General features: G+C 37.1%; 3 protein-coding genes and 1 long non-coding RNA gene across 4 annotated transcripts; 2 read left to right on the forward strand and 2 right to left on the reverse strand.

Moving 5' to 3' along the window:
• Nucleotides 1-13,501: 13,501 nt before the first annotated feature.
• On the reverse strand, nt 13,502-16,467 carry LOC110896986 (upstream activation factor subunit spp27). Its single transcript, XM_035981027.1, has 6 exons — nt 16,120-16,467; nt 15,211-15,325; nt 14,929-15,103; nt 14,769-14,825; nt 14,051-14,262; nt 13,502-13,627 (listed from the first exon to the last, which is right to left on the reverse strand). Exons 1-6 carry the CDS (start codon nt 16,401-16,403, stop codon nt 13,502-13,504), a joined length of 969 nt encoding a protein of 322 aa, XP_035836920.1. The 5' UTR covers nt 16,404-16,467.
• Nucleotides 16,468-23,037: 6,570 nt separating this feature from the next.
• On the forward strand, nt 23,038-24,824 carry LOC110896985. Its single transcript, XR_002568343.2, has 3 exons — nt 23,038-23,140; nt 24,142-24,212; nt 24,648-24,824. It is a non-coding gene; the product is annotated as an uncharacterized LOC110896985 (long non-coding RNA).
• An 11,137-nt stretch (nt 24,825-35,961) lies between these two features.
• LOC110895591 (serine/threonine-protein kinase SRK2I) lies at nt 35,962-38,322 on the forward strand. Its single transcript, XM_022142912.2, has 9 exons — nt 35,962-36,423; nt 36,699-36,773; nt 36,868-36,969; nt 37,075-37,128; nt 37,213-37,305; nt 37,369-37,461; nt 37,544-37,648; nt 37,740-37,838; nt 37,933-38,322. The coding sequence occupies exons 1-9, from the start codon at nt 36,247-36,249 to the stop codon at nt 38,215-38,217; spliced, it is 1,083 nt and encodes a 360-aa protein (XP_021998604.1). The 5' UTR covers nt 35,962-36,246; the 3' UTR covers nt 38,218-38,322.
• Nucleotides 38,323-38,354: 32 nt separating this feature from the next.
• LOC110895590 (fasciclin-like arabinogalactan protein 21) lies at nt 38,355-39,842 on the reverse strand. The gene has a single exon (XM_022142911.2). The coding sequence runs from the start codon at nt 39,820-39,822 to the stop codon at nt 38,557-38,559; it is 1,266 nt and encodes a 421-aa protein (XP_021998603.1). The 5' UTR covers nt 39,823-39,842; the 3' UTR covers nt 38,355-38,556.
• Nucleotides 39,843-72,089: the final 32,247 nt, after the last annotated feature.

Below are 72,089 nucleotides of genomic sequence, written 5' to 3' on the forward strand. Positions count from 1 at the left end.
AATTTGCTGGAATAAAACACACTCGGGATGGTGAAGGATACTATGGGAAGCTTGAACCAACACCCCATGCACAAAAACAGAGCCTCTCGACAATCTTTCTTCATTACAGCAAGTTCAGCACGGGGTCGTGCTCAACCCAACACGCCCCCGTGCCCAAAAATTTGCAGAAATGCCCAGTTCAGGTACCTGGACACGGGGCCGTGCTCATTGAACACGCCCCCGTGCCCAGCCTTCTGTTTACTTTTGGTACTGGCAGTCTGGACACAGGGCCGTGCTCAGCCAACACCACCCCGTGTTCAGCTACCCAGTACCATAAAATCTTGTTTTTAACCCACTTTTACACATTTTAATCAACCGAAAAAACTTATTTTTGGGACACATTGAGGACAATGTGTAATTTAAGTGTGGGGGGTGCTAAAACCTTGAATTTTGCAAGTCCTAATAACAAGCCTTACACAAAACTCTATTGAAACCGCTAATCACCCCAAATTTTTTTCAAAAACTTTTTTTTTACTTGTCTTGTTTTAATTTGGGAATTACAAGTTCTAAAAAGGTTATATTTTTACAAATTTACAACCGATAGCGTCGTGATAAAAAGAACCAACATAAGAAAATTATGAAAAGGCATGACAAATCTAGTTAAAATTTAATTATATATACTTGATCACATAGAAAAAACCCATTCCCACAAAAAGTGAGTTTTGAGCCTTTATTGAGCATACAAATTTACATCTTTAGACTAAATGCTCATTTTTCGTTTCTTGTGTGAATAGCCGCTTGGTTCTTACGACTCTAGAACTTGCCACGACGATTCATTCCCGGTCCTTACCAACTTAAACCCAAGTAAGTAAATGATGGAGGCATTAGGACTAACCATTTTTCTTTCTACACCATTATTTTTCAATTTTTTTTTACCACCTACCCAAAATCCCCCTAGTTAACCCCTTTGAGCCTAAACCTTTCATTTCTTTACCCTAAAACCCTTTAACCCACCAAAAACCCTTTTTATTTTTACCCTTTATTTTAGTAACAAGCTCGGTTTTTCGTGTGACTAAAAAAAATGAATGATGAAGTTAGAAATAAACAAACAAAGCTCTTAAAACAAAAGGCTTGTTTGGAGAAATACTTCAAAATAAAAAGTCACTAAAACAAAGTGTTTTACAAAAACCGACGCTTTTTACGTTTTTCGCCCTTTTCTACTAACCCATTCACCCACGTTTAGCCCAAGCCTTTACCCAAAAAAGTCCTCTTGATATTTACAAAGGTAACAAGTTAAAAAGGAGGAGGATTGATTGCTTGGCAAGCTTATGGTAAGAATAAGTTCCATGCCGCTCTCGAGTGATTCACTAAAATACACCTTCGGCCGAGTGTGAGTGATTTCTCCCGTGAGGTATGTGAACTTGTATATAAATGGAATTTTAAAAAAACATGTTATGCCCAAATAAGTAATTTCTTCTATGAAACATTCTAAACAAATCATAACGAATAGGATTGTAAATAAATAAAAATAAAACCCAAAAAGATCTTGGATTCTCAACACTCTATGACAAGCCAAAACCTTCTCTTCTACCTATTCCATTTGGGAGTGTAAGCCACATATTAAAGAGTTTTGCTTAAGGACAAGCAAAAGTTCAAGTGTGAGGGTATTTGATGTATGTAAAATGCAACATATAAACTACATCAAATGAGGCATAAAACTAACCCTTTTTAAGTACTAATGTTGGAAAAAGAGTGTTTTTGTCTTCCTTTTGTATTTTCAGGATTAAATGAGCTCAAATTCACAAAAGAAGCAAAAAGACAGCTAAATCTAACATAAATACAAGAAAAGGAACATAAGTGGACTGCCCGACCCCTCAACGGCATCCTCCCAAGCAAAATAGAGAAGGCAGAAGACTGAACACGCCCCGTGCTCAGCCAGCACGGGGCCGTGCCCAAGAAGCAGCAGAAAAGACAAACCTATAGAAGCTTCTATTGCCCACCACGGGGCCGTGTCCAGTGAACACGGGGGCGTGGCGAAAGTACAACAGGCGCATTAATTGTAATTGCGAATTACAATTAATGAAGAGAGAGTGTGTCAGACAGGCACGGGGGCGTGTCCAGCGGACACGGGGCCGTGCCCAGCCTTCTGTTCAGCCTATAAATAGGAGTGCTTGGTTTCATTTCAACTCATCCCTTGGCACACCACCTCTCTCACACTTCATCCACCACCCACCACCACCATAACACCATCATCCACCACCATCATCCATTGTTCATCATAGAGTGTGTGAGTCGTCTCGGGATCCAAGATTGATCGTAAGAGTTCTTGACAATCAAGGCCATGTTTGCCTAAGTCTCTTACATCACTTGGTGAAGACAAGTGTTTAGTATAATACTTTTTATTTTCAATCTTTTGCACTTTTTATTTGGTATTGTATTAATGACTTTAATAACTAGTTGCTTATGTTGAAGGTGATCTTTCCTTATCGTTTGTCCGTGGTGTCTTGGCATTATTTTACTGTCTATATCTCCACGGTCTATATGGAGGTATGTTGGCTACCTGGTCGGGGGTTAAGGGAACGGTTTGGTAAGGGTCTTGCCCTTGTTCAGCGTTTAGAGGTCCTGCAAGGGACCTGGGTCAAATTTAGTAGGATCTCCTTCAATACCCATAGGTATTGGATGGCGGGGATCCAAACTCTTTGACCCCCTCATAAGTTAACTACTATTAATACTATAATCCGGCTATTTAGGACTGTATCCCTGCTGACTCGGACTACTTAGTCGAGGGTAACGTCACCGCCAAAAGCGGGGCCTACCATAATTTGCATTAATAACTTAATTCATTATCTTCCAATAATCCAACCCTTTAGGATTGTATCCTTGCTGACTCAAACTACTGGGTTGAGGGTAACGTCGCCTTCAAAAGAGGGGCCTACTACAATAACTAAGATAATTTCTTAAACAAGTGCAAAAGTGCGAAAATAATCAAAGGTTATACTAATACACGAGTCGGATCCAAGTGATTCATCTTGTCTATCTGTTTTTATTTTTATTTTATTTTTTAGCATTTAGTTAGTTTTTATTTTCTTAGTTTAAAAACCTTTTCTAATTTTTTTTGATTTGATTAGACGTTGAGGATAAACCGGTATTAAAAGCTCTTGTGTCCTTGGACGACCTCGGTATCTTACCAACACTATACTACGTCCACGATGGGTGCACTTGCCCATATGTGTGTTTAGTGTTAGTAAATATCGTGTTTTATAAATTTAAAACTTGGCTAAAAGTGTAAAAAGGGCTTAAATATACATCCAAATTATACTACACTTCGCACGCATCACATGCACTATGCATGTCCGCCACTTGGCAAACATGCATAGATCTTCATCCATTATTTATATGAAGGTTGGTCTTGGACTTGAGAGGTTGCAAGAATTAACAAACAAAACTCTCATAACTACCATAACCACAACCGGTCCCAACCACCTCGGGTAGTCCGCCGCCGCCACTGACGCCTCGCCGGCCCACCCTGCCGCCGCCGCTCTCCGCCGGTCGCCGCCGCCTGCACCGCCGGCCACCACCGCCGAGACCCGGGTCACATTCGCGTATCTCGTTCGTGTAACTAGCACTCGTTCGTTGAACCTCGGTGTCTCAACCGGTTATTCACTAACCGAAGGTATATCTAAACCCCCTATGGTTGATATTCTATTTCGTGTTTGCATGTTGGTGATTTTGTTCCATTATGGGTGCTCCTTGGTATAAAAATGTTCGTGTTATTTTGCTACATTCGCTTCCGTTGCCTAAAATGTGTATATAGTTTTAACTAGTTAAAGTTTATTTTGAATAACCTATTTCTACATGCATTCTTATTTGTCAAAAAATGTTTTGACTAAATCCTTGTAACAAAATAACACATATTTAATATGAACCGGGTTCATAAAATAAAAACTAAAATTATACCACGGATATCCTTCAAATGGTTAGTCAAAATTAATGGTTGATAGGTTGTATATAATAATGCAAAGGTCGTCGACCACTGTTCAAGATCAATTAACATTCTTGACTAGTTTTGGTCTATACACAAGTTGCTCTGATTAAGAAGTTACAAGAAGATGAAAGTATCTATAGGAAACTTTTCAAATATCAAGAGAAAAATATGAAGACTTTGGTTGGTGAAGTGAAGGATTTAACAGCACAAGTCCAACAACTTACAAAGCAACTTGAATTTCAGGGGGAGAGTTCGGATGCTTGTGAGTGTGAGAATCGATATTCTCCATTACAACAAACAAAACAGTCATGGTTTTGATAACAAAAATATTTTAGAGAATAATTTATTTGAGAATACGATTACAAGATAATGATAACAACAATCCTATTTATACTGCAGGTTTTCTTGGCACCAGAGGAATACGGTTAGGATAGTTGTGGGTGCCAAGTAACTGCTACAACTTATCAGACATACACGATTGTTAATATTATCGCATACTAACCCTAGACATAAGTATTAAAAAATTATATATATTTATACATAAATAAAGTTTGAGGCTGAATTATAACTCCAACATTCACTGCCCTAATTCGGACTCAACTTGTGCTTCTTTCTTGATCTTCACGGTGTATCATTGTTGCTGCAATTGCTGGCAAAATCTGCCTGCGATGGCCAACCCTTTGGTGCAAACTTGATCCTTTTATTCACAGGTATTCGCCTTCTCCTAATCTTTCGTCAGTGTCATTGAAGATCCTCTTCACTTGTGCATTAGTTGATGATGATTCACCAATGTGGAAATTCAGTTTTTTTTTTATTTTTATCTTGAAATAATACTAGTACTCCAGCATTTCAAGATATTGATAATGCGTCTTCTTTATAACTTCATCCATATCTGAATCATAGCCCATTAATCTTGTGATATCTGCCCACTTCTTGTTTTCACAAACTTTCACATAGCCTCCACATGCAATTACTTTCATATATAAGACAAGCAGGCACAAATCATCTCCATTATTATCCAGCGGAGGAACTTGCGTGAAAATTTTATTTGCACAAACTCCTTTATAAACCAATCAATCACAACATCGAATTCCTTTAAAAACCCCTTGATCTAACCAATCTTTCTCATGTACCTTGTGGTCTTCCCAACCGTTGTTCAATCTTTCATGGTCTACACGACCATAACCTATCATTGGTTCCAATGGTGAAACATCCACACCATCCCTGCTACCCGACATATAGACGGCTTCAAGTTCTTCTCCACAGGCCCCTTGGATTTGGTTCTAATTCCAATTGTTAGAAATTAGAATCGATATTCTCCATTACAATAAACAAAACAGTAGCGGTTTTGCTATCAGAAATATTTGAGAGAATAACAAACTTTATTTGACGAGACAATTACAAGATAATGATAACAACAATCCTATTTATACTGCAGGTTTTCTTAGTGCCAAAGGAAGACGGTTATGGACAGTTATGGGCGTGAAGTAATTGATACAACTTATCACAACCATACAGCTTACTACTTGCAAAACCAAAAAATGATACCTTTCAAGCATCCCTTTCCAACATGTAAAGTATGTCTTCACGTATCGCCCAAGTTTGATTGGGGACTTCTCATATTGTTTCATCTGCCTAATGTAGGAATATATCATCTTCATCCTCTAACCCTTATTGTAAAATGTCACAGTTAGTTGCATTATCTTGCATAAACTCATTTTGTACTATCTGACAGGTCTTGATCGAGTATTAGATTGTACGTTTCATAACTTATCAAGAGCACATAGGTTTAAGTCCAAACACAGCTCTACTAATATTTGAATCCCTCAAACCTAGGCTCTGATACCAACTTGTAATGCCCTAGTTTGACATAAAAATTTAGGTATTTAATTAGCAGCTAAAAAATGGTCCCCTCAAATTTGCATTTAATACACATAATACCAATTTGCAAACTAAAATTCTTTGTGGTATTATCTAGGTGTTATACTTCTTCCCTTGTAGATGGTATTTATAACCTACTTAATGAATCATCCATCCCTGTCTGACACATGGAACAAATCTTTAGACCCGATCTTCAATCTTCGAATTTACTTCAAGACTAGTGAACTTGTGCACATCGATCATCGTAACCAAAATTAACAAAACTAAGTGAGGGTCTTTAATGCTCTATACATACATTTGTTAATTCATCACAACAACCATTATTTGTCAAACATCCATACTTGTACTAACATTTAATGTTAAGAGTACATGCTATACCATGGTTAAATTGAATCAAATGCATGACTAGTTTGTTTACTGCATTCAAATCTTCTTGAATAAATTCCCATCAGGCATACCTGAACTTGCTAATCCATCTTCAAATATCCAAGTGTTAGAAATCACAACCATAATCATTTAAAATGCAAACCATGAACTACTAATGCCTGTACCCTAACAAGTTGATTAAACACACATCAACCACACACAAATAGCAGTATATGCTAAAATACCACTCTAGCATACAGGTTCTACTCCATGCACCTTACAAGATCATTTCTATCTTGAGTAACCGTTCTAAACTACCCGAATTGAGTCTGGATGCAACATCTTAACATTTTAACTTTCCTTGAATATTTGATCCATGTGGCCAATGAATTACTACACAAAACACCATACTTCCTCTATCAAATAAATTCCCTACATGGTCTTAATTTCATCGTTCATCATGGACTTTCAACAATTACAAATAAATAAACATAAATTATGTGTTCATAACCTTAGTGAAGTTGATACTAACAATTCATACCAAAACAAATATAAACCATTCACCTTTTCCTGTAGGAAATCTTGATACTATTATCATCAACCATGTCTCGTCAACTCCTAAGCTTTAACATACCTTCTCTCATATGGATTCACGTACAGGAATTTCCTCGTAACCAACATGCAACGAGATCAAATTATATCATTGTGTTCATTTGTGCATCATGAACATTTCTCCAGTCACGGGTTGCACATGAAATACTATTAGACCATCCATACAACACAATCAACTTTCTAATTTTCATACAAACAATTTTGTTCAGCGTCAGAAATTTAGAGTCCGAACTATGGTCAGAATTTCCCGTGGTGGTACTAAAGATCCATATGTCAGGAAATTAGAGACTGAATTCCAGCTCATTCCAATGATCGGATCCTTAGGAAAATCAACTATACTAAGTTGTATTTTAATTAAAACTGAAATACGAACATCTATGAAAACAGGTTCAAAACTCTAGCTCAAATAGCTCTATTTCTTATTCCATCGTTCACAATGATCATCTAAGTGTTATGAACCTTATATATAAAAATCAAGATGTTTCAATGATTAGATTTCGCGGTTCGTCTAGTTTCTGTGTAACTGGGTAATCGAATAACATTCTGGGCAGATTTGTTCTCTACTATTTTAAAAACTTTAATCAAGGATTTAGGGAAATCAAAGCTTAACATTGCGTTCGTAGCATCGATAACTAGTTCTAGGTTCAAAAACGCAACTCCGACCATGACCGGCCACAGTGAATCGCCACCACCGCCCACCCTCTCTCCCTAGCTCTCTCTCCCTCTCTATCTATCTATCTATCTCACTCTCTCAAACTTAAGAGACAAATCTGACACAAATGAGCCAAAAGGGATTTTATACTTTGAAATTTGGCTAATTACAAAATCCCCCCCCCCCCCGTTTGATTTTTATGACAATGGCCCTTCAAGTTCGGGTGAGTCACAAAATGAGGTAACGGTATTTCCTTGGACCAAACCCGTCAATATTTTTCGACTTATATTACTAAAATACAATTCATTAAAATATATTGCTACCAAGCAAGCTGTTTTCCCTCGAGAATAATTCCCAAAGAATAATAAAATAATATTTTATAACTACACCTGAAACAATATGCTACATAACTTCGCCAGTCAATAACTGGTGCAGTTGGCTAACCAAGCGCACTTAGTTGTGTGGTTATCAGTATGTGTGTATTTGTATTTCACGGTAGATTTTGAGATATTCAATTTATAAGTGTGTGAACTGAGTGTACTACCTTGCAATACATGTTTTGTGATTGAATATACGAGAAAAGTTATTTACGTGCTTTATCTTCAGTGTGTTTAAAACGTAGATTGGTTTCGGTAGTCTATGTGTATGTGATCTTGTAAGTATCAATCCTAGTGAGATACCGAGGGACTTACAAGTGTATTGTGTATAATTGTTCAAAAAGTGTCATGATGTTTCTGTAGTGTGTATGTGTGTGTGTGTGTGTTTTTCTATATATATATATAGGGGAGGGTTTAAATGAGAACGCTAAATATCGCGAGAACCGTGAGAACGAATCAAAAAACCGCGAGAACTTTGTCAAAAACAATTCAAATTCAAAATTTCCTTTTACACTTATCATTATTATTCGAATACAATGTTATAAATTTCATTTATACGTTTACATTTACATTTACGTGAATTCGTAAATAAAGAAAATTTACACATGTGTAAGTTTGTCATTTACACATGTGTAAATTTGTTATATTAAAAATGATTTTGAGAGAAGAAATGAATTATTTGATGTTGTAAATTCTTTTTTTGATGTTGTATTTTAATTACAATGAGATTTGTATTAAAAAAATTGGTTTTGATTGGTTTTCTTATTCGTTCTCACGGTTCTCGCAATATTTAGAGTTCTCAAGATCCCTGAGTTGAAAGAACCTTGAGAACTTCTATCAAACGATCTTTTTTTTATATTTTTTTTCTCAGATCTCGTTTATATTACTAACTTCTGATCCTTCTTTCTTTTCCCAACTTGTAGGATCGGTGAATCGATCAAAACGAGTCGATCAGAAGAGTTCTAGACCAAATCAGAGGCGGAATTCATTGATTTGATCTTCATTCAGCTTGATATGCATTTAGAAGTAGATTAACTGTCGATTGTATTGATATAACAACGTTATACGAGCTAGCGACACTTCGGCAGAGCTTCACTACCGGAATCAGAATCATACAAATGAAGAACCAAGACCTCCTATATATAGGAAGAGCCAGGTCGCACGAACTTATACAGTCCAGGTCGCACGACCTGGTGCCAGGTCGCACGAACTGATCAGTTCGCACGAACTGATCAGTTCGCACGAACTGGTCAGTTCAGACCTGTTTCTCGTTTTTCTCGAAATTCGTGTCTTGGTTTAACTATTCTATTACATGACTCGATACAAGATGAAGTCAACAGACATATGCACCAACAAACTCCCCCTTGGATGATGACGAGTCTTCAGTGTGTCGAGTCTTCAGTCTTGATCAGTCTTCTCGCTCTCTACAAAGTATCTTTCTCTGTAAGCATCCTCAATCTCTCTCTTCTTCATAAGCATCTCAACCTGACTCTTCAAATTCTCTTGATCAGATCTCTTGATTCTTTAAACTTATCAGCATCAGCAGCTTCTATCTCGAGCTTTGTTCTAATAACTGAAGCTGGCTCTTATGTCTTCAGACTCCCCCTTTCGACAAGCTGGAATCGCAGTCTGGAATTTTCTCTCTGCAACTGTCACAGGTTCAGGAACGATTCCTGGCTCTCCGTAGCAACAGAATCAGAAACTTGGCTCTAATCTGCATATGCTTACGTGGAAATCCTCAGGAGTCGAAACCTTGCTCTTTCAAAGCTTTTTACCTGCACATACTCTACCCAAAAGTAAATTTTACAAGTTTAAAATTTAACAATTTTAGAAACCACTTGTAGATATCTTGAAACATTCTCAAATAAACCACTTGTATTCGAAATACTTAAATTTGGTTTCAAATTAATGAACCATTTAATCATTTCAAAATCATTTCTCTTTTCAAACAAACTCTCCCAAACCTGTTGTCGTTCATCATGTTTAGCACTTGAAATTTTGAAAATCAGCTTTCCGACATCAGTTGCCGAAAATAAGATGAAATAAAATCTTTTTGAATTTTCAAAATTTTATGCTAAAACACATTCTTTTTAGATTTTTTAAGATTTTCAGAGTGTTAAAATGCAATAAAGAAATATTTATAGAAAATATTTTTGTGAGTTTGTGTAAGAGGGTCACATCATTTTTTGAGACAAATCACTAACATCGTTGTCCTTTTTAGACTTTAAGTCTTAAAACAAATTCACTTCTGATTGCCAGTATTGTTGTCTACTTAAACTTCTACACAAGTTTCAATTGATTCGAGATACGAATTAGTGTTTTAAGGACTTAAACTTATTCGCGTGTCCCACCTCAGAATATACTTCCGTATCAAAATTCCCTAGATTCAGTCTTACAAGTGAGTATACCAATTTGATATCTGTATCTGGGTTAGTGCGAGAGCTTGAGAGCTCAGGTATGAACTTCCGTTCAGTCAAAGAGATGAAGACTCGACTTTAGGTGTGTTCCCTTTAGAGAATCTTTTCTTCAACTGCAATTGATTCATATCTTCCGATATTTTTCAATTTTTATGCAGAGGGTAAGCTTTTAAAGCGCTTAAAGTATTATACGAAGTCTAGGCCATTGCTTCCGCAATATCAGAAGACTAGGTATAATACCCCATATATCAAACAGCATAAAGACCTAGTATCTCAGAATCAGGCAATCTCTCAAACAAGATTTCGGGGGTTACCCATATATCCGAGAGATGTTCACCACGAGATAAGTAAGTATTGATATTTAGGTTTATATCACTTGTAGGATCGGTGAATCGATCAAAACGAGTCGATCAGAAGAGTTCTAGACCAAATCAGAGGCGGAATTCATTGATTTGATCTTCATTCAGCTTGATGTGGACTTAGAAGTAGATTAACTGTCGATTGTATTGATATAACAACGTTACACGAGCTAGCGACACTTTGGCAGAGCTTCGCTACCGGAATCAGAATCATACAAATGAAGAACCAAGACCTCCTATATATAGGAAGAGCCAGGTCGCACGAACTTGTACAGTCCAGGTCGCACGACCTGGTGCCAGGTCGCACGAACTGATCAGTTCGCACGAACTGGTCAGTTCAGACCTGTTTCCTGTTTTTCTCGAACTTCGTGTCTTGGTTTAACTATTCTATTACATGACTCGATACAAAATGAAGTCAACAGACATATGCACCAACACACCTCTTAATGACTTCTATCAAATGTTTGATTCTCGAGATCCTGTTATTGTCTCTAGAGATGTCATCTTTCATGAACATAATTCATGTTGTCTTGTCACCTCAGCATCTCTATGTGCACCACTGAAACATTTCTACCATGAGTGCGACTATTGGGCTTTAATTGTGATTGTTTTCCTGCCATACCTCATGGATGTTAGAAGTAATTTGGATCGGTTCGAGTTGAGAAAATGTGTTGCTTCACATGTGCAGAAAAAAGAGAAAGAATGAGGAGTTTGAAATTTAAATAGTTTAATTATGTTTGAATTGTTTTAAGTTTATTTGTTTTGTTTAATTAAATTAAGTTGGAGTTAGTACTTTAGGAGTCAATTAAGTTAGTTTGTTTAGTATAAATAAGGATCATTATATTGGTTTTAAGTAGGTCGATTTTTGTGAATTTTAATAAAATCTCGAACCTTGTGTTTGGTTCTAAACATGTTATTTTTGTTTCGCGGTGTGCTGCTCCTATGCTTTCAATTGGTATCAGAACTAGCCAAAGGAGGAGTTAGACGATTCTAAGGGAGAGGATCAAAGAAACACAAGGGGTGTTTGTTTTGGTCTATAACGACGACAGCAAGATACTCCCAAAAAGAAAAAAGAGGGGTTTTATCGGCTATAAACTTTGCGCTTGGTCCAGTAAGGGATTCGACAACAATGGCATTTCAATGCCCAATGCTTACTTCCACATATTACACAATATGGGTTGTAAGGATCAAGACTATCATGGAAGCAAATGGCATCGGAAGATATCGTTCTCCAGATGGCCAAGTATACGAAGGCCAAAGCTATACGGGACGCCTTCAAAATCCGACATATTGGTTTTTGATCGTTTTAAGAAAGCACGTCTCCAAACTCTAAGGACCAAGTTTGAAGCAATGCAAATGAAGGAGACTCTATTGACGTTTTGCTAAAAGATTGCGTGCCTCAGTCTCAAAAGCAAGAAGTCTTGGATCATCAATCGAAGAAGAAATTTTGGTACGTAAATTACTTAATTCTGCACCAGATCAGTTTCTTGATATTGTGGCGTCAAGTGAACAGACCTTGGACAGAGATACGACGTCCTTTGATGAGGCTGTTGGAAGGCTAAAGGCATACGAAGAAAGGCATCGTGCAAGGGAGCCGATAACCGAGTTGGTGAACAATCAACTCTTATTGACTCAAGACGAATGGGAGGCTCGAAAAAGAAAGTGAGGACAAGGGCCACAATAGCCGTGGGCATAAATCAACTAACTAGAGACATGGCAAGTGTCAAGGGTACTGCAATGGTCGATAAAAGGAGAGCCCGGATGGTTCACTTATGACCGGTAAAGCTGAACATAAAAACAAGACATGTCGAAAATCATGCATTTTAGATCTGAAGAATATAAGCGTTATGTAAACGAGTTCCCAAATTGGAACCAGGAACGTACAAATCAGAGGGATGGAGAAGTTAATCTAGTTCGAGAAGAGCATGGCGATCAACTAGCCCTGATGCTAACCATGTTCAATCAAGAGGAAGTTCTGGGTAGTAAAGATGAGTCACTGTGGTCTTTCACTTACGGGTCGGAAATTGAAGAATGCATAGACGAGCATGAAGATAAGCTAGATGATACAATCAAAGCACTTAAGGTTATACTAGGAATTGGTGATACGGGTCGAGTGGATCCGAATCCAAATTAGGGAGGGTGATTGTTGGAAGTAATTGGATTGGTTTGGGAAGCGAAAAGGTAGTTTGATTATGTTTGAATTGTTTAAGTTTATCTGATTTGTTTAGTTAAATTGAGTTGGAGTTAAGAGTCGATTAAATTAGCTTGTTCAGTATAAATAGGGATCACTGTGTTGGTTTTTAGTAGGTCGAATTTTGCAAGTTTTAATAAAGTCTCGAAACTGGTGTTTGGTTCAACGCATTCCCTATAATTTGGGTATGGATAAGGGCATAGGGACCCCTTTCTGATTTGTGAGTGCTATGTATAGAGAATGTTCAACGCATTACCAATGTTAAGTAAATAGCAGAATAGATATTGGTACCTTTCTTCGATTGTCTGTCATGCAGCACATACAATATATGGCTTTCGAATTCTCTACATAAAATTGGTTATGCAACGAATGCATCCCTGTACATAGGTATGCTAGATTGCTATCTAAAGCTTTTTGACTTGACATTCGAAGAAAGTAAAATAAACTATCTTCATGATGGAAGATCATAAGCGCAAGTATATGCCATAATGCAAGAGATCTGCTCATAAAGCAAGGCAAGTTCATGAAAAACTTGACCAAAACCAACAGTTTCAATCATCGTATTTGGTGTTCTCGCATTTTCATTTGATTGTTGAGAAAGATACATCTTCATTGACTGACATATATTAATAAATAATTCAAGCAAAATTAACCAAAAATACATGCTCTCAACTAGCTAGATTCACCTTTCAGCCTTTATGAAATGAGTTGATAAAAGTTTTGAAACCGTAAATCCATTGAATGTGTCAACATCAAAGAGCTCTTTCAGCTTGTCATCGCATATAATCTGCCTTTTGTCCGCAGGATCCTATAGACATGTTCCAAAAGAATGATTATGTAATTAACACGTTAGTTATGATAACATTAATAACATTCTAAGGGGCTATTTGTTTACCTCTTAATGAGGCTCTTAATGGTTCAGACCTCTTACTGGTTCAGCACTTAATGGTTCAGACTGTTTGTTTCACGAGATGTCTGAATGGTTCAGTCATTTGCCTCTGAATGGTTAAGATTTATACAGAGTCTGAATGGTTAAGACCTCTAATCTGAATTGGTCAGACATTTGCCTCTGAACGGTTAAGAATTATACAGGCTCTTAATGGTTCAGACCTCTTACTCTTACTGGTTCAGCACTTAATAGTTCAGACCTCTTACTAGTTCAGCACTTAACCATTCAGATGTTGTCAAACAGCCCCTAAGTCTCTGAATAAAAACAATTAATTGGTAAGACAAACATATGTAACTGAAGGTTATTTTGTTTAATGTAGTCCCAGATTCTCTTAACAACATCCGAGCGTGCCAACGCGTCTTCACATGTTCCGAGAAATTTCACCAAAGCTTCTGAAAGTGGAATTGGAGCCATAATACCCGAACCACTGCCACCGCCACCACCGCTGCCGCCGCCACCCTCCTTTTTCTTCTTTCTTTTTGGCTCAGCTGAGTCTGTAAGACAAAGACTACAACTTTAAACAGTTGATCGTTTATTTAACGTTAATTTAGAGTAAAATGTCATTTCCGTCCTTGAGGTTTGGCCAGTTTTGTGACTTTCGTCCAAAGGTTTGTTTTTCCGCATTTGGATCCAAAAGGTTGGAAATCTTGCCATTTTCATCCGGCTTGTTAATTCCATCCATTTTTCTCCGTTAAGTCAGAGGTATTTCCGTCTTTTTGGTTAGCTTAAAGGGCAATTCGGTCTTTTTCACTTTATGTAAAAAGACCGATGAAAAAGACCAAATGGCCCTTTAAGTTAACAAAAAGGACAGAAACACCCCTAACTTAACAGAAAAAAATGGATGGAGTTAACGAGCCGGATGAAAATAACAAGATTTTAAACCTTTTGGATCCAGATGCGGAAAAACAAACCTTTGGACGAAAGTCGCAAAACTGCCCAAACCTCTGGGACGAAAATGGCATTTTAATCAAAAAAAAAAAAAAACTAAACTAGAGCCCACCTTCTGTTTTTTCTTTCTTAGGCTTCTTTTCCTTTGGTGCTGCACTGACTGGAGCTGCTGCAGATAATATTTCAATTATGAAAATAAAACGGTAAGCAAAAAGGGCCGTAATATAAACTGTACTGCTATAACTATAAAGAACAATGGTACGAAGATATACCACCATCAGAATTCAATGGCCATATATGCTTAGCAAGAGCCTTATTCATTTGAAACATGTCAATCGTATCCACATCAAAAAGTTCACGTAATGGTTCGTCACAACGTATGTTCCTTTTATTGGCTGGATCTTGCAGATCATGTTCACGAATGTAACTCCAAAGTTGTTTAACAACCTATGATTATCATGCTACCACGCTATAATATATATCGAGTTGAATAAACTTTCTGGATACAATAATCACAAAACTTTATAAATAAGTATGCAGAATGCTATTAATACCTCTGTCCTTGCTAATTCGGGTACTCCTGTGAATTTCTGAAGTTGTGGAGAAAGAGTACATAACTTGGTAAACCCGCCCCCTTTCTTCTTCACCTCTTTGTTCTCATTTCTTGACCTGGTTTCATAAACAATACATTAACAGAAGTAACAAATATACAAATTCATGATCGTCACTTCAAATCACATTCATATTATTAGAGCAAAAACAGTCAATCACATTATAACACCTCGCGGAATTTCGAATTTCAAATCTTGTTTCCTTAAAATAACCATCGAACCGTCTAAATGCAAATTATCAGCTTTTAAACAGTTGAACATCCAATTTATATGTTAACCTATGTTGTCAAAAGCCCTTTGGACCGCCTAGGCCCTCAAGCGAGGCGGGGTAACGGGAAAACGTCTAGCTGCCATCCAGATTCTGGCGAGATTTTGGCCAAATCCTGTAAATTCCGGCAAACTGGTCTAAGACATCCAAGAATGGCCCCGGAACCAACCTAAACAAAACTAAAACAAGTCTAAAACCCCCCAAAAAGGTAGGTTTATTCAATGTGCCTTGCTTATCTAAGCCCTCATGTTTTAAGCGCCTTGCACCTAGATCCAAGGCTCAGCCTATGCGCCTTGAGTGCATCTCGCACCTTTGACAACTATGATATTAATTGAATTAAGATATAGTGAATTCATGATCATCACTTCAATTCACATTCATATAATTAGTGCAAATACAACAAATCACATTATAACACATAATAGAATTCCATATTTCAAATCTTATTTCATCAAAATCACCATCAGACCTTCTAAACACTGAATTAACATCTTCTAGATCACAACAATAGCATCAAATTCTCCAAAAATCAACAAACTAACAAAAAACTGTAACCTAATTGAAAAAAAAAATCAACAACTAACCCTCGTTTTCTGCTTCCACCAGTTTTTCCATTACTTTCTTCTTCTTCAGCCTCTTCTTCAACTTCATCTTGTTCTTCTTCCTCTTCGTTGTCACCTTCTTCGTTCTGCTGTTGAGTTTCTAAATAGAGATCGATTTGTTGGCGAATAAATGCTTTTTTATCAGTTAAATCGACTCCAAATTCTTGCTCCAGCATGCGGCGTATGGAGGCGGTTGTGGAGGTGTTGAGATCGGAGATGGTTAGGAGCTGCCGGAGCCGGCCGGTGAGGTCGGCGTCCGATAGCATGGTGATTCGCCGGCGGCGCAAGTTAAAATTCGGTTGGAGTGTCTGAAAGGATTTTGGTACAAGTGGTTGTGGACTACCAAGTTGTAACTTCTGTTCAAGTGATTCAGGTGAAATTACTATGCATATATAGGTAGCGTTTGTTATGCAGGAATGAGAGGTTGAATAGAATGGATGATTACGGGAGAATGAAGAAAAGAGTGTTTGCTTGGTCAATGGAATGGAATTACCCATTCCAAAAGGCATTTCATTCCCTCAAAATCATTCCTTCCACCCCATGTTTTTTTTTCATTCCATCCCCTCTTGCATCATTCATCAACACCACAAGTCCACAACCCACCACCTTCGTCACAACCCACCACCTTCGTCACAACCCACCACCACCACCACCCACCACCGACGCCCCGTCACCCGACAGCCACCGTCGCCGCCGCCACCCACTCGCCACAGTTATCACCCACAGCCGCGACCAACTGCCAACGCCACTCGTCGCAGCCGCCCACCACCATCGTTGACGCCACCACCGCCACCACCAACCGCCGCCACCCACCGCCACCTCTGCTGCCACCCACCACCAACGGCCACCTTGTCGCCACCACCACTTGTCGTCACCGCCACTCGCCGCCACAACCACCACCCATCGCCGCCGCCGACACCCACCACCGCCACCTATAACCACCAACAATCTCTACCATCGGCCACCACCACCACCACCACTCACCGCTGATTTTATTACTCCATTTTTCTTGTCTGCCGAACAATACACAATAATAGTTCATTCCATTCACACATGGTAACCAAACAAGATATGGAATGGTAATGATCCATTGCATTCCCTCGTCCATTCCATTACCTCGTCCATTCCATTCCTTCGTCAATTCCATTACCCCATACCAAACAGACCCATAGTCTTCTAGAAAATAGACCAATCTTATCCACTTTATTGGTTTATGCTGGTCAAGTGGTTAATCATTTGGTTTTTTTCTTTTAGGTCCCAAGTTCAACTACCACTAACATCACTCCGAAGCATATTGATGGTGGCAATGAAGTTTATAACTAGGCCTCTCTAGAGGTCACCAGTTCGAAACCAAGCCGAACTGGATTTTATCGCAATAGGCCTTTGGGTAGGCAAGTTTTCCCCAGAACTGGTGGCTTGGTGGCTCGGGTATGCGTCCAACTCTGATCGTTATGGAGAAGAGGATGCATTTGCTCGATTGAGGGCATTCCAAGATGCTTATCCAGTGATTTAGTTGGTCGTTAAAAAAAAATAGACCAAGCTCAAAAGAGACAATCGGTAGACAGGATGTGCCGGCTAACAGTGGCGAAGCTTGAAAAAAAAAGTTCGGGGGGTCAGAAAGTAACGGACCTAAAAAAAAATTCTATCGCGTAGTTTCGAGGTGTATGTTCGGGTCGGACGTCGGTGATTCGATTCGGGTTAGGTCGGGTCAACATTAATATCAAATAAAAAACGTTCTCAAACATTACAAAGAAGTTATCATTTTATTCTAACACATAGCAGAATCTAATAACAAATCAAGTTAACAAATCACCCTAAATTTCAAACTCTAATTTCTATCTAAATCAAATCACAATAAGATTAAACAAATAAAATTAGACATAATTACAGAAAGATTCAAAAAGTTTAGGGCAAAAATTCGGACCAATTTCACCCTTAATTTCAACCTAAGTAACATAAATTGCAGCCCTAAATTAAACCTAAAGATAAAAAAACACATACCTTTAACCTTATGAATATTGGATAGGGTGAGATTTTAAGTTGGACTATATAATGATTTGATTTGGGTTATATAATATACATTATAATATTCTACCAAATATAATGATTTGGGCTATAATATTTGGACTAATTAAATATTTTATTTGGACTATATAAATAAAAAATTTAAAACCGGGGGATCGAAAACGTATATACCTAAATTTCTTTTATAAAACCGGGGGTCGAAAACGTATATACCTAAAAATCTTATACGAAACGTACATGTATAACACTACTGACCGAAAAGTTCGGAGGGGGGGGGGCGGGCGGGCGCCCCTCCCCGCCCCTTAAATCCTTCGCCCCTGCTAGGGCTGGCAATTTTACACGAATACACGACACGACCCTACACGAAGTTAACAGGTATCGTATATGGCCTTAACAGGTATCGTGTACCAAACAGGTAGACACGAGATTACATATTAATTTTCGTGTATAAACAGGTTATATACATGTTTACCTGTTAATACCCGTTAGTACACGATAAGAAATTAAATATAATTAAACTCATCAGCCATGTGCGTGTGGGTTCCTTAATTCCTTTCTATTTTCATTCCTCATTCAATTAAAAAAAATAAAACCCAAAACTCCCTTTGTAACTCTCAGATAGCATGTCGCGTTCGTGTTAACAGGTATTAACAGGTAATTTTCGTGTATAACAGTCGAACAGTCCTGTTAACAGGTATTAACAGGTAATTTTCGTGTATATCGTGTCGTGTTCGTGTTTGAAAAAAATGATACGATAAGTTATCATGTCTTGTTCGTGTATGGGATTTCGTGTATCATGTCTTATCGTGTCGTGTCTTATCGTGTACGGGTATACACGATATGCCAGCCCTAGCCCCTGCCGGCTAAAACAACTAGGGTTTATCCTGCATAAAATTTTTTGATGAAGTGCATAGCGGTTCACATAATAGCCAATCATATTGAAACATGTGTAAAATGTAGGCTAAGAAGTCGGTGGCTATGATTTAGCCCCCCCCCCCCTCCCAATTTTTAACCGTTGGGTCAATTTAACCGTCGCTTTCTCATGACGATTTTATTGGATTTTTTGGACACCATTCTACTTTCAAGGTTTTTCGTCTACTAAATTTTAGTCGTTTTGGCCGACGGATCTGGTGTTGTAGGCTGAATATGCATTTCTATTCTTCTAATATTCAAAGTAAACTTATCTATTTTAATATTTTTTTCCCCTTTATTTATGTCAGTTTGATCTTGAAAGTATTTTTAAAAAGATTTTTAAACCCTGAGAAATAGCAGCCCAGACCAGAACCAGACAATCCAAAATTCCAATTTCCAAGTGTCCAGCCTAGATCTCAACATTTTAGCCCAATAAATACAACCTGAGCCCAACAAGTTTACTCTTTGGATTTGAAGTCCAATAGCCTAGTTTGAGAGCTTTCTTAATTCTTAGCACACCTATGTTCAATTTCAGTCCACCTGATTCTTTAATACTTTAGTATCTTGCAAACCAATTTACCAAAGCGATAATAAAATAAAATACAAATTGAATAGATCTTCATTAGTAGTTTAGTACCTTCATATTTATATTTATGGGTTGGGTGTATAGATGGTAGATATATATACCAATCTCTGTTTTTTAAATTGTGAAAGCAATCTAGTTCATTCTTAACTCAATTTAATGATCAAAATTGACACGACATATAGAAGGGGTAAAAGAGGGGATTCGTATTTTTGTCAATTTTTTTTTTTTTTAAATTAGTACCACCTATTTTAAACTTAAATAATTTGCATATATTTTATTATTTTTTTGTTACAGAAAATAGCATTGCCTTCAAACCCATTGATTTGATACTTCTTGTTGATTTTTTTGTTTAAATTTAGTACCACCTATTTTAAACTCAAATAATTTTATATATTTTATCATTGTTGTTAAAGAAAATAGCAGTGCCTTCAAACCCATTGATTTGATACAAACAATTATATAAGAAACTATAGAATTCACCTATATATAGTTAGGATTATGTGATCAAAGCTAGCTAGTGGCTTGGAAATGGTAAAAGCTAATCAGAAAGCACAACATGATGATTAATAATCATGTATTGAGTGTTATATCATTTTTTTTAACTAAATCCCATTAAGCATAGATTACAAAGTCTTGGTCAAAACCCAAATGCCACTATACATGCATGCCAAATCCGTTTTCTTTCCCACTATGATCCACTCATTTTCTAGAATAAAATTAAGAACCAGTCCATAAATCAAGCATATACTCATATTTCTTGGATAGGATACAAACAAAATAGGGTACTTTGATGAAGAAATATAAGATTTTGGCATTTTAAACTTTATATACTTGGGGTTTTTTTTCTTGAACATGAACTTGAACTAATGAGTCTTTCCTCTATTCTTCGTATCAAAATGTACCATGTGATGTAACGTAATTGCCATGTTACGTGATCACGTATATTTTAGATCGGGCGACGTCTAGCCGCGGGTATATGGATTGATTCATTAGGTCTAACGACTCTTTCCTCGATTCTCTATTAGGATCTACTATGTAATGTAATTACCATGTTTTAGATTGTGCTCAACATCTAGACATGGGTATACCCTGGGTCTAGTCCATTCCTCTAGCTAGGACTAAAGTCAATCACGATGTTTAAAGCTTGAAAAATTCCACCAAATGTATTTTACCGTTTATGTTTGTTTGTGGAGTGTCTTTTTGTTAGAGAAACGTAATTTATTCCACTTTATTAACTTTAGTAAAAGAATTAATTTCTTTGCCCTTTCACATTATTCTATGGTCAATTTGTTAATATATATAACACCTATTTGCAAATAAAAAAGGTTTCGGATTTACAACTTGAAATAATTTATGAATAAACGTGAAGAATTGTTTTAAAGACACGCATCAAATAGTTGCAACAAAAAAATATTATTATAAAATTTATATAAAAGTAAACTTAACTAATACTTGTTTGGAGTTATAAAATGAGAGATAATCATATCGGGTTGGTAGGACGGGGTTTTGGGGTTAACATGTTGAGTAGATAAACTCAAGCATGACTCGTATAGTCCGAGTACATTTCAACTTTAGATGTAACTAATTTATCTAAGCAAGTCAAATTAGTTGAATGAGTGTAATCAAGTTTTTAACGGATCGTAAGTGAATTGTAAATGAGGTATAACAAATGTATTAAAGGGGTTGAAAACAAGTTTGCATAATATATAATTTAATTTTTTTATAACTCTAAACATATTCATATGTTTAAATAACGAGTTATACATATCAACTCAAACATCACACCCCTTTAATTAAATCACTTAAAAGAGACCAACGCATTCACAATCTTTATTTTACGAGTTATATATAAGCACAAAACTTTATGATTTTTATGTTAGCAATTACCACCCACGGTAAATAACAACTCCAACTTAAAATATTTAATCTTTATAATTTAAACAACTTTTTATGGTTAAAGAAAAATTCATGTGAATAAAGTTTTTAACTTCATTAAAATACAAAAACCAATTTGAATTGGAAAGCGGTTGTGGATACCTTCGATAAAAGACTGGCGTTATGGAAGAAGTCTACTCTTTTAGAAGGGGGACGGCTAACGCTCCTAAAAGCGGTAATGGAAACCATACCCACTTATTATTTCTCTATTTTTAAGGCTCCTCGGAAAATTAGTAAACAACTTGAAGCGAAAAGAAGAACATTTTCTTGGGGAGGTTCGGATGATAAACAAAAGATGTGCTGGGTAAAATGGGAGAAAGCGACGAGACCGAAGGAAAATGGGGACTTTGGCCTCACCCCGCAGTGGGACGCGAATATTGCTTTATTAACCAAATGGTGGTGACGGTTTAAAATAAAAAAAAATGCACTATGGAAAAAGTTCATTGAAGCGATCCATGTGAACAAGAAAGAACACGCCTATATGCCGGTGGTAAAGTCGATGACAAGAGTGTGGAAGGCAATTGCGGGGTTGGGAAAAGAACTAGGACAACATGATTTAGATATGGAAAAAATGATGGAAGCTAAAGTAGGGAAGGGTGTCGACAACCGGATGTGGTGGAACATGTGGGTGGGGAGCGAACCGTTTTATAAATGTTTTCCCGATTTATACAAGATTGAAAAAAAAAAAAAGAAACATATCATGATAAAAGACTGTTTTAGCAGAATGGAGGGAAGAAGTGGATATGGAGATGGAAGAAACAAAGGCTCAACCAAAAAGAGAAGGAGGACTTAAAGTGTAACGTCTCACTTTTCGTAGCTTTCCGTTTTTAGAAAGATTGTATTGTAATCCTATTTTCGGAAACTTGTTTCTCTTGTAATCGCATCTCTTTTCGAATCATTGTAAATCCGAGATTTTGATTGTAATACAGTTGATCATTTATGTGAAATATACCTTGTTCGTACATTCGTTTATAGCATTCAAGTCGTACACTTGTACGTTTAAACATGCTAACTTGCAAACAATATGAATACGTAACTTTAATCGTTCCTTGTGTGCAATACTTCACTTTGATCTCACAATACATAATCCATAGTTGTATACTTGTTCTAAATACTTCAACGAGATCATAATATACATAAACTCATTACTTGATCAATTCATTTAATCATACTAGCAACCATGTCATACATACTTTGTTTACTTAGAACATGTTTATTACACATGTAGGCCTTCATTTATGTTAGAAAAACAATAATACATCATAAATACTTAAAATATTCAGCAAATAACTAATTAAATTGTAAAAAAAAAAACATAATAGTTCCGATCGGAACATGTCCACCAGCCTTAACTTCTTTTTTTAATTGTTAACCACCAACTAACTTACATTTAATACACAACCACCTAAACCTTAATCCCTTCACTGTAAATAGAACATTATCTTAGCCTTTTTACCACTTTTACAAGCTCAAAACACTCTCTAAAACACCACTAAACTCAGCTGAGTTTCAGCAGATTACAACAGAAAGTTCCAGCCATTCTAAGTGAGTTTTAACTCACTTCTTCTTCTATTTCTTTCTTGTTCTTTCTTCTAAAACAATTGGATAACCTCTAGGAAGGTTTTCACAAGTTTGCTTGGGCAAACTAAGGTGAAACCTCACCATTTTTGAGGTCCAAAGTGCGCTGAACTTTCTGCTTGTTTTTATCTTTTTAAATCTTCATGTTTTTTATAGAAACTTGGTGGAATCTTGTTCCCACCAAGCTCACAACTTAGTCAATGATTGTGGGTTTGTGTTAGGGTGATTTCCATCAAAGTTTTGGGTTCAAACACCCATTCTAATTTTGTTTATACAAGGTATTCGAATTATGAAAGCAATCACAAGACATCATCTTTCATATGATGAACTTGCAACTTGTGAAGTGTGAACAAATGGAAGCTTTGGCTTTCCAAACTAAGTTTCACTCCTTCATTTGAGCTTGTGTATGAACACTCAAAGTGACATACTAGAAACAAAGTACCTTAGCCCCGTCTAGCCCTCCTCACTTAGTTCATTCTTTCCATGATGTGTGGGCATACCCGGGTTGTAGTGTACTTGATCACTTGAGCTATGTTAGATAGATTTACTTTCTTGTTATTCATGACCCTCCGAACCATCTTCATGATTGTTTGTGTAGTGGGGAATCATATAATGAGGTTTCAACCTCCATGCTTGACAATACATGATATTCTTGATTGGACTTAGTTTAGGTTATTATTATTATAACTATATAAGTATATGAACTATATAAAACATGGCTGAATTTGTGATGATAATGAAGTTATGATTATTCGTCATAAACTTAGGCTAATATATCTAAAGTTCTAAGAAACTTGTTATGATCCAATGGGTAATTTGGGACCCATGAAACCACTTAATATGGTGTCATAAACGAGCCGTTAGAACTAGATATTATTTTCGTATACATACTTTCGATACTTTAAATTCCAAGTCCGAATCTTCCATTCCAATTCCATGAACTTACACACCTTCGTTTACCCTTGTAGGGTGACTCGGTGTTCCATCCTCAGCTTACTCAACACTTCACGGGATTATCGAGTTTGAAGCTTGCAAAACCGTGAGTACGCTTGACCCATTTTCATTTTACACATTTTTTTGGTGCAACGTGTTAGCTTATTGAAATCACAACACTTAAACTTTATCTTTATGCACAAACAATCCAATACATGCATGCATACGTTATACTTGATACATCTATCTAGGTTAGTTCATTTTGTGATTGAACTTGTCATTAACTTCGATCAAGCCTACTTTAACATGTATAGCGCTATAGGAGTAACGCACCGCCTGTGAACATTGGATTATGTTAAGAATCTTTTACTTGCGTGAACTTTGGTTTGACTTGTTTATCACATGCTAGATTTACGCTAATCTTGAATTACTTAGTTTGCCATGTGGATTCGTTTAAACATTTTTATACTTATGCTATATACCTAAACTTGTGTACTCGCCAATGCTTTTGTGTTGAACTATACTTTTTAACGTGTTGCAGGTTGATGATGTTGATTATGATGAAATCTAGTAGGGACGACACTAGAAACGCATCTTTAAATTACTAGATTTTTTACTTTATTTTGATTGAACTTGTCGTATTTGTTTTCCAATGTTGTACTTTGACTTTTCATGATGTAATTTGACGATTTATGTTATGAAATGAAATTTGGTTTTCAATTAAATATTGTCACATAATGTTAGGAAGTCTTTGAGCAATCTATTTCCTCTCACTCCGATGTTTCCGCCATCAGTTGGAGTGTGACAGATTGGTATCAAAGCCATAACTATAGGGAATTAGGTAGAATTACCATGTTCGACCTAGTCTATAGTAGGTACCATATTTTGACCATTCTTGCTACTTCTTTAAAATGTTTATTCTTCCTATTTGCTTCTACCTCTTCTTTTGTCTTAATACTTACAATATGTCTTTCCTAAGACATTTTACACAATACATTTTTGAAGACTTGAAGACACTCGTAATACAAACGAGACGAGTTCATCAAAATAAGCATGAAGCACGCGAACATGTCGGGTGACTTGAATCGGTGGAACTAGCAACCAGATGACAAAGTATGTTCTCAGTTGCGTCAATGAAAACCCTTCTCAGCAATGCGTCTCGGATCCCAAATAATTTTGCTTGGAAATGGAACAGATGGGTTCCTATGAAAGTTAATACTTTCATGTGGAAGGCTGTGAACAACAACATCCCTACAATGTTGGCTCTCAGAAGAAGGAATGTGAATGTGGACGATACCTTATGCAAATTGTGTGGAGAAGCGGACGAAGACTCAGATCATCTCATGTCCTCTTGCTTGGTGGCTACAATAATATGGCAGTTTATTAGCGATTGGTGCAAGATCCGAAGAATTTATGTTTTCTCAACTAAAGATTTGATCAATATCCACAACCAAGTGAAGACGACTAATACTAAGAGGAAGGTTGTTCAAGCTGTAATATTTACGGCTGCCTGGTGCATTTGTAACGCAAGGAACGAGACTGTTTTCCAAAACAAGACGATAGGTATAAACAAGATAAAGGAGAACATAAAGGCTTTGGGCTATCTATGGATAAAAAACCGATCTCCTTGTTCGAATATACATTGGAAGGATCGGTGTGTTTTTTATTTGTAATTTTTATGTTGTTTTGGGCGCTAACGATTTGCTAGTGTTTTTTTAATGAAAGTCGCTGTTCAGAAAAAAAAAAAAAGCTAGCATTACAAATACCTTCAAAGTTGGTGTTATCAATAATCAAAGATTCCAAATCACTTAACATGAGGACGACAGTTTTTTTTTCTATTGCAAATAGGATTGAGATCATACAAAAAATCTGAAGGATTCCGTGTGAGGTGAGATCAGTGGCGGAACTAGAACATTAACTCAGAGGTATCTTAAAAAAAATTTCACCGTGCAATCATACAATATTAAAAAAACGACAATAAATAAATAAAGTAAAACAAATACCTAATAGATTTGTCCTCTTTAATTTTTCATAGCTTGAAATCGTTCCATCACATCGTCGTCTTTTACTTCATATAAAAAAAATCCTTTTCGACCGCACAAACCATAGCATTGTTCAAAAATTTCGGGCCCATTCGATTGCGTAAATCCGTCTTGACAAGCTTCAATTTCGAAAAACATCTTTCAACAGTTGCGGTTGCAACTGGTAAAAGCAAAGCTAGCTTCACTACCCTATAAACTGAAGGACAAGAACTATGCGTTCCCGTTTCAACCATAACACGCGCAAGATCACTTATTCCATTCAAGTTTGCAAATTTATTTTAATCGCTTATAGTGTGACGAAAGGACTCAATATCACCCAAAAAAGTCCTTATTTCTTGTGTAGTAAAATCATCCAGTTACATCTTAGCTAACCCCAATATCTTCGATGGGTCAAACTTAGAAAAACCGTTACAAGAATTTAAACCCGACATATTTTTTATCAAACTAGTTGTTACCTCACTAAATCGATTTCCGAATTCTTGAATTTGCATGTCCAAAACCTCATTAAAAATGTCAACTTCAAAATGATGTCGATTTGTAATGACATTCTTTCGGTTTCTTGGATTACCATAACCTTCTGTCAGGTCCAACATTGTAATGTTGTATTTTTTACAAAAGAAAGTCACTTTTTCCAACATCGGCTCAAACCCATTTTGTCTTAAAGCATTTAATGCTCGTTTTGTACCATTTATCAAGTTGGCCGCTTCTAATAAATCTATACCTTTTGTTGAATGTGTTTTGAAAGAGCATTTGTATAGCTTAATATATCTTCCATCAAATGCATATAAAAAACAAACTCGAGTTTTTTAAAATATGATAGAATACCTTTTGCATTTGTTCGTTGTTGACTGCAATCTCCATCTTCTTTAACATATTGAAGTACGGTAACAACTTCCGGAAACAATCTAAGCAAATTGATGATGGTTCTATGATGTGAACCCCATCGTGTATCACTGACTCGTGTTAGGGAAACCTCTTGGTTTAATCCTTTACTCGTTTTATACCTTCAAGTATTTTTTTCCCACTCTTGCCTTTTTTTCCTCCCTTAACATATTTTTTCATTTGCAAGAAGCTGAAACCGTAGTGACAACTATGGAAAGGAATTCATACAAAGTTTTGACACCGGTATGTTTTTTTGCAACAACGACAATAACCAACTGAAGTTGAAGAGCAAAACAATGGATGTAATATGCTCACGGGTTATCTTTCAAAATCAACGCTTTTAACCCATGAACATAAATGTTAGATTTTGTCAATTTCATAGTGAAAGATATAGAAATACAGTTTAAGTTTAGGTATGAGATAAAGATTAATTTATGCAATTTTATCATAAATAAATAGCAATAAAGAATATATAAAAGAAAAACATGCATGACTAGACGCAAGAAATAATAAATCCAGTTGCATCTATTTTAATGTATTCTTTCTTTAAACAAATACTAAACTACTTTTCATGGTCAAAAACATATTTTCTTATCAATAATTTTCAAACAATATAATCCCGATTGAACTTGAAACTCATAAGATAGCCTTAAAAAAATATTAAAATCATCGTATCAATAAATATTTAAATCTAAAATAAACCATATAATAAAACAAAATGATTTGGTACCTGAACTATAATATTTGGTTGATGATTTCTTTAAATAGATATCAATTCTATTGTTTTAAGCCAGACAAGCAGATTGATTATCATTTATTTTAATTCCTTATATAAATGGTTGATACCTAAACTCATGATCCTAATTCAAACCAAACACAAAATATAATATAAAAATAAAATATATTATATACCAAACTTGCAATATCATCTCGTTTTCGTGTCACAATATCAGAGCAAGTTGCTTTTGGAATATATTAAACACAACAAGTTGCAGAGCAAGTTGCTTTTCGAATATATTAAACACAACAAGTTGCATTTTATAATAATAATAATAATAATAATAATAATAATAATAATAATAATAATAATAATAATAAAATATAATCAAACTTGTTAGACTACATGTACTGGGGCGCCAAGAAGGAGGATAGCGCCGCTATGGCGCCTATCACACCGCCCCCCGGGGCGCTATGAACCAAAAAAAGAAAACGCCGCGATATGCATAGCGCCGGTTATGTGGGAATCTTTCAAACTTTCCACCAATCAAATTTAAGCAATGTTTTTTATATTAATTAATAAAATTGAAAATTATTAAATAGTTAATGATTAGGCGGGGGCTTTATGACTACGGGCTTAAATCCATAACGCCCACACGCTGACGTGGCGCGCCACATGGCGTATAACGCCCCTTTGAGGGCTTTATGACTACACATGCCCTTATACTTTAATCATGATTTGTCAGCCGAGCATATCCCACAGGTTCTAATACACAAAGTATGAGGATACCTGGATTCAAATATTGGATAAGCATAGAAAGAAACAAGTTATATTCGTTTTCTAGAAAATAGAACAAATAATAATCTATTTTAAAATGTATAAATCATGCCATACGACGTATAATAATAATTTTCAATTTTCATTTTCATTTTCAACCTATACATTTACCATGGATGGCAGGGAATAGTGATTCCCTGCTATTCGTCGAAATTGGCGGCCGCCCCTCTTCTATTGGACCAACAATTTTATTTTTTTATATCCACTTTAAAATTACGGTTGCCCCCAGTCTAAAATTACGCTTTTCTCCCAACTAAAAAATATAATAACTCTTTTGCCAGCAGCTCAAAATTACAATTTTGCCATCGGTTTAAAAATTACGATTTTACCATCAGCTTTTTATTTTATACCCGCTTTAAAATTACGGTTTTGCCCTCAGTTTAAAATTACGTCTTCTCCCCCACTTCAAAATAAAATTATGCTTTTGTCACCAGCTCAAAATTACGATTTTTCCCTTGGTGCAAAATTACGATTTTACCCTCAGTTTAAATTTACTTCTTTGCCCCCAGCTAAAAACAAAATTATGCTTTTGCCCTACCTCAAAATTACGATTTTACCCTCGGTTTAAAATTATGATTTTCCCCCGGTTCAAAATAAAAATATGACTTTACACCCAGGTAAACCGAAAATACGATTTCTCCCTTGGTAAAAAAAATTACCCTTTTACCCTTAGCCAAAATTACGTTTTCGCCCCAGTTCAAAATAAAATTTTGTTTTTCCCCGGGCTCAAAATTATGATTTTACACCAGTTTATTATTTTATATCCACTTTAAAATTACGGTTTTCCCCCAGTTTAAAACTACGTCTTTGGCCACAGTTCAAAATAAAATTATACTTTTGCCCCCAGCTAAAATTTACGATTTTCCCCTCGGTTCAAAATTACGGTTTCACCCTCAATTCAAACTTATGTTTTTTGCCCTCGGTGCAAAATAAAAATGTGGTTTTCCCCTAGCTAAAAATTAGGATTTTACCCTCGGGAAAAAATTTTGATTTTCCCCCAAGTAAAAATAAAAATATGACTTTGCCTGCAGCTAAAAATCGTGTCAAGGAGCTGCCTAACACTCTTTTTACTTTTTCTTTCTAGCAAAACTATGATACTGTTTTTTTAATTGGTTAAGAATTATTCGGCTATCGCCCCGCAACACAGGCGAGACAACACCTAGTTGGTTTATATATTCGATGACCTTGTTAACAGTGTGACAATGGCACATTATGTATGTCGATAAATCGCGTAGCAAAGGGAAGATGTATAAAAAGATTGATTTATATGTGGGTAAAAATTTGTTTAATTCATTTTTTTTTAAAACGGCTTTAATTTTTTCTAAACCTGAAAATCGTTGTTTCATTCCGATCATCAGGGCAAATTACATAAGGAGAACAGATAGACGAGCAACAAACTGCGCCGCATCTCCTTCTGAATAGAAAACCCCAATCTTCTAAAAACAAAGCCTCACCCCTGAGGGGTCGAAAAGTTGTTGTGGACCACACGCTGAACTCTAGCCAAGAACCTAACCGCCTCCGAGGCCAAGGAGCCGAACATGTCAAACCCAGTGGGAAAAGGTTATTTTAAGGTTATTTCTTTAAAACGGATTTAATTTATTTAATATTTAAGAGTGACATTCTTATTATAAGAAAGGTTATTTTACAAAAGCAGTGGCGGCTTTGATGGTGTGCGGGGAGAACCTCCGCAAAAGGCCCGTGATTTCAAGGGGCACACGATTTTAAAAAATATGATACATATATATATATATATATATATATATATATATATATATATATGGTCGGGATTTAGAGAAAACGGTAGAAAGTGTGAGAACGGTGAGAACGCTTATGGATCGTCCGATCAAAACAATCTATGGACTAGATTAGCGCGGTGGCATTTTCGTAAATAACATCAATTTTATTACCTGGACGCGCTTCATTAAGGGTAAAAACGTCTTTTGACTACTCCAAACAAAACGCCATCTCACGAAAATAAAAAGCCAAAACAAAAATCACACAGCATTCTGCTAAAAACGTCATTAGATATAAAACGCTAAACTTAATTATAGTAAAATCCCGCCTAAAAAAACTGCCAAAAAATTCCTATATATAAACGCCAGAAAATCCAAACATAAAATATATTGCTGTCAATAAAGTGTAGCTGTATGCTGTGGACAACATTGTCAGTTATCTTTCTTAACTGAGGATTAACAATGTTATCCATCACCATACAGCAACACTTTATTGATTTTAGCATGATCAAATTTACAGTTTTAAGATGGTTTATTTTCTGGCGTTCTTTTTCTCGGTAAAACGCCAAAAAAATAACATTTTGGCTGAAAGGGTGTAAACTCGAAACAGCCAGTGAAGATGCTTCAAAAAAAGAAAGAGACTGCTGACAGTGAAGATTTGGAAGATCAATATTTATTTTGTTTAATTTTCTTTTTCATTTGATTGTTATTTAAATAAACAACGTCATATCTAATAAAAACGCCAAAAAGGCAAATGTCTTACACCTTTGACGTTTATCAAACCATAATAAAATTACTTTGGATAAGTATTATAAAAAAAACTTTTTTTATGTATTCTTTTTTTTATTTTCCTTTTCAGTTGATTGTTGTATAATAAAAACGCCATATATAAAAAACGACAAAACAGCCAAAATACTTGTTTAAACGATATCATCCCGTTAAACACCCCAAAAACTCCCAAACTATAATAAAATTATTTTGAAAAAGTATTATAAAAAACCCAAATAAAAAAAATAAAAAACAAACTTGAAAATGTAACTAGAAACAGTAACTTCAAACCAGAAAAAACTGAAGATAGGGAAAATTTATTATATTAGAATCTAAAATGCCAAACTTGAAAGATGGGACGTGTTACAGACTTCAGAGATAAAGCTTGTAAAAAACAATAATTACAAACAGTAACTGAAAAGACGAATACTTTATTATAATAACGCACCGCCTAACTTAGGCGCTAAAAACAGATCCTATAAAATGATACGTCTCAGCAACTTCCATTTGATCAAAACAAAAAAAAAAACAAAACGCCAATACTACTAAATACCACTCACTGTAAAACGCCAAAAAAAAAAAATCAAAGATGGCTAATATGCTTTCTTGGATATTCAGTATTGTTATTCGTCAAGTTTCACTAAATAATTGTTAGCGGAGCCGAGTAACTCAGTAAGATTTTGCTGCATGAGATGGACAAAAATACAAGAAAAAGATACTGATGCCAGTTATATGGCATTTTGTATTTTTTGTTCATGAAGAAGGCTTGGATGAGGAGAAGAGATCAATGACACTGAAGAGTGGGATGATTATAAAGATGAAGATCAACATGAAGAAAAAGCGAAAAACCCTCCCACACGTCATAGATCTATATCCCCAAACATCCACAAAAAAGCCACTTCAACAGACGAGCAGGCAAAATAATCAAACCGATGGGTTTGTTAAGTTTTACATAAAACGCAATATTTTGGTGTCAGTTCTTGTACTATTAAAGAACAGAGAGACTGATGACAGTGAATATTGTGAAGAGAGATCCGATTAGGATTTTTAATTTATTTTCTTCGCTTGTATTTTTTTTACTGTGGCTGAAATATAACCCAACAATTGTAAAACGCTAAGATAACCCAAACGCCAAAATGTTTATAAAAAATAATAGAACAATGGGCCAACTTGTTTAAAACGCCATTCAAATAGATTTCCTGACCCCTGGGTTACAATGACATACGATTTGAATTAACGCCATAAACGCCAAAATGTTAATACGATGAAACCATTAAACGCCATTAATTATTGAATTTGGTTAACGCCGAAAATCTTAAACCCCAAAAATTTAAACAATATTCGGAAAAGCGGAACTGGAAAAGCAGAAGATGAAAGGACAAAAAAGCCCCTCCGCCCTTCTTAATGTCACGGGACACGTGTTGGGCCAGGATGCGTTCTCACCGTTCTCATACTTTTGAGCGTTTTCTCCTGATCCCGTTTCTATATGTGTGTGTGTGTGTGTGTGTGTGTGTGTGTGTGTTAGTTGTTTAGATAGTAAACATATACCAATTCCAATATAGGCTCATTTACAAATATTTTTTTATGATTTAAAATTTAGCCCACTTGGCATTAGGTTTATTGAGCCCAATACTAATTTGATTTTTTTAATAATAATAAAATATTACGGAATGACACATTTTTTCAAGCTCGAACAGGGTACGTGAATTCTCAGAGACGCCTCTATACAAACGGAATGAAGTGTACGAAGTGTAGGAAACGAGTTTGGCCCTTGATTTACAAGATCAATGGTTGAGATTAAGTGATCCCAAATTTAGAATTCACATAACTAAAAACAAGGGAAATAAGCGGGGAAAATGACAAAACAAAAAACCCGATATTGCTGACGTATAATCCCACTCCCCGTTTATTTTCAAACGACTATAACTTTTTTCATACGTTAATATTTTTTTATAAAAATTACACCGTAATAACAAACATTTCGTTCTCTTTAAATCGAGCAGACTAATGCTATAGTTTTCTTAAAAAAATTACAGGATTTTGAATACTCATTACGTGATTATGTGATTTTGAATACCAGTACATAACTACGTGATTACGTAATTTTGAATACTCATTACGGGGTTACGTGATTTCATTATTATTTTATATGAAACTCCATCAAGTGATTATGTAATTACGTAATAATATTGAAATATGTAATCACGTAATAGGCATAATTGTAATAACATTAGTTATAACAAATCATATTGAATGTATAATCACGTAATAGATTTATATTGAATGTGTAATCACGCAATAAGCATAATTGTAATGACATTAGTTACAACAAATCATATTGAATGCGTAATTACGTAATGAATATTCTTTTTTTTTTGAACGGCAAATTTGGATCACTGACGGGCCACTAGAGTATAATCGTGCCACCAGCTTAACCACCCGATCATATCCATTTTCACTAGGCATAATGCCTATACACCAATTCAGAAGAAAACCCAATAAATATAGGAAAACCTCCTTGTTGGAATCAAAACCAGGACCTAGTGGTCCCAAAGCCTTATTCCATCCAAGACGACAGTAGGTTATAAAGCAATGGGTCATAATGGATATTCAAAATCGCATAGTCATGTGTTGGGTATTCAAAAATCACGTAATTGACTAATGACTAATTCAAATTCTTGTAAATTTTTATAAGAAAACTATAGCAATAGGTTGCTCGAATTAAAGAGAATAAAATGCTCATTAATACCGTATAATTTATAAAAAAAATATATTTAATACCGTTTAAAAATCAAGATACAAATTATTTAAGTGAAAAATGAATAAATCTATACTATATAATAAAAGAAACCAATGGGAGGACATATGTCATTCATTGAAGCCATCTATTTTTTATAGATAATTAATATAAATTAAAAGATAATTATACAATTAAATTTAATATAAATTTAAACAATTCATGTAAGAGATAATATAATATTTTAAAATATTTATCAGATTAAATGTAAATGATTTATTTATTTTATTAAACTAAAGTAATTAAGGGTAGAACCTATTTCAAAAATGCTTATAAGGGGTAATCAATGTTTATTAGTTTTATACTTTTATTTTCGTGTTCAACTCTCAACTTAAATACGGTAATCACTATGTTTATTTGACGTTTATAAGAACCATCACCGCAATCACCCCATCCATCGTATATCGAGTATATCAGTTAGTTTTTTTTAAAGATATAAATTTTTATTAGATTCATTCAACCCGTGTAATAAACGAGATTTTTTAAAGATATAACATTTCTATTTTTTAGTATACAAAATTACATTTATGCAACTTGTGTAATAAACGGAGTTTTTAAAAATATAATTTTTTATTATATAATATATAAAATTAGATTTATTCAATCCATATAATACATAGGGTTTATAAAGTTATAACTTTTTATTGTCTGGTATGTAAAATTACATGTGCTCAACCCGTATAACACATGAGTTTCTTAAAAATGTAACTTTTTTTCGGTATTTAATATATAAAATTAAATTTACTCAACCCGTACAATACACGGGGTTCTTAAAAATATAACTTTTTATTATTTAATATATAAAATTACATTTATTCAACTCATGTAATAAACACGATTCTTAAATATATATTGTTATTATTTGGTATATAAAATTACATTTATTCAACCCGTCTAATAAACGAGATTTTTAAAGATATTTTTTTATTATTTGTCATATAAAATTACATTTATCCAACCGGTGTAATACACGGGTTCTAACCTGGTTACTTATATTATATGACAATTACAGTTGTCCTCATCCCCTAAGACCATGTGTAGTGGTAACAACTTATAATGCCCCCACCATGGGGCATTATCCGACACGTGGCGTCCTAGTCAGCAAGGGGGCATTATAGCAAAAGTGGCGTAGTGGGGCATTATGCCAATAACCCCCATTCTTGCATTTCTCATTTTTTTTTAAACTTAAATACTTCATTAAATAAAAAAAAATACAATACTAGAAATAAAAAAAAACATCCGATTAAATTAAAAAAAAAACACTAGTTTTCGTCTTCGCTTTCTTCACCCTCGCCAACTTCGTCTTCCTCGTCCTCCGGTTCTTCCTCTCCCTCAGGTGGTACGTACCGAACCGACCATGCGTGGTGTACCAAATCAACCATTAACTGGGAATGGTACGGTTCGTAACGCAACTCTCGCGCATTATTCACTCTTTCTTCCATTGACGCCTGTGGATGCTCCTGTTGAACGGCTTCTGGCACATAATTTTGGCATATCGCCTTTCCTCCGTCTTCCAAAATCATGTTGTGCATGATTATACAAGCGTACATAGCATCTCTCATTTTTTGCTTGCTCCATGCACGACAAGGATTTCTCCATGTACCGACAAGGATTTCCATGAGTGAGATTTGATTGTGTTTGTATATATATATATAAGGAAAAAGGTTAAAAAAAAATAAAATAAAAAATATTATAGCCGTTAAGGCTTTTGATTGGTTGGTCAACATCTCAACATCGTTTTAATAATCACGCCGGGACAATTTTTTTTCAAAAATCACGCCCGAAAACGCCCCATGTAATGGGGGGTTTGGGCGTTTTGGAGCGTTATTTTGCAATTTAAAAAAAAAAACGCCCCAGTACGGGCGGTCTAATTACGTATAATTGTAAATTTGCTCGTATGTTATCCAACCACTTATTAGTCATTAAAATTCTATTATAGTTGTTAATCTCTTTATTAGACCAAAATTTATATTTATAACTTTTAATATAAAAACATATAATGTTGGCCCTCGGCCAGCCGATTCAGACGAAGTCTAAACGACAAAGATTTAATAAAACCGATAGGATGAATTGTCGTCTGGCGACCAAACTATAGCCAAACGGCGTCGTAGTACACGTCCAACTTCAACAAAACGCTGTCGTATTGCTCGGTTTCCCTTCCCCCATCCCAAATCCGTCCTTATCAGTCCTCCAACCTGTGCTCTGCTAGCAATGCAATAATATTTATCTCCCTACAATTCCCCAACACTTACGTTTATGTGTGCATGCTGATCATACATACATACCGTTTGATAACGATTGTTGGTAACTAACTAACTGGTGATTGTAATGAGATTTTGTTTTTTGGTTTTTGAGGCCAGAAAATGAATATGGATCGGCCTATGGTGAATCCGGGAATGGAGATGCCCATCATACACGACAGTGACCAGTACGATTTTGTTCGGGATATCGGGTCGGGTAATTTCGGTGTCGCAAGGCTTATGAGAGATAAACGGACCAGAGAGCTTGTTGCAGTTAAGTATATTGAGAGAGGGGAAAAGGTCAGTTTCTTAATTCCATTTTTATTCCTGAAGCTTTTGAAGAGTCCAAGAAAATTGGATTCTTCTAACTTTAATCTTTCTTCTATTGGAAATGAAAGTTTGAAGATTTGTTTTTTTTTTTTTTTTTTTTTTTGATCTTTGGTATTTATATGGAAAGTTTTAATTGGAGGGTGATCTTACCAGCATCATGATGGTTTGATAGAACACTATTAAATTGGAAATAATGAGTTAATAAATGCTGTACAACATCTTAAATCTTTGTTGTTTAATTGCAGATAGATGAAAATGTTCAAAGGGAAATCATCAATCATAGGCCTTTGAGACATCCTAATATAGTGCGGTTTAAAGAGGTTCCACATCTTCAGATTTGATTATTATCCGTTGTGTTAAACACGTAAACAGGGATTACAGTACTTATTATGTTTATATTTTGTTACTTAAAAGCTTATATTGACCCCGACTCATCTAGCAATTGTTATGGAATATGTCGCGGGAGGGGAGCTATTCGACAGAATTTGCAACGCAGGCCGCTTCAGTGAGGATGAGGTTCTTTTATTAAGTCTCTATCATGCTAAATAACAAGTGACTATATATAACACGTAAAGCTAATGTATTCGGCTTTGGAGACTTCCTAATTTAGTTTTTGTGCAGGCCCGGTTCTTCTTCCAACAATTGATATCTGGGGTCAGCTACTGTCATGCTATGGTATGTCTTGTATGTTGTTTGTACATCTTAACACATAATGATACAAACACATTGAACCATTTGTATTACCTCGGTTGGTGGCAGCAAGTTTGTCATCGAGACTTGAAGCTAGAAAACACATTAGTAGACGGAAGCCCTGCTCCCAGATTGAAGATATGTGATTTTGGTTACTCAAAGGTAAGCATGAATTCACTTCTCATGATCTTAACTGTGGTCTGATATGTAAATTCTCTACTGCAGTCTTCTGTCCTGCATTCACAGCCAAAATCAACAGTTGGAACACCAGCATACATTGCTCCAGAAGTGTTAGCTACTCAAGTATATGATGGCAAGGTATAAATTTTCATTATCAAATACACATTTTACTCAAAACATATATATATATATCTATCTTATCAGGTTGCATTGTTTTCAGATCGCAGACGTGTGGTCGTGTGGGGTGACACTATACGTCATGCTTGTTGGTGGCTATCCTTTTGAGGATCCAAATGAGCCAAGAGATTTCAGGAAAACTATACATGTACACAAGAAACACTAAACAAAACTTGTCATTTTACCAATTTTAAATTCCGTTTTGGCGTGTGACATATCTACTCGTTTGTGATCTACAGAGGATTCTACATGTTCAGTATTCAATTCCAGAAAATATTGAAATATCACCTGAATGTCGCCACCTGCTTTCGAGAATCTTCGTTGGTGACCCTGCACAGGTTCGTTAATTTCAGTTTGGCACACATTTTAGCAATCAATATTTAATTATCGAGTCAGGAGTCAGCAGTATTTGTTATTTGTGTATGTATACAGAGAATCACAATGGCGGAAATAAAAACACACGAATGGTTTCTGAAGAACATGCCTGCAGGTCTGATGGATGAAACCAATCAGTTTGAAGAGCCTGATGAACCTATGCAAAGTGTGGATTCAATCATGAAGATAATATCTGAGGCTACAATCCCGTCAGTTGGTCTTTATAATGACCTAGATATGATGGACGATGATCTAGATATGGACCTAGATCTGCATGACTTTGACTCTGACCGCGAAGACCTTTATATTGACAGCAGCGGTGAAATCGTGTACGCTATGTGACCAATCAAGCTTATATGTATCAAAGATGTATACGAACACGAATATTGGCTTATGGTTTATGTATGTGTTGCAATTGTGTTGTATATAAAACTTGAAATGGAAACAGACAATCAAAACACAGGCAAAGGCCTCAACAATTAACTCGAAATCTGTTTTAGTAAGTCACATTACAACCGAAAGACGAAAGTTGCACGAAAACAGACTGATATAACCAAACTTACAACTAGAATATGCATCATAAGACATAATGCAAGCAGTTAAGCTATGTATCACTATTATTATTGATTTTCTCTTAGTTGACTACCATTGACTAACATAGTTACAGAAATCACTGAGCCACTACAGACCTTGATGCTCAGTCTTCACCACCACTGGCTTGACCTCAGCTGTGGTGCCACCAGTGGCTCCATCAACAGCACAACTTCCACCTGCATGATGCGTACACGAGTCTGAATCCACAGACGTGTGGTCCATATCCACCAGAGCCGCTCCAGTAGCACCAGTCTCTTCATACGAAACAGTAGACGGATGAAGGTGCGGAAACGGTAAGTAAATGCTGTGAACCACAATCTTCAAGTTACGCATGACGTCAGGCACCTTAATCCTTACGTAATTGATCCTCATTGGATTAAATCCACCAGCAGTTGTTGTAACCATTAGCGACTGGCCTGGTTCAAGCGTAGGAAGTAGCGTCCCCGACGAGATCTTCTCTAGGTCAGATATCGCTAACAGCCTGTTCGGAATTATGTGAAACCTTACATTATTGACGTACGAATGCGAACCGGAGAAGATCGACACGTCATCAAGTGCAAACACCGTCATATTCTGTAGATTCAAAAGCTCAACTGATTTCAACTTCATCGCCAACGCGAGGATGCTAAATCCACTGTTACGTAGCCTCAACATCGCATCTCTCAGCATCAGTCGCATGATATACGTCGGATACTGAACCGATTGTTGTGCAGCACTTTGACGGTTATCAATCGGAAACGAGAGTGACGTCATCCGCTCAACGTTGCATGAAAACGGAGAGAGCGGAGCAACGTAACCTTGAAGGCCGTGAACAACAACGAGTCCGTTGTTAAACAGATCTGGACGAGTGATCTCCACACCTCCGATGAATATCTTCGTGTAGTTATTACTCACATCCATCGATGACGTCACCGTGATGCACCGACCTGGATCCATCGTCTCAATCTTCGTACCGAACGCGAGTTTCCGGAGGTAATCGTGAGAGAACAGACCTGGAACAATATGTTCGCGAAGAAGACGAACTACAGAGCATGAAGAACACGATTGAATCGAAGCATCGGTTGGAGCAAACAGAGTAGTAGGACCGTTCCACGTAGTGAAAGCGGAATCATCAGATAGTGAAGGAACAGCATTAGCGAGTTCTTGAAACCCTAGGTTTGCGAGAATCGGCTCAAAAATGGACGTCGGAGCGAACGAATCGTGAATATCATGAGGCGATGTGGTAGGCGCAGAAGCGAGATCGAGCATCTGCGAAGAAGATACGCCGCCGGTGGTGGCGGTGGCTCCCGGAAAGCAGAAGGTTGAGAGTAGAATCGCAACGATGATGAGCTTGAGTTGCAGAGAAGACGCCATTAATGGAGAATTGAGAGGTGAAAAAGTGTACGGAATATGGAGCGGTTACAACGAAATGGAGAGGTTTATATAGGTAGTTGGGGAGGGAAATAATCGTGTGCGATGCATGCGCTGTAGGTTCATATATACCAGCTTTAGATTGTGACACGTGTAATAAAGGCCCAGTGCACATTTCTCATGTAGCGTCCACATGCTGTATTTTGCAGTTTTGCACAAATTGTTCGTGTAATCGTTAATTTGTCCTAAAATGAATATTTATATTACGATAATAAAGAGTTTATTAGTGATATTCAGTGAACAATGAGTCAATGACCAACTTGTTTTGTAAATTTAAGCACTTACATAAGTAGTACTTTTTTCTTGCGATGAGAAATCAAATACTGTTTTCACTTGGTACATCATGAATCACCTTAATTCAAATACAAGATAATCATCAATAAATAAGTAATACATCATAATTAAATACCACCCCTGGAACACAGAACCAATTCAAGCAATCCCACGAGATGTAAATTAAAACAAGTCAATTTGTTTATTTAACTTCAAAAGTTTAACTTATAATTTGAGGTGGTATATGCATTTATATTAGTTAGAAGGGCAAACGAGTTGAGTAGAGGTTGAACTTACCTAAGCATCGGTTTTGGCAGTGATATTCAACCTGTACCTATACCGAACAACAGCAAGTAACCATACAATGATTCCTTCTGTAAACTGAAGCGATCTAGGTGACAAAAATCTATAGGAAATGAATATTTTGGACCAAGAATGCAGCAAGTAAAGTAAATCAAGAAGTAAATGACTTTGCTGGAGTGGAGTTCTGCGGTGTATAGTTACTCCCTAGTGATTATGAGTCATGAAAGTATAAATGGTTAAAATCCTAGATCTCTATTTATTGGCAAATTTATAATACATACCATCTCAGTTCAGTTGCAGTTCATATTGACCAACCGGTGACACACAATTTGGTTTCTTAGTCTGTACTGTACGGTAAAGTTTTAAATATTAGAATTATTTGTTATTAGGGGCGTTAATCATGTCGGGTTGGTGGGTTGAAAGGTTTTTAAACGGGTCAAGTTAGTCGGTCCAAACCTGTTTTTTTTTTTCGTGTCGGGTCCAGGTCGGGTTTCGGGTCGTGTCAAAAATTGTCGCCCCTATTTGTTATGGATTAACCATTGTAATTCAATCTTAAATTATCACATGTCAAAAATTGTCATTTCGTTTCTCCATATGTTAGTTCTATTCATGTTTTAAAATGTTTTAAGGTATTCAAGTTCAATATGTTTAGCTTATTCAAGTCTTTAAAAAAAATACGTAAAGTTATTCGATGTAAGAAATGGGTCACATGTTTATTAATAAAACTAATAAAAATTAAAGATACTCTCTTTAAACATTTGGGAAATTGTAGCACATGAACCGTGTACAAATTCAAACGAAAATAAATATGAACTACAACATATTTAATAAAACAATCGATTCAAACCAATATCTTTAAAAGATAAAGTCTTCAACTTGATCTTTAACCGCGTCTATTTGTATGGTTCGTTGTGTTTTCAGTCCGTTGTGTAGGATTCAACGAGGTCTTGAACCATGTCTTAATGTACAATAATTTCCTACAAAAAGAACAAACAAATGTTGACGAATTTGGTTGAGGCACGTGTTCAAACACGCTTCTCTTAAAACAGATTTCGCGCCTCTACTAAAGATGACGCGTCTGTCTCCCAGGGTACAACAGCCGAAGCAGTCTGTACTGCCGGAGATGGCTCACGGGCCCAAGGTTACATCCGGTAATTGTAGTGTTAGAACTTGTGGAAAATTATGATACAAAGGTGATGAAATCGTATAGAGAAAACATATTTCTCTAAGTACCCATCACATGGGTCTCCAAGTATTTCTTCTTTCCAAGAACTCTCCATATATTCATGTATATTTCTTGTATCCCTTCTCTTGTATTTTTCTAGCATTTTTCTCTATCTCAAAATGAGGCACAAAGCCTACTATTTTTACAAGAGATGTGGGTTATGAAAAGTTTCTCTTAAATGGTGATTTATTAGAGACATAAAACTCTAGTAAAGTTTCACTTAATTAGGTATTTAATTAGAGAAATAAAAACTCTAATAAAAGCTAATCAAGTGACATAAAAACTCTACTCAAGAGTTTGTCACCATGAAGAGTCCCATTAATTATCACTAAATTAATTTCCATTCACATTATTCTAATTTTCCAACAATCCCCCACATGAATGGAGATTAATCAAAACACACAGAAATCCAATGGAACCTCGACAGTTGAGTTTTGCATACGATAGGTAGGTGTTACCCTTTGAACCTTCGCTCATGAAATGCACTTAGCCCACTAGCTCTGAGTAGATCTCGATGTCTTTGAACTCGTCTGCCGTTTGTGTATACGACAATACACTTCATACAAGACTCTCCCTAGCCGGGTCATCTCCTCATAGTCGTGTCCAATAATGGTCGTGGAACACTTTCCTGGTTCTGCGAGAGCTCTAGGAATTGTGCCCTCAATTCCATTCGAAGCGACCCCACTTCTCTCTAACATAGGTGATTCTCCTTAGATCATTAAAAGCATTGTGATTACCGTGATCTATCCAAATCATTTACCACATATTATGCTTAGCCTTACACTTGTCACTTTTAGGAATGGATTAGGAAGTTTATTAATCTTTATAATAAACTACCTTATTAAATGCGTAGGGTTATTCCCCCACAGTGACCTCGCTTATTCATACAATTAGGTTTTCCTATTGAACTCAATTCTTGGGATCTCCAGTCTACTGAGTTAGGTTTCCATCATATGAACTTCATTTTTCAAGGGCTTCAGTCCCATTCCACAACTTGATCTCTAATAAACCCTCAGGTTGTTGGATCCATAACATTAGCAAATAACTTTGCGTATTTGAGATCAGTTGTCATGATGTGTTCTTAACTCATAAGTTAATTTTGCCTATTGTCAACTTCTAAGACTATAACCTCAGTGGCCATCTGAATCTGGTTATAACATATGTCTTCGTAAGATACGTGTATCATTTAAGGCAAACACATCTCCATTATGCACTACGACCTTTGTGTCCTCCACTCAGTCGTCTATTTGCAATGTTAGATTGGATTACAAAATCCTTATTGCTAAAAACAAATGCAAGACACCCCCCACATTTAAGTGTTATTGGATAACATTTAGATGTGTTAATGAGAACCATATCTACATACCCTTATAGGGTTGTTTCTTAAATGGTTCCTCCCCCACATTTCTTGCCATTTGATAAACATTTCCGTAACACCACTTATGGCGACATTTATACACATATGATTGAACAAGACCAACCTTATTGTATCAGTGAATTCAACTCATATTGCATTAGCTTACACAAGCTTCCGAGCTGACCAAAGCAACACATGCCATTGTCATAAGTTTGTCACCAACTTAGAATAATTCTAATTTAACATCTAGAATAAGCTTAGACAATGAGTTCTCCTCATTAGCTTTTCGAACAAACTTTTAAAAGTTACATGTCATTTCCTTATATTGAATGAAAATTCTCTCTCCACTTTGTCCATACACAAATTCTTTTTGTGTTCATACACATTTGAATGTTTAGAGTTAATTAGTCTCCGTCAAGACCCATAATTAACCAAGTACTAGTCTTGCATGCTTTAGACTACAATACTTTAGCATGTGAACAGAAGATGCATCATTCTGATTCTTCACAGCCCTAAGGATATTATAATATCACTTTGCAACATTCATCCCTTGTTAAGACAAAATAGTGAGACTTATTCATAATCCTAAAACATCAATATTTAGGAAGGTCTCACAAATTATTGTATATAGCACAAAGCTAAATTTCATCATTCATTTAAGGAACATAACTTGATTACCTTTGATCTCCAACAATCTACCATTGACTCATAAGTACTTAAACATAAGTCTTAATCCAAGTCACTTGGTGAACACATTCATCACCAACAAGATGAATGTTTCTTGTCTACAATCACTATTATGTGTGAGATAGAGTTAACTAGATCGACACTCAACAACATGGCATTCATAATTTTGCCATAAGTGATTTGCACACATCTATTGTTATTCATTAGGAGATATGTATATTTAGGATGCTCTCCCAAATGAATGTAAAATCTCCATATAGATCTAACAATAATCAAGTGGTAGACGCATCTACTTATAATTCTCGCAAGATTTATTAAAGGTATACAATAACATATAGTACTTTTACTTTCATATGTTAGAATTCACACTTGTGAATTTTTTTTTTCAATGACTTCTAATGAAGTATGTCACATGAATGTCGTTCGTGTACTTCATCTCAACACACTCACTACGTTCTTTCATTACTCATTCATGATTTGGTTATACATTTGATGTTTCATCTTTGACTTTTAGTCAATGTAACAACTCTCAAGTTGTTTATGTCCACGTATTTTCATGTACTATCCGTTTAAAACCATATTCTTTTAAACAATGTATAACCGACGTTATAATTATTTTCCACAAAAATAATTTATACGTCACAACCATTAGTGATTTATTTCTTTGTAAAACATTGCATGTGTTATCCGAAGATATTGAACACAAAACAATAAAATACATTGGAAACTAAATCATAAGTGACAATCACTTTTGAAATTTAAATGAAAGCATAGATAATATGTAGACATCAAATAGCAAAGTGCTTTTATCTTCAAAATTTTATAATCTGACCGAAATCTTCTCAACAATATCGTCCCATGGCATGTCTTGAGGTACTCCCTCAATAAGACTCCATGCACTTGTAAGTACAAGTTCTCCATTTCGTGTTTAAACTTTAAACTTGGACAATTATGTTCAAAACAACACCAAGTTGTTACAAATACTACATTTAAGTAGTAAACTTGAACAATTAAATTTGTTCACAACAACACCAAGTTGTTTTTCACCAAATAACATTTTCTAACACGCATGTTAGAAAAAAAAAACGTTATAACAAGCACATTATAGAATCGAACGTTTACATAAAACGTTTTCCAAAGATATAGTCTATAAAATAAACCATTTCTCATTATCTTTAATGCTCACATAGGCAATTAAATGTTTACATAAAACATTTCTTGTTCATTATGAACAATCTCTAACCTCGTATTCGTGATACACATTTTCTAACACACGTGTTAGAAAATTTAAGTCACTTTATATATTCGAAACATGACCAAATTAGAGAATTAAATGTCATCATTAAAACTTATCAAATGTCATCATTAAAACTCTATTCAAGAGTTTCACCATATTAGAGATTTTATTAGATATAAACTCTAATAAAAACTAATAAATTGACATAAAAACTCTACTAAAAGTCTCACTTTATTAAAGATTTTATTAGAGAAATAAACTCTAATAAAAACTAATAAATTGACATGAAACTCTCCTTAAGAATTTATCTTCCATAGTAAATGATTTTAATTTCATTAAATTCATATAAATACCACACCATCACTTTATGGTGATTTAATTCCTTGAAGCCAATTAAACATCAACTTCAATGTATGACATTTTATTTCTAAATCATACAAAGCATTAAAACAATGCTACAACAAATTGCTTATATAAAATGTCAACATAAAACATTTCAAAGCATTTGTATTTTAACCATTTTTAACAATCATGTTAAAATGAAAGAAATTCTAACGCGCACGTTAGAAATATTAACATTTCCACAAAATGTTAATTCGACTTGCTAAAAACACATATATGGTTCAAATAAATAAGTCATTTCTAATACACACGTTAGAAACTGAACAATTAAAAAATTGCTTCCAAACTAACGCGTTTCATGAACGTTTCTAACACACATGTTAGAAGACAAATGATTACAAAAATCATTATAAGACTTATTTGTTCATATCAATCCATGGGTGGATGAAGAGTCTACTTTAAATAGAGACTTAATTAGAGACATAGAACTCTAATCAAGTAACATAAAACTCTTATTTAAAGACATAAAAGACTCTACTTAAGAGAATTTAACGTTTACAAAAAACGTATGGTTTACACCAATAATTCCGGTCTAACACACATGTTAGAAAATTTAACGTTTACAAAAAACGTATGATTTACACTAATAAACCCGATCTAACACAAAAGTTAGAAAAATTAACGATTCCCAAAATCGTTTCAAAAACCAAACGGTTGAACCAAAACTATTCGTTTTGTACCACAGTATAGGATTTAAGATTGTATCTCAATCTCAAGAAATCCAAACACAACAAGTTGTACCACATACATATTTCCCAAAAGAAAATATTTATAAGATCATAGCCTCTAAAAATTTTTTTTTATTCTATTATAAATCCTTTCGTAAACCCAAAATCCTTATCAATAAGGTTTTTAAGATTGTACCAACAATCTCACGAAATCTGTTTTAACTTTGTAAGAAATGGGTCACATGTTTATTAATAAAACTAATAAAAATTGAAGATACTCTCTTTAAACATTTGGGAAATTGTAGCACATGAACCGTGTACAAATTCAAACGAAAATAAATATGAACTACAACATATTTAATAAAACAATCGATTCAAACCAATATCTTTAAAAGATAAAGTCTTCAACTTGATCTTTAACCGCGTCTATTTGTATGGTTCGTTGTGTTTTCAGTCCGTTGTGTAGGATTCAACGAGGTCTTGAACCATGTCTTAATGTACAATAATTTCCTACAAAAAGAACAAACAAATGTTGACGAATTTGGTTGAGGCACGTGTTCAAACACGCTTCTCTTAAAACAGATTTCGCGCCTCTACTAAAGATGACGCGTCTGTCTCCCAGGGTACAACAGCCGAAGCAGTCTGTACTGCCGGAGATGGCTCACGGGCCCAAGGTTACATCCGGTAATTGTAGTGTTAGAACTTGTGGAAAATTATGATACAAAGGTGATGAAATCGTATAGAGAAAACATTTTTCTCTAAGTACCCATCACATGGGTCTCCAAGTATTTCTTCTTTCCAAGAACTCTCCATATATTCATGTATATTTCTTGTATCCCTTCTCTTGTATTTTTCTAGCATTTTTCTCTATCTCAAAATGAGACACAAAGCCTACTATTTTTACAAGAGATGTGGGTTATGAAAAGTTTCTCTTAAATGGTGATTTATTAGAGACATAAAACTCTAGTAAAGTTTCACTTAATTAGGTATTTAATTAGAGAAATAAAAACTCTAATAAAAGCTAATCAAGTGACATAAAAACTCTACTCAAGAGTTTGTCACCATGAAGAGTCCCATTAATTATCACTAAATTAATTTCCATTCACATTATTCTAATTTTCCAACTTTCGAGTCTTTTAAATGATTTAAAGTTTAAACATAATATGTCATACTATGGTTTTGCTTTATTAAGTGTTTAACTTTTAAGCTATTAATGGGTTATATGTATTATTTTTGTTTTATTTTTGGTTTAATTCTATTTCCTTCAATTTGATATCTGAGATTTCTTTGTTAACTTTGTTTGATGGTCATTCTATTATGTCTTTACTTATTCAGAAAATTAGTTTAATTAAAAGATTGTGTTGATTATTGTAATGTCGGCAAAAGACATCAGAACTTATTCGAGTATTGACTTTGTTTTTATTGAGCTCTATTGACCAAAACTTGTTTCTACTCAGTCTTTTGTTGCCTCTACAAAATCATCACCCTTCTCCTTCCTGCAGAAAACCCAAGAAATTTAACTTTTCATGTAAGTTTTCGATCTAATTTTATTCAGTTTTTTCTGTTTTTGTTTTTTAATCACGGGTTTGTGAAATTGATATTCAGTTTTTTTTTTTTTTTTTTTTTTTGTTTTTTTTTTTGTTTTTTAATCACGGGTTTGTGAAATTGAATCTTTTATCATGAGTTTTGTTACATTTGTTTTTTTAATTGAATTTGTGTGATTAGTAGAACGAGTTATATATGATCGCATTTTATTTCCGTTCATATGTTTACGATCTGATAGCTGATTTTATCTATAAATTATCACAATTCAATCTAATACCATATTTGGAAAAGTGTACCGGTTAGCAATGTTAGTCACCTATGTGTACATAGCACAGAAGACCCTAAGGTATGTTTATTCCTTTTCGACTTAAATTTTATTAAAGTATAAACAATTGTTAACTCTTTAACATAAGTGGAATCACATATGTTAGTAGTTTGTGTGCATTTGTATGGTTTCCCACTATTATTGTGTTTGTTGGTTTGTGATTTCTGTTTTTTTAATGTTAGTTTAATTTAGTGAGAATGTTAAGAAATTTCTTATTGAGTTGACTACACCTTCTCTGCGGGTTGTTTCATACAAAAATTTGTTTTTGAAATTAGGTAGAATTCATTCTTATTATGTAAACATACCGTAACATGCTATTTGGCTTCTAGTACTTGAATGGTAGCTCACAATTGAATTTTATTATCTTTGCAACCAGCTTGACCCGTTATTATTTCGTTAATTCTATTCTGACTTCTTGATTCTATTCATTGGTTTTTTTGTAGATTGAAAAGTTGAATTTAGTTATCAAGGAGCTCGTTAAGGAAAAGGACGAAGAAAAAGAAAGGTTAAATGAAATTATTGCGGGGTTGTTGGCTCAAAAAGAGAAAGATAAGGTGGATAAAGATGTTATGCTCAATAGGATGTCAAAAACTGAAGCTATGTTAACAGCTATAATTCGAAAATAGGTTATAAATACTTGGTTTTGAATGTTTCGATGTTTATCATATCATCGTGATAGTTTCATTTATCTATTTGATGTATTATTTGGTATTTTTATTAGAATGTTAATTATGTGCTTTTGAAACAGAAAAAATGAATCCGAGATGTTTTTTATATAATTTTGGGATTTTATTAATATGTAATTTTGATGAAAAAAGCAAGGAGAAATGAAAAATCAATCTGAATCTAAAACCAATATTCAAGCAATTACTAAATGGTAGCAAAATAATGGTAGGGAATGATTTAGTAAGTCGCTGAATGGTGACCATTTTTAATGATAATGGTGGCTAAATTGTCACACCCCAATCGATGGCGGACTCATCGGGGCGCGACACTGAGCGAAACAGATTGTCCAGGAGAAATCCATAACAACTAATATTACCAAATATTCTTAAGTTACGTCCCATACCATAACATATTCAGTAAAATAATTATTACAGACAGGGCATCTCATAGACAAATAAAATTTGTTCCGACAACTCAAAAGATAAATTGTTTTTGTTTCTAGACTCTCCTGCTCGATTCCATGATAGCAAGCAAAGCACAGCATCCTAAACACCTGTCACATACGTTAAAATAGAGGTCAATACACATGGTGTAAGGGTGAGCATACAAGTTTAATAGTATAATAGATAGTGAAATCGTTTTACACATAACCAGCATGTAACATGTAGCAAAGTGAAGCTAGTAGGTTATCGACAATGAAATATGCACAGACGTGACTGCGAGTTATAGAATGCGCAACACATATCCCCACTGGGACACGTGAAGTAAAGCCCTTAACAACCCCTGTCCACGACAGGTGCTGAGTCCAAACTATAGTACTATCGTTGCTAAGGTGTCAGGCAACAATCACTGTGTAAACATAACATACAAGCATTCATCGAATAACACGTATAACATGCAATAGCGGTTAGCGTATAAAAGTGTTTGCGTTGTGTGTCGATTGTGATTTGAATAAGTAACGTATGTAACACCCAAAAGTGCGTAAAGAAAAAAGGGTTCGAGTATACTCACAGATCGTGTTTAAAATAAACACAGTCTTGGATGGGATTGAAGGGAGCGCTTGAAAGTTAGCCTGATTACAGAACGATAGCATAAGCGATGAACGACACATTAAACGGTGATGAGTGACTGAGTGACGAATGGTCATCCGATCGGATGGCAATCCAGACGGATGGTCATTCGATCGGATGACAATCCGGATGGATGGTCATCCGGTCGGATGGCCATTCGGTCGGATTGACATTCATTTGGGATGAATGTGTTTGTGTATGATGGCTTTGAAGTTTTCGTTGTAGCATTTAAAAATTAGAGAAGTATCTCTACCTTTCAGGTCGTTCGATCGAACGGTCGTCCGATCGGGTGGCCGTTCGTTCAGATGGCGATCCGTCCAGCAAGACATCTCAGGGAGAACAAGTTCATAGCAGGATTGTCATTCGATCGGATGGTCATCGTTAGAAACTGATGATATTTGAAAATTTATAAAAAGTTCAAATGTTGGGACCGAATGTCATCCGATCGGATTGTCGTTCGACCGGATGACAATCCGATCAGACGGCAGTCCATTTGGTGACCTGGTCGTTTTGAAACTCGGAAAATTTGTTAAGTCTGAAAGTTTGCGGTTTGACCGAGACGGTATGACAACGTTTTAAACAACGGGAACCCATCAAGTCCGAGTCATCCGATCGAAGTGGGAATCACCCCAGTCCGATCAGTTAACGGTTCTTGATGGTTGTTCATGTTCAACCCGGAATCGGTTGTCTCTTTGACAGGAATCAGATCTCAGACCGACACTTCACTAGAAAACGAGTAGAAGGCCTGAACGAGCTCCAATTCTATCGGTTTTGAGTGCAAGAGTGTAAAAGAGTTGAAAGAAAGGTTATGAAAACATCTTCCAATGCTTTTAATCTTGAAAATGTTTAGATCTATGCGAAATCAGTGTTAAAACATGTTGAAATCTCTTAGATCTGAGTTGTTCTTGGTGGAATGAAGCCAAATCTTGAAGTTCATAAGAACCCCATGATGACATCATCCTAGAACACCTCAAACCAGCCAATTCCATGGTGAAAAGTGAAGATTCAAAGGTGAAAATGATGAAGAAGTGTGTGTAGATGATAGAAGTACAAGATTTGAGGAAGAAACTTACAAGAATCGTGAGGAATCGAGAGAAAATAGGCTGAGAAGTGTTGGTGCACTACATCTGTCGACTTCGTCTTGGATCGAGTCTTACATTGCATTGTATAGATTAGGGCACGTTTTACGAGAAAATAGGAAGTGTATTGTGTTTAGTGAGCTGATTTCGCTCATAGGGACTTAGTAAGGTGATTTCGCTTATGTGGTAATGTTGGGGTTTCGCTTTTGTGGTCATGATCATTGGAGCGAAATCTCAGCACTATAAATAGGTGTTCCATGAGCGAAATAGTTAGTTGTTGCCTTGTATTCCATACCGAAGTGCTGCCGGTGTGAAGAACTACTTGTAATTGCATTCCAATCAATACAATCAGTAGATTAAGTGAAGAATCAGCTGTTTCTACCTCCGTTTCTTGTTATTCCGCACCTGAAACATAGTAGAGCTTCTCTGAACGACTCATTCGGGTCAGATCGCGATCCTACAAGTGGTATCAGAGCTTAGGAGGAGGAGTTCTGCAGAGATTAGCTGGATTACATCTTGATTTCTTACTTCTACACCTTCTTTCTTCAGTTCAGAAAGTTTTAACGGTCAAAATTCGCTCAAAATTTCACAGACTGTGTGTTATTGGACATAGACAAACCCTGGAAAGTTTGACACTGAAATACGGACTAAAAATGGACCATATTACCCTCCGATCAGGTTTCGCTCATATGGACACTTAGTGATTTCGCTTATAGTGCACATTAGGTTTCGCTCTTGAGGTACAAGAATTGAGGTTTCGCTCCTGGGTAACCATTTGATTTCGCTCAAGAGACATCGTTTCTAGGGATTTCGCTCCAATGTCTTTCTGATTTCGCTTTTGTGACACAAAGGTTGGGGAATTTCGCTCATAATGTCCATCAGATTTCCCTTATAGGTGCAAAACCTAATTTCGCTCATAAGGATCATCATATTTCGCTCATAAGGCATCTCAGAACCCCTGATTTCGCTTATAAGTCACAGTCTTGGGAAAACGTGCTAAGTCATCATGGATACCGAGTTCTATAATGCGTTTGCAACACCGTCTGGTCCAGCTGCCATTGTTCAAGCTATGAGTTTGGAAAACGAGACGGGAACCACCCAAAAGCCCCCGAAATTGATGAGTATTGAAGAATACTACGGGTGGAAAGATAGATTCGAAAACTGGGTTCAGGCAAATCATCTTAGGTCATGGGAATGTATACTGAAGAAATATGTGCTGCCTCGAACATATTTGCAAGTTCTTAAAGAGTTATCCGAGTTTACAGATCAAGAAAGGGTTATGTACAAAGCTGAGAAAATGATGATCAGTCTGCTTCAGCAAGCAATCAAAGAAGACATATTCATATTGCTTCAGCATGAGAAAACTGCAAAATCAATCTGGGATGCACTTAAAGTCAAGTTTGAGGGTAGCGAGAATATGATAAAGAGCAAGAAAGTGTTGCTAAAGAAAGAGTTTGATCTGTTCAGTAGCTTACCGGGAGAGGATACGAAGAAGCTGATAGAACGTTACTGCCACCTAGTGCGATCCATGTCAATGTTAAGTATTACAAAAGATCATGAAGAGTGGGTAGACAAGTTAGCTGATGTGTTACCGCAGAAAGAATGGGGAACGTATTTGATGATTTTGAAAAATACAGGTGTTTATGATGGGTTGACTATTTCTCAGTTCATTGAAAAGATCGAGAGTCAGGATTTGGAACAGCAGAAGATCGCTAGGATGAACAGTCCGAGTGGTCAACAGGATGTAAAGATGTACTACAAAGGTAGTGTTCCAGTTCCAGAAGCTGAGAGAAGTCCGAAAATCCAAACTGCATTTAGTGCTGATGATTCAACAGAAAAAGCTAATCAGGGATCAAACAAAAGCAGTGGATTCTCATCATTTCCAAGTGTCAATCCAAAAGAGTCAAATACAAATTTTCAGTCTCAAAGCACAAAGACAGGAAATGGTTATGTGATTCAGTGCAACATAGCTCTAAATCTTCCAGAGGGTCAAAGTTTTTCAGAAGACACTGCTAAAGACCACATGGCTTTACTTGGATCTGTGTTACTCTCATATGAAGGTCTAGTTACTGGTCGGATCGGAAATCCTATGCTCACAAAGGAGGATTACGATCAAATAGACGACAAAGAGATGGAATTGATGGATATCAAATGGTGTCTAGCGAGGGTTCTTAGGCGTGCTGAAAAGTTCAAGACAATTACCGGAAGAAATGACTTTCTTGATGCTCATGTATCTACTTTAGGTTTTGATAAATCTCAAGTTACTTGTTTTCGATGCAGGGAGAAAGGCCATTTCAAACGAGAGTGCAAGAACAGAGAGGCTAGTGGTGCTCAGAATCCGTTTGGAAAAGATGACTACTACCGGAAAGCCATTTATCAGCAGGTTGGTCAATCACAAGACTCACAGATGGCTCATGGTAGGAAGATTGAGGATTCCAAAAGAGCGTGTTTGGTAGATTTCAACTGGAGTAACTACATATCTCCTGATAGCAAAGCCTGTTTAGTTGATCAAGATGATGAACAATTACCTGAAGGCTTCAGCTGGGATATGTTTGTTGATGAAAAGGGTGATTTCAAAGCTTTCATCGCTAAGATTGTAAGAGAACCAGACATGTTTGCCACCTGGATGAAATCTATTGGAGAGACTGTGAAGAGTGTGGAGGAACAGTCTTTTGCATCTGACGAAAGCTCAGAAAGTGCTGATGAAGGTTCTCAGAGTGCAGATAAGAGTGTGCAAAATGATGTTACTTCAGAAAAAGAAGTTGTATTTGATCAAACACCGTCTGATTCTGGTGTATCAGATGCTGATTCTGAAAAATCTGTACAGTTTGATCAATCACCAGTTGATAGCAGTAGTGATGATGAAGAAGAAAAACATATCAATATTGCAAAATCTCATCTTTCTCCTGAAAGTTTTCATTTCTATTTTGCAGATCGCATGGAGAAACTAAAGGAGAAACGATCTGCTAAAGAACAACAACAAATAAAAACTGAAGATGTTGTTCAGAATGTAGATGTTGAAAGTGTGACTGAGGAGATTGCTAAAGATGAGAAGGTGACCGAGACAGAAAAGGTGGTTGAAGTTGTGAAGACAATCGAAGTTGTCAAGCCTTGAACGAAGTGTTTGGAAGCATGCAAGGAATGTGCAGCAAAAGACGACATAATTGCTGAGTATAAGAAGAAGAAGGAGCAGTTACTGTTCAACCTCAACTATGTGAAAGAATCTTATGATGTCTTGAACAACACAGTAACTGGTCTACAAAAGACAAATTCAGAAAGAGAACAAGCACTAACGATGATGAATGCAGTCATGATGACAAAGCAAAAAGCTATAAACTTTTATATCGAAGAGAGTACTAAGTGGAAGCAGGAGTTGGAGACAGAAAAGATCGAGAATGTGAGAATTAGACATTTATTACAAATTTATTCTAGTTCTGATTATCTCATTGATCGTATTTACCCAACTGTTGCAGGTATGGAAGCTTTTCAAGACGAGAAGCCGAAGAAAAAGAAAGATAGTGGTAAGAAACCGACTGTTAGCTATAACAAGTGTCTGCCTCCGATTTGGGAAGGGTATTCTCCTAGAAAACCAAACGAGGAGCAACTTGAAAAAGCAGTCAATATAAAGCTAAAAACCGACACAATTGATGAATTACCAGAAAACATTGACGTCACGTTTACCTCGTCTGACACTGATCATGAGTCAGAGTTAATAAAAAAGGTGGTCGATCAGGTGTTGGATACTGATGAGGAGTCCGAGTCAAAATCTGAGTCTGGAGGGTCAAATTCGTCAGTCAACATTCAAAAGTCGTCGGTTAAACGGTCTTACAGTAAAGAATTTTTGTTATCAAAAGCAAATTTGGATGATGAAACATTTGAAGTTGCATACACTTTAAATGATTCAGACAAATTATATTCAGACAAAGAATTTCCAATAAGAAGTGTTCGTTTTGACATGATAAAAAAGGTTTTCAAAATGACAGAAATTAATATTTCTGAAATAAAAGATTTAAATCTTACTGAAAAACCTAAAAAGTACACTTCGAGAGTTCAACAACGTCTAAACAAGAAAAAGGGTTACAATTCTGGTTTTCAAAAGAAACCTAACCAAAATCGTAGCTACAAAAAGAGAGGTTTAGGTTTTATTCCACCAGAAAATCATAAAAATATGAAAAATTCTAAAACAAAAACAGAATTCGTGTCAGGTGGAAGCACAGAAGAGGAACAGAAGAAACCGTTCTGGAGACATTCAAATCAAGAGTTTCTTGCTGAGAGGAAAAGGAATGGATCTGAAGTGTCATATCCAAGAGAAACTCGAACTTGTTACAAGTGCAATGAAGCTGGTCACATTGCATGGAACTGTCCAAAAATGCCAAAATAAAATAGGGAGTTTCTAAGAAGTTAAAAGAAAAGGTTGTTGTTGTTGAACCACCAACCGAAAAATTTAAAATTTTTGAAAATTTAACATATGAGGTTGGTGAGTGTTCTAAAAAGAATTTTTACAAAAAGAAAGAAAAAGACAACCAAGTGTGGGTTGTTAAACAGGTTGAGGAGAATGTCGGCGATGAATCTAGTTCCACAAAGCCAGAGGAGCCACAAGGTGAGATGAAAATTTCAGTGAATGATGATGAGTTTCCATCACTGAAATTTGAAGAAGTTAAGCAGAAAGTGGGTAAGGTTGATATCTCGAATCAATTTTACAATGAGAAAACAAAGTTTGATGTCGAAAAAACATTTAATGGAAGTGTAAAGAAAATATTTGGGAAAATGTTGAATGGGAAAGCAAAGGGGGTTAAAGATTTTTGTGCAACTAAAAAGGCAACATACAACCCTACTATGCAAGAGTTGAAAGCCATCAAGTCTGAGAAGACTTGGATGGAAGTTTGTTTCCCTTAAAGTCTAATGACTACGCCGGAGATCCCAAGTTTGTATCGTGGATCAGGAATCGGCATCATTCTAGTGTTTCAAAAGTTTGTTTGAAAAGTTTTGAAAATTGTTAAAATTTTACAAGATGATTGACTACGCCGGAGCTTCCAGGTTGGTAAGTGTGAAACAGGAATCAGCATCTTTGTGATCAATCCTACAAGTGGTAAAATGGTTTATGTAGACGTAACATTCCTACAGCTGGTATTGTTTGTGTTGGATTCTTACAAGTGGTACAAAGGTTGCTGAAATGCAAACGGTAAATCAGGGACATTAAGTTGTACTTGATTTACTAACATAATAACTGACAAGATAATGAACCATATCCCCATACTTAACAAGTGGCAAACTTACAAGTGATAAACACAAACTCATTTTTCGGAAAAATCATTTTGATTAAAACAAACTTAAGTGTTTTGAAATCTAAATGAGAAAATGGTTTGTGAAAGGGGGAGTTCTGATTGTTTATGCCTAGTGTATGGCGATTTGATGCAATTCGATATCGGTTGTCAAGTTTTGTACAGTTTGTTTTACATTTCATGTTTCAAGTGGGTCAAAAGCTTAGAGATTTTTCAAATTTTCTTTAATGTGTTTGCATTTTAGGGGGAGTAGAAATTTTCAGAAAATTCAAAAACATTAGAAAATTTGAAAAAGCCAAAAACATGATAAAATCAAAAATGAGTTTTGTTGTGAAAAGAGGAAATGATAGTACATCAGTAGACTGTCACAACATGCTAAAGATTTGGAAAGATAAAATGTGATAAACAATCTTATTGTGGATGTGTCAGTAGGTTTTTACACACTTAGTAAATTGTGACGAGATATAAACTAAATTTCAAACTTGCTTGTTCTGTGGGTTAACAACTTCTTGGATATATAGGTAACCCCTGAAATCTTGTTTGAAAGGTCCCTTATTCTGAAATACTAGGTCTTTATGCTCAGTGATATCTGGGGTATTATCCTGGGACTTCTGCTGTATGGAAGTACTGACCTAGTCCCCGGATAATGCTTTCCGCAAAAGCTTGAAACATAGCTTCGCCCTCAGCATGTTGATGAAACAATAAAATTGATAGTCGCTGCTGTTGTAATTAAAAGATCCTCTAAAGGGGACACACCGAAAAGTCGAAGCCGTCATCTCTTTGCGTATACGGAAGTATCGACCTGAGCTCTCACGGCCCTCGCATCTAACCCCTGACAGATATCATTTGTGGTATACTCACCTGTAAGACTGAATATTGGGATCTGGATACGGGAGTATATTCAAGTAGTACGACACACGGATAAGTTCAAGAAATTAAGACATTAACATCGTATCTCGGATCAGTTGAAGTTTGTGTGAAAATTTAAGTGGACAAATATACTGACAATCTAGGTGAATTGTTTAAAACTTAATATGTAATCAGCTTAACGGTGTTTGTGACATGTCTCATAAACTGATATGATCCTCTTATACAAACTCACAAAAATATTGTTTGTAAATATTTTTCATTTCTGCATCTTGTTGTTTCTACAATTGATGTCAGTCTTTGTTTTTTCAAATGGTGTCATTTATTTTTTTTTAGAAAATCCAAAAAGATTTTGTGTGTGTTTTAGCATAAACTTTTGAAAAAGTCAAAAAGTTTTTCGACAAATGATGTTGGAAAACTGATTTTCAAAATTCCGAGTGCTAAACATGATGACATTGTTGTGAGGGGGAGTGTGTCTTAACTGTCAAAATATGTTTTTTCTAAATTAACAAGTGGTTCATCATGTGTGTGTGATCTAAAAGAGAGTTGTTGTAGGTGCATATGTTTATATGAAGGAATCATCTGTTTATTTCAGAATGTTGGTGCATACAAATTGTTAAATTTAGAAAATTTACTTCTGGGTTAAGTATGTGCAGGAATAGCCAGATTTCGATCTTGGACCTAAAGATAAAAAGCCAGGTTAATTCAATCCTGAGATCTAAGCTAGTCAAGAGCCAGGTTACGATACCTGAGGACTTTGATTGAAGAGAGCCAAGTTTCGATTCTGGAAATTAAACGCTGAGAATAGAGAATGTGCCAGGTTCCAGATTCTGTGGTGAAAGTTAAAGCCAGAAAACAATCTTGAATCTGTGAAAGCCAGACAACGATCCTGAATCAGATATTGCTGAAGAACAAAGAAAAGCCAGCAAATCGAGAGGGGGAGTCTGAAGATTTTCAAGCAGATATGGTTAAAGAGGAGTCTGTTGATGAAGATAGAGATAAAGAAAAGCCCAGAGACTGATCAAGACTGAAGAAGTGAAGACACAGCATTGTCGTGACTCGATAGTCGACTCATCAACATCTGAGGGGGAGTCTGTTGGTGCACTACATCTGTCAACTTCGTCTTGGATCGAGTCTTACATTGCATTGTATAGATTAGGGCACGTTTTACGAGAAGATAGGAAGTGTATTGTGTTTAGTGAGCTGATTCGCTCATAGGGACTTAGGAAGGTGATTTCGCTTATGTGGTAATGTTGGGGTTTCGCTTTTGTGGTCATGATTATTGGAGCGAAATCTCAGTACTATAAATAGGTGTTCCATGAGCGAAATAGTTAGTTGTTGCCTTGTATTCCATACCGAAGTGCTGCCGGTGTGAAGAACTGCTTGTAATTGCATTCCAATCAATACAATCAGTAGATTAAGTGAAGAATCAGCTGTTTCTACCTCTGTTTCTTGTTATTCCGCACCTGAAACAGAGTAGAGCTTCTCTGAACGACTCATTCGGGTCAGATCGCGATCCTACAAGAAGTCGAAGGGTCGCACCAGAGCTGTCACATCACTGTTTGTGATGTGACAGGTGCTATTTATAGGTGTCCAAAAGAGGAAAGGCGGTTCAGTGTGCGATCGGAGGGAATCCGATCGGATGGCCATCCGATCGGATGGTCATCCGTACGGATGACCATTCGATCGAATGGTCATTCGATCAAATGTCTCCAGCGAGTTGGGTTTCGATGTTTTGTTTCGTGCATTGAGCGTTGCGATGCGTTTATGTGAGTGTCGATTAAGTGATGCGATAGATTTAGTTAATAGTCACACAAATAACATAACTAAAATTCAGCAGCATAAATAAACTTGCGTTTTTTTAGTTTGCGAGGAGATTGCGTTGCGATAAAGTTGCGATTGCGTTTTCGATTAATCACAACAACATAATATAAACATGCACAAGTAACACTTAAATAGCAAACACATGTAGAACAATATACAGAACCTATATTTCAAGTTGCGAAAGCGATTGCGATGCGATAAATATATTAGCGATCAACATCGATTAAGCTGTGACTATTATAGATACTCCACATAATACAACTAAAGTAAACAAATTAAAGAATTGTATTACAAGTCAAGGTGTACAATCAATAGTTAAGCAAGGAGTGACAGATCGCAATTAGCAATCTTTTCTTCCTTTGACTTTGACTTTGACTTGTACTTTGACTTTGACTTTGACTTGTACTTTGACTTTCAAAACGCGGGTTGTTATAGCCTCCCCCAGTTAGGGAATTTCGTCCTGAAATTAGGCCGCAAGCGTAACAAACAGCTGTGGATACTTTGCCTTCATGTCACTTTCGAGTTCCCAGGTGAACTCTATGCCTCGTTTGCCTTCCCAGCGAACTTTCACAATGGGAATGCGTGAGCGTCTAAGCTTCTTGGTTTCTCGATCCATGATCTCGACAGGCTTCTCCACGAAGTGTAATGTTTCGTCCACTTGTAGATCCTCAAGTGGCACTTGTAAATTCTGCTCGGCCAGGCACTTTCTGAGGTTCGACACATGGAAAGTCGGGTGGACGTTACTAAGTTCTTCCGGTAGTTCGAGTCTGTAGGCCACCTTCCCAATCCTTTCCAGAATTTTAAAGGGTCCAATATATCGAGGGGCGAGTTGCCCTTTCTTGCCGAATCTGTCCACACCCTTCCAAGGCGAAACCTTTAGGAGTACGTGATCGCCAACGTCAAATTCAAGGGGCTTGCGGCGTCTATCGGCATAACTTTTCTGACGACTCCGAGCTTTCAGCAGGTTGTCTCGAATTTGGAGGATCTTATCAGTCGTTTCTTGCAGCAGCTCAGGACCGGTTATTTACGCATCTCCGATCTCATGCCACACAATCGGCGATCGACATTTTCTTCCGAATAGGGCCTCAAATGGTGCCATTTGAATGCTAGAATGATAACTGTTATTGTATGAGAATTCGACCAAAGGTAAATGCGCGTCCCAATTACCACCGAAATCTATGACACACGAGCGAAGCATCTCTTCAAGGGTACGAATCGTTCTTTCAGTCTGACCGTCGGTTTGGGGATGAAAAGCGGTACTTAGGTTGAGAGTAGTACCGAGAGCAGATTGAAACGTTTCCCAAAGACGCGAGGTAAACTGACCATCGCGGTCAGAGATGATGTCACGAGGCGTCCCGTGTCGACAAATGATCTCATCGGTATAGATTCGGGCTAATTTTTCTATCTTGAAGTCTTCTCGTATCGGCAGAAAGTGAGCAGATTTAGTCAAACGGTCGACGATAACCCAAATGTTGTCGTGACCTGAAGGTGTGCGCGGAAGTTTTGTTATAAAGTCCATGGCTATGCTTTCCCATTTCCAAATAGGGATCTCGGGTTGCACGAGCAAGCCAGAGGATCTTTGTTGTTCGGCCTTGACTTTCGAATAAGTCAGGCACTTCGAAACATAGATTGCGATATCCTTCTTCATTCCAGGCCAGCAGTACCATAGCCAAAGGTCATGATACATCTTGTCGGCACCAGGATGAATGGAATATCGGGACTTGTGCGCTTCAGTCAACAATATATCTCGAAGGTTATTGCGACTTGGAATCCAGATGCGATCTAGATAGTAATAGATACCGTTCGATTTGGTGACAAATTGCGAATCAGCACCACACTTTTTCATTTCCTCTCGCATGGTATCTTCAACGAAGCAGGCGTGCTGAGCGTCACGAATCAAGGCTTCGAGGTCGTGTTGGGCGTGAGTATTACGAACGCTATGCAGATAGCTTCGTTTGCTTAGAGCATCGGCCACAACATTTGCTTTGCCAGGATGATAACGAATCTCACAGTCGTAATCGTTAAGAAGTTCAACCCATCGGCGTTGGCGCATATTCAGTTCCTTTTGGTTGAGCATGTGTTGTAGGCTCTTATGGTCGGTGAAGACCGTACACTTGGTACCGTAAAGGTAGTGTCACCAAATCTTCAACGCAAAAACAACTGCGCCAAGATCGAGGTTGTGGGTTGTATAGTTCTTCTCGTGGATCTTGAGCTGACGAGAGGCGTAAGCGATAAACTTGTCCCGTTGCATGAGAACACAACCGAGACCAAGGTTCAAGGCATCACAATAGACAACGAAGTCATCGTGTCCGTCGGGTAGAGCGAGGATAGGAGCATTGCAGAGCATATGCTTGAGAGTTTGAAAGGCAGTCTCTTATTCAGTTCCCCAAACAAAAGGCTTGTCTTTATGCGTCAAAGAAGTAAGCGGAACGGCGATTTTCGAGAAGTCAGCGATGAATCGACGGTAATAGCCTGCCAATCCGAGGAACGAACGAACATCGGATGGTGATTTTGGAGTAAACCAACTCTTAACAGCTTCGATCTTCGCGGGGTCGACGTGTATACCTTGACTATTGACGATGTGACCGAGGAATTGAACCTCCTCTAGCCATAATTCACACTTGGAGAACTTGGCATAGAGTCGATTCCCTTGGAGTAGTTCGAGAACCAAACGTAGATGTTGCACGTGTTCGGCTTTCGACTTCGAATAGATAAGGATGTCGTCGATGAACACGATGGCGAAACGGTCAAGAAATGGTTTACACACGCGATTCATCAAATCCTTGAAAACCTCGGGTGCGTTAGTTAATCCAAAGGGCATTACGACGAATTGATAATGACCGTATCGGGTTCGGAAAGCAGTTTTCGGTATATCTTCCTCCTGGATTCGTAACTGATGATAGCCTGAGCGTAAATCGATCTTCGAGAAACACGTAGCACCTTGCAATTGATCAAACAGATCATCGATTCGGGCAGGGGATAGCGATTCTTGATAGTCAGCTTATTCAACTCCCTATAGTCGATGCACATCCGGAACGACCCGTCCTTCTTTTTGACGAAAAGAACTGGTGCGCCCCAAGGTGAGGTGTTAGGGCGAATGAAGCCTTTGTCAAGTAATTCCTAGAGTTGACTTGAGATTTCGCACATTTCGGACGAAGCGAGGCGATAAGGAGATTTAGCAACAGGATTTGCTCCAGGAATGAGGTCAATGCGAAAATCAATATCACGACTCGGGGGTAAACCAGGTAAATCATCAGGAAAGACTTTAGGAAAATCATGAATGACAGGCACCTTATCCATTGCCTTCTTTTCCTTTTCCTTCGCTACTAGGATGTGTGCTAAGAAAGCTTTGTATTCCTTGCGGAGATATCTGCTCGCTTAGACATACGACATAAGCTTGAGATTCTTCGATGCGACTTCACCATAGACACAAAGTTGATCACCATTAGCGAGCGAGAAACGAATCATTTTATCAAAGCAAACGACTTCAGCACGATTTTCATGAAGAAAATCCATGCCTACTATGATATCAAAACTACTAAGTTGCATCGGGATAAGGTCGATAGGGAAGACATGACTGTTGAGTTCAAGATTACAATCACGCAGGATAGAATGGACAGTAATGGTTTTTCCAGTGGCAACTTCAACGTCGAACGTCGTAGGGAGATGGGTGCGCTTACGATTAAGGTGGTTTTCGAATTCTAACGACACAAAACAGTTATCGGCTCCAGTATCAAATAAACATGAAGCATATATACCATTAACGAGGAACGTACCATTAACCACATTGTTATCTGCTTGAGCCTGACGTGCGTTGATTTTGAAGGCACGTCCGCGGGCTGCTGGCTGTTGCTGCTGAGGCTGCTGTTGTTGATGTTGAGGCTGCTGCTGCTGTGGCTCTTGCTTCACCACTCTATTGGGGCACATGTTTGCAAAGTTGTTGGGATCACCACATGCAAAGCAAGCTCTAGCGTGAATAGCGGGTGTAGGAGCTGCTTGTTGGCCTTGAGGAGCAGGAAGGAGAGCTTGTGGTGCAGGAGCTTGACCTTGACCTTGAGCTGGAGCTTGATGTGGACCAGTACGGCAATTGGCAGTAAAGTGGCCGTACATGTTGCAGTGAACACAAAACCTGCAAGCAATCCCCACGGGATGATGATAGGTGGTAGGGCAAGCTGGGTGAGGACCAATATGTGCATGCTTGGCCAGCGGTGCATTAGTCACCGGTGCCGCTACTTGGCGGTTTTGAGGTTGCGGTTGAGCAGGTACAGCTTGGAGCAGAGCGGCAGCGGTGACAGCGCAATTCTTGCTACTGTTGTTGTTGTTCTTTCTCTTGCGGCGGGAGGACTTTGAAGCTTATGGTGCGGCAGCTTCAGCGGTGGGAGCGGCGGTTGCTTGATGAAGGCTCTTCGGAGTGTTCTTGAAGTACCCAGCGAGAACTCGCTTGTTGTTTATCTCAGTAACGAGTAGGTAGGTTTCTTCAATTGTTGTTGTCTTCGCGGCTTGCACGAAGTCAGCAACACAATCCGGTAAAGCACGGATATACTTCTTGATCGTCATGTCAGGTGTTGCCACCTGGCCTGGACAAATGATACTCAGCTGTTTGAAGCGGGTAGTTAGACCGGCGTTATCGCCACCGTCTTGCTTGATATGCCAGAACTCATTCTCCAGCTTTTAGAGCTCGTGAGGTGGGCAAAATTCCTTCATCATGAGGTCTTTCAACTCCTCCCAAGTGAGCCCAAAGGCTGCATCATTCCCACGTTTGTTCCTTTCGGCTGTCCACCACTCCAGAGCCCTGGACTGGAAGATGCCGGTTGTGTTGACAGTTCGTAGGTATTTGGGACATCCGCTCTGACGGAGCGTGACTTCGATTGAATCGAACCACTGAAACATCGCGGTAGGTTCGTCTTCGCCCGTAAAGTCTTTTGGGCCACAGGCCTTGAACTGCTTAAAGCTGAAAGTACCCTCAGGCGAGTCAGTCCTTGATTCCTCATAGGACTTGCTGGTATTCTCGTGCAGCTCACTGATGATTTGCGGGATAACTTTCGCCATTTGTTTAGCGAAGAGAGCAGCAATGCGTTTGTCCACATGGTTTCTTCGGGCTGCGCGGGAGTGACGTGATCCAAATGACGACATTGTCTGCAACAGACATCGCCGTAGGACTCAGACACAAATTTCAATTAACCCTAGTATAGTCTCTCGCGCTGGCTCAGGAACACATCGTACACGTATCGCAAAGGCACATAATTCACATAGTCACGTAAGCACGTAAATCATAGAATCCACACTATATTTTGCACGTATTCACCTACATATATTGCACGTATTCACATATCATTCAAGGTTCACGCGTTCGAGAGTAGCGATTGCGATTAGCGAGTACACATCGAGTAGCATGGCGAGTTGTATAGCATAAGCAAGTATCACAGCATGCGATCATTGATGTGTGTAAAATGCAACATATAAATTACATCAATTGAGGCATAAAACTAACCCTTTCTTAGTACTAATGTTGGAAAAAGTGTGCTTTTGTCTTCCTTTTGTATTTTCAGGACTAAATGAGCGTAAATGAACAAAAGGAACAAATATGCAGCAAAATCTAACATAAATACAAGAAAAGGAATAAACGTGGCATGCCCGACCCCTCGACAGCATCTTCCCAAGCAAAAACAAGAGAACAGAAGGCTGACCACGGCCCCGTGCCCAGCGGACACGGGGCGTGGCCAGTTGTCTGCAGAAAGGACAAAGCTATAGAAGCTTCTATTCCTAACACGGGGGGCGTGCCCAGCTCAACATGGGCCGTGGTCAACGCTAAGATTCACAGAATCTTGCAAATCTTGATAGTACAGATACGCTTCTACACACGGGGCCGTGCTCAGCGAACACGGGGGCGTGTGGAGCTAATGAAGACAAATTGAAATTAATGAAGAAGGAGAAAAAGGATGGCCATAGGGCCATGTCCGACGGACATGGGGCCGTGTCCGATGGACACGGGGCAGTGTCCGGGCTTCTGTGCAGGCTATAAATAGGGGTGCTTGGTTCACTTCAAAGGTATCCCTTGGCAAACCACCCCTCTCCCACTTCACCCACGCTCCACCACCACTACAACCCACATCCACCACCATCATCCATCATCCATCATCCATCTTAGAGTGTGTGTAGTAGTCTCGGGATCCAAGATTGATAGTAAGAGTTCTTGACAATCAAAGGCCATGTTTGCCTAAGTCTCTTACATCACTTGGTGAAAACAAGCATTTAGTGTAATACTTTTGATTTTTAATCTTTTCGCACTTTTTATTTGGTTTTGTATTAATGACTTTAATAGCTAGTTTCTTATGTTGAAGGTGAAACTTCCTTATCATTTGTCTGTGGTGTCTTGGCATTATTTTACTGTTTATATAAAATAAAATATTTTCACCATTCATATCTCTACGGTCTATACAGAGATATGTTGGCTACCTGGTCGGGGGTTAAGGGAATGGTTTGGTAAGGTTCTTGCCTTGTTCAGTGTATAGATCCTGCAAGGACCTGTGTCAAGCTTACTAGGACTTCCTTCAATACCCACTGGTATTGGATGCGGGGGTGCGAATGGCTTGATCCCCTCATATGTAAACTACTATTAATACATTAACCCGGCTACTTGGGATTGTATCCCTGCTGACTCAAACCACTTAGCCGAGGGTAACGTCACCTTTAAAAGAGGGGCCTACCACATTACGCATTAATAACTTAATTAATTATCTTTCAATATTCCAACCCTTTGGGATTGTATCCTTGCTGACTCAAACCACTGGGTTCAGGGTAACGTCACCTTCAAAAGAGGGGCCTACTACTATAACTAAGATAATCTCTTAAATATTTTTCTAAAATTTTGATTTGATTAGACGCTGAGGATAAACCGGTACTATAAGCTCTTGTGTCCTTGGACGACCTCGGTATCTTACCAACGCTATACTACGCTCACGATGGGTGCACTTGCCCATATGTGTGTTTAGTGCTAGTAGAATATCGTGTTTTATAAATTTAAAACTTGACTAAATTGTTAAAAAGGGCTTAAAAATATTAATAAAAATATAATACACCTAACGCACATCAATCATTCACAGAGTAGCAGCGATTTGTCAGCGTGTTGAGATAGATGTGTAGTGCGTATTGGTCAAAGCGAAAAGCGTATAAATCACCAAAAATCGAACTCATAAACATATAAAACCACACAAAACACACATAAAATTCACATAAAAGTGACAAATATCAGGGTCAGCGGTTGTAGGCTCAGAATCGAAAACACATAAAATCAGTGATTGCGAGCTTGAAATCGAAAATAGATTGTCTTCGGCTGACAGACGTCGACTACGCAAAGTGATTCGACTATTCTCAAAGACTTCGAGCACGCGTTTTGGCCTAATAGACTATGCTCTATCACCGGCATACGGTGAATGGCACGCATCCTTTCGGTTATTCACGCGACTCAAGTCATTGGAACCCATCGAGACTTTGGTGAGAGTTTTGTAAAACAAAAACAGCGAGCAGAATGAGTCGTCAAGATTCGGTTTTCACCCCTAACTTAACGCCTTTGTTCCTGTTTGTGTGATAGAATCACGGAATTGAGAGAGAGAATTGCGTCAAAGTACGGATTTCACTCCTGATTCAATGCAAATTCTCGTGTTTATAGTAAAATGGTCGTAGAACAAGCGATCCAATCGAGAGTTTGCGGTCTTCACACCTAGTCCCGATCTAATCACTCGTTCATTTTCGAAAATAGTGTGCGGTGCAACTGCCTTAGGAAAGACAGAGTGATAGAGTGTAGTATGGTTGCGAGTCGATCGAATAACAGAAATAGGCTTGTTCGGAACCCCTACCGGGTTCGCACAAGGCAGTCTGTCGGTACTTAGACTATAGACTAGGTCGTTTCTAAAACTGCGACCCGGACTAGGTCTAGTCTTGCCTAATTCCCTATAGTTATGGCTCTGATACCAATCTGTCACACCCCAACCGATGGCGGAATCATCGGCGCGCGGCACTGAGCGAAACAGATTGTCCAGGAGAAATCCATAACAACTAATATTACCAAATATTCTGAAGTTACGTCCCATACCATAACATATTCAGTAAAACAATTATTACAGACAGGGCATCTCATAGACAAATAAAAGTTGTTCCGACAACTCAAAATATAAATTGTTTTTGTTTCTAGACTCTCCTACTCGATTCCATGATAGCAAGCAAAGCACAACATCCGAAACACCTGTCACATACGTTAAAATAGAGGTCAATACACATGGTGTAAAGGTGAGCATACAAGTTTAATAGTATAATAGATAGCGAAATCGTTTTACACATAACCAACATGTAACATGTAGCAAAGTGAAGCTAGTAGGTTATCGACAATGAAATATGCACAGACGTGACTGCGAGTTGTAGAATGCGCAACACATATCCCCACTGGGACACGTGAAGTAAAGCCCTTAACAACCCCTGTCCACGACAGGTGCTGAGTCCAAACTATAGTACTATCATTGCTAAGGTGTCAGGCAACAATCACTGTGTAACCATAACATACAAGCATTCATCGAATAACACTTATAACATGCAATAGCGGTTAGCGTATAAAAGTGTTTGCGTTGTGTGTCGATTGTAATTTGAATAAGTAAATTATGTAACACCCAAAAGTGCGTAAAGCAAAAAGGGTTCGAGTATACTCACAGATCGTGTTTAAAATAAACATAGTCTTGGATTGGATTGAAGGGAGCGCTGGAAAGTTAGCCTGATTACAGAACGATAGCATAAGCGATGAACGACACATTAAACGGTTATGAGTGACTGAGTGACGAATGGTCATCCGATCGGATGGCAATCCGGACGAATGGTTGATGCGTGTTAGCGTGAATATATTTTCAGTTATATTTTTTAATCCCTTTTTTACACTTTAGTCAAGTTTTAAATTTATAAAACACGATATTCTACTAACACTAAACACACATATGGACAAGTGCACCCACCGTGAGCGTAGTATAGCTTTGGTAAGATACCGAGGTCGTCCAAGGACACAAGAGCTTTTAGTATCGGTTTCTCCTCAACGTCTAATCAGATCAAAAGTTTAGAAAAAGGTTTTAAAATATGAAAATAAAAACTAAAAATGCTGAAAATAAAAATAAAAATAAAACAGATAAACAAGATGAATCACTTGGATCCGACTTGCCTTTAGTGTAACCTTTGATGTTCTCCGCACTTTTGCACTTTTTAAGAGATTATCTTACTTATAGTAGTAGGCCCCTCTTTTGAAGGTGACGTTACCCTCAACCCAGTAGTTTGAGTCAGCAAGGATACAATCCTAAAGGGTTGGAATATTGGAAGATAATTAATTAAGTTATTAATGCGTAATGTGGTAGGCCCCTCTTTTGAAGGTGATGTTACCCTCGGCTAAGTGGTTTGAGTCAGCAGGGATACAATCCCAAGTAGCCGGGTTAATGTATTAATAGTAGTTTACTTATGAGGGGATCAAGCCATTCGCACCCCCGCCATCCAATACCAGTGGGTATTGAAGGAGGTCCTAGTAAGCTTGACCCAGGTCCTTGCAGGATCTATACACTGAACAAGGCAAGAACCTTACCAAACCATTCCCTTAACCCCCGACCAGGTAGCCAACATATCTCTATATAGACCATAGAGATATGAATGGTGTAAATCTTTTATTTTATATAGACAGTAAAATAACGCCAAGACACCACAGACAAATGATAAGGAAGTTTCACCTTCAACATAAGAAACTAGTTATTAAAGTTATTAATACAAAACCAAATAAAAAGTGCGAAAAGATTAAAAAACAAAAATATTACACTAAATGCTTGTCTTCACCAAGTGATGTAAGAGACTTAGGCAAACATGGCCTTTGATTGTCAAGAACTCTTACTATCAATCTTGGATCCCGAGACTACTACACACACTCTAAGATGGATGATGGATGATGGTGGTGGATGTCGGTGTTGTGATGGTGGTGGAGTGTGGGTGAAGTGGGAGAGAGGTGGTTTGTCAAGGGATGCTTTTGAAGTGAACCAAGCACCGCTATTTATAGCCTGCATAGAAGCCCGGACAAGGCCCCGTGTCCATTGGGCACGGCCCCGTGTCCATCCACTTTCTCTTTCTTCATTAATTGCAGTTTGTCTGCATTAGTTGACCATGCCCCCATGTCCGCTGGGCACGACCCTGTGCGCAGAAGCGTATCTGTACTATCAAGATTTGCCTGGATTCTGCGAATCTTAGCGTTGACCATGGCCGTGTTGAGCTGGGCACACCCCCGTGTTGGGAAATAGAAGCTTCTACAACTTTGTCTTTTCTGCAGACACTTGGGCACGCCCCAGTGTCCGCTGGGCACGGGGCGTGTTCAGCCTTTTGATCTCTTGTTTTTGCTTGGGAAGATGCTGTCAAGGGGTCGGGCATGCCACGTTTATTCCTTTTCTTGTATTTATGTTAGATTTAGCTGTATTTTTGCTTCTTTTGTTCATTTGCGCTCATTTAATCCTGAAAATACAAAAGGAAGACAAAAGCACGCTTTTTCCAACATTAGTACTAAAAAAGGGTTAGTTTTATGCCTCATTTGATGTAATTTATATGTTGCATTTTACAAACATCAATGATCATTCGATCGGATGACAATCCGGACGGATGGTCATCTAGTCGGATGGCCATTCGGTCGGATTAACATTCGTTTGGGATGAATGTGTTTGTGTATGATGGCTTTGAAGTTTTCGTTGTAGCATTTAAAAATCAGAGAAGTATCTCTACCTTTCAGGTCGTTCGATCGAACGGTCGTCCGATCGGATGGCCATTCGTTCGGATGGTGATCCGTCCAGCGAGACATCTCAGGGAGAACAAGTTAACAGAAGGATTGTCATTCGATCGTATGGTCATCCGATCGGATGACAATCCGTTAGAAACTGATGATCTTTGAAAATTTATAAAAAAAGTTTAAGTGTTGGGACCAAATGTCATCCGATCGGATTGTCATTCGATCGGATGGCAATCCGATCGGATGGCAGTCCGTTTGGTGACCTGGTCGTTTTGAAACTCGGAAAATTTGTTAAGTCTGAAAGTTTGCGGTTTGACCGAGACGGTATGACAACATTTTAAACAACGGGAACCCATTAAGTCCGAGTCATCTGATCGAAGTGGGAATCACTCCTGTCCGCTCAGTTAACGGTTCTTGACGGTTGTTCATGTTCAACCCGGAATCGATTGTTTCTTTGATAGGAATCAGATCTCAGACCGACACTTTACTAGAAAACGAGTAGAAGGCCTGAACGAGCTTCGATTCTATCGGTTTTGAGTGCAAGAGTGTAAAAGAGTTGAAAGAAAGTGTTAGGATCTGAGTTTCTTTTTTATTGTGTTTTCGTTTAGAAATTAATGAAGATGAACAAGTAATTGCAGCGGAATATAAATGGAAATAAACTTTGCACACAATCAAACAGGAGAAATGCTTTCAACACACATGTTTGAACATTGAACCGAATGATTAAATTTATTCCAATCACCGATTACAACTTTGCATGCATGTAACAAACTCCCGCTCAGCCTGAGCTCACAGTGTTTGTTCGTACATGAAGAAAAGTGAAGAAGAGCTCATAGAACAGTACAGGGTACTGTTCTATTATAGGCACGAGCAAACCACTGTGGCATCTTTGCTGACGTCACCACGATAGTGACATCTAACCTCCTAACAAACTCTAACTACTGCCCCCATTACAACTACTGATAGCAAACAACTGATTGCAATATATTACATAGAAATAAACTAAACTAGTGATTCTTCATTCCACTGCTTAGTCTTCAGCAGTGCTTCTAGTCTTCAGCAGTACTTGAGACAAGGCAGTTGTTTGAGTCAACATCACTTTGGTCTTTATCAGTCATTTGGAGTCAACAGCAGTTAGGAAAGGCAGTAGATTGAATCCATCAGGTGTTAGAGCCATTATCAAGGGGAAAGCTTGTGAACAAACATCTGCTTATTCTGGATCCACTGCTCTGATCCAGTTTTGGCTTTAATCATCTGTTACTCTGATAGGGTTCAATCCCTACAATCTCCACCTAGAACAAATGATGCCAAAACCCTTCATTATTGTGAATCTTTATTGCCTCATAAACAGTTCCCTTATTTGTCCTTTGAGTTGTAACTCAAAGTCCAGGGCATCTGTATCATCTTCATCCCTGCACAGTGTAAGATCAAGGAGATCTTGCAGATCTTCAACACTCAGGCCTAGTGCTTGTTTCCTTGATATTTTCTTCACTTCTCCACTGGATTTGATCAGAGTCAATACGTGGGTCTGTTTGTCAGTTTTCCACTTTAGTATTTTTGAATCCACTGGGTTTCTTGGGAGATTTTTATTTGATGAGGAATTTGGAGATGGAGGCCTTGTAATAACTGGCTGAGCAGTGTTTGAAGTTTGGGCAGACTCAAGTCTTTCTTCAATCATCCGCTTAAGCCCTTCTTTCACAACAAAATCCCCTGCTTCTTTATCTGCTGCTGTTTCTTTATCCATTTGCTTTTGTTTCCTTCTTACGTAAATGAAAGCAGCAGGTGGAGCAGTGGATCTTTTGAATTTTTGTGGCTTTTCTTGAACCACTGTTTCAGGGTAATCAGGCTTTTGTGGAATGTTAGGATTTTTCTTCCTTAGTTCTTCCAGCCTTTGATAACTTGCCCTGACTTTATCTTCTTTCCAACTTGTCACTTGATTTCTTGACCCAAAATCAGCAGTAATAAGTTCCTCTTTCATTCTCTTCAGCTCTAGCACCTTATCAGGTACATTCTTCTTGTATTTTGCCCAATCTGGAGGAGTATGTTTAACCTTGTTCTTGATCATATCTTGAATTCTGGCTGCTTCACTTTCAAGCTCTTTAATAGTCCATTCTTTGTACATGTACTTTTCTCCCTTGTATTTCTTGTAAGCCATTATGTTATCAAGATAGTCTTTTCTCAAGGATTCATCTGCTCTTTCTGATAGTTTCTGACAGAGATTCTTTGAAAACCTTTCCAAGGCACTGACTTGAGTAAGCAGGAATTCATAGTGTCTTTGAATTTCCTTGTCATATTTTCCTTGTGAGTTTCTTTTAGAAATATCCTCTGCCTGTTGAGCCTTTACTTTCAAATATTCTTCAATATTATTTGGTCTTGGATATCCTTGGACAGATGATAGGTTTCTTTGAGCAGGATCATCTTTAGAATAAAAAGATTTGATCTCTTCTCTGGCTGCTATGAGCTCTAAAGGATACTGAACATATGTCACACCCCCCAAAATACCACCTAGGGAGTGTCCCTGATAGGCGTGTGACGTACTGACAATGGGCCACTAATTACATTGAACCCACGAGTTTCAAAATAAAGTTCTCGAATTATTAATAAAATCCCATCACAA

This window comes from Helianthus annuus, chromosome 12, assembly GCF_002127325.2.
Source record: "Helianthus annuus cultivar XRQ/B chromosome 12, HanXRQr2.0-SUNRISE, whole genome shotgun sequence".
Lineage (NCBI taxonomy): Eukaryota > Viridiplantae > Streptophyta > Magnoliopsida > Asterales > Asteraceae > Helianthus > Helianthus annuus.

What these genes read in the sequence shown, in the direction of transcription:
- LOC110896986 (XM_035981027.1), bottom strand. Translation starts at nt 16,403, where the DNA reads ATGCTATCGGACGCCGACCTCACCGGCCGGCTCCGGCAGCTCCTAACC. An exon ending in GGTGGAAGCAGAAAACGAGG is followed by an intron (nt 15,326 to 16,119) that starts GTTAGTTGTTGA and finishes TTATGAAACCAG; the next exon opens with GTCAAGAAATGAGAACAAAG. An exon ending in CCGAATTAGCAAGGACAGAG is followed by an intron (nt 15,104 to 15,210) that starts GTATTAATAGCA and finishes TGATAATCATAG; the next exon opens with GTTGTTAAACAACTTTGGAG.
- LOC110895591 (XM_022142912.2), top strand. Translation starts at nt 36,247, where the DNA reads ATGAATATGGATCGGCCTATGGTGAATCCGGGAATGGAGATGCCCATC. An exon ending in ATATTGAGAGAGGGGAAAAG is followed by an intron (nt 36,424 to 36,698) that starts GTCAGTTTCTTA and finishes GTTTAATTGCAG; the next exon opens with ATAGATGAAAATGTTCAAAG. An exon ending in GCCGCTTCAGTGAGGATGAG is followed by an intron (nt 36,970 to 37,074) that starts GTTCTTTTATTA and finishes GTTTTTGTGCAG; the next exon opens with GCCCGGTTCTTCTTCCAACA.
- LOC110895590 (XM_022142911.2), bottom strand. Translation starts at nt 39,822, where the DNA reads ATGGCGTCTTCTCTGCAACTCAAGCTCATCATCGTTGCGATTCTACTC.